Consider the following 72089-nt stretch of genomic DNA (forward strand, 5'->3'; position numbering starts at 1 on the left):
CAAAAAAAACATATTAAGGCCTTTCAAAAAACTAATTTCTTTTTCTGGGCTATTCACTCTAATGACGAATACATAAATAGTAAATATTAGTTAAGTCGAAATATTGCCAAATAAAATAGGCGATCTTTTTTTCACTGATGGTCTGATGTCATGATGCAATTCAGTCAGATTACGCAGCAAGTAAACTAATTTAATTTTCGCTATTCAATCACACACTCACGATGGCAAACGTATTTGATTTTCGAAAAGTGTGACTAGTCTAGTCTACTAATAGACCCAATGATCGCGTTCGAAGCACCTGTGCGGCGCTAAACTCGTCACGACATACAACGAGACAATGGGCCAACTATCCGGCCGCCGGATATCCGGCTATCCGGCCTAGCAGCTGGCCGGATATCCGGTATCCGGTATCCGGCCAAACAACTATCCGTTTCATCTCTTTTTTTTATGTTTTATTAAACAATTAAGTCAAGTTTTGACATAATTTTATCTTAAGCTAAGTGAGAGAGGTGATTTCTTTTAACGTATTTTTTTAGATTTTATAAGTATTTATAGCACTGTGTAAACTGTCCAAAGTCAATAAATTCTAATCTCTCCAATCGTCTGGAGTAATTCAGGCACTTCATTCCCAAGCCTTCGTCTTTTTTTACGCACAAACGTTTCATTCCATCTTGATCCATTGAGTGTATAGAGTTTTTTTCGGCTCGCAGGGCTGTCACAAACACATGAATAATGCATTCCCGCGCTGTTTACACGCGGGACCCGCATAATCACCGAGTTTGTTATTGCCTTCGTATTAGTTTGTCCACCCCTGGATTGTGTATATTCATTTAAAAAAAATCGAAATGGAATCACGGTTGTGATTCTTTTTTTAAACGGATTTTGAGTTTATTATTGACTGCCAGTGTTTTTTAGTTCTGACAATATTAGACGCCCTGTGTTTTATTTCACAAAATGCTCTAATATAAAAGTCACGCCCGTATTCACGAACATTACTATGAGGTCTCACAGTGCGTGACACACGAACCAATTACAAAGCTCTATTCAACGCTGTACGTTCGATTTGCTGCTTCACTTAAGCAAGAATCATTTGTGAAGACGGGCGTTAGTAACGTGTAGTCGTACGTATGGCATTTTTATTGCAAACTCTCACTTTGGGTACTCCAAAGTTGCTAATCATTTAACTACGTCATAGTTGTTTAAATATTAGCAACTTTTGTTTTCTTTCATGAAATGAAAACAAATTAACGAAGGATCATTATTCAGTGTCTCGTTTGAAAGGGCTTGAACAACAAATAATATTGGCTATTTGCCTAAAACTTGTACTGGGTCGTTGCGGTGAGTTATTGCTTAGTTTTCCAACTTAAAATATGTCTTTGAAGCGAGAAAGATGGACGATAATCGACTTGGCTGGTTTTGTTTTTCAGAAGCAACCTTCTTTTGTAATTATTCAGAACTATTTAACGCCCGTATTCACAAACGATGCTTGCTTAAGTGAAGCAGCAAATCGAACGCACAGCGTTGAATAGAGCTCTGTGATTGGCTCGTGTGTCACCCTGTGTGAGACCTCATAGTGATGTTTGTGGTAATACGGGTGTTTCTGTATTAACCACTTGCATAAAATGACGCTGCTAATATCAAAATTTGCTGGACCATTTCTTTTTCTTTGACTTGGACGGTTTCCCTAGGTGGACCGACGATCTGGTGAAGGTCGCGGGAAGAGCCTGGATACGGGCAGCGCAGGACCGTTCGACCGGTCGTTATGGAAATCCTTGGGGGAGGCCTTTGTCCAGCAGTGGACGTCATTTGGCTGAAACGAACAAACGAAAGAGACGGTAGTACGGCCTAGTAGTTAACACCAGCTTCAGGGCCAAGTTCGAATATTGCTGAGGACAACATTTAATTTTAATATAATATCACATTTTATAAAGAATACTGTTTTTATTTTTATTACCTATAGTTAATATAATATTGTTATTGAAAACAGCAATTGCCAAAACTAAAGCAGTAAAGATCCATATTATCAATCACAATGTATATGTCAACGTAATATTGTGAATTCCGTCAGATTATAATCTGACGTAATTAGATTACAATCTAACCTAACCTAACCCACTGTTAGTTTACAATCTCACGTGTTATATTATAAACTGACGGAGTTCACAATTTCTCGTTGACATATACATAGGATAATTATTCTAAGAGAAATTTTAATTCCACCTGCTATTGTAGACTTTTCACTTTCAAGTTACAAACTTACAAAGGTTTTAAAAATCTTGCCTTAGTAGACTGCACACTAAACTGCAAAGTAAAATAACTCCAAAGCAGCCTGTCACAACAATTCGTGCGACACTAAATTTTTGCACCGCACTGCACTTAGGTGTTTCTACGAATGTCTACATTTTCTGTATTTGTTTTGGAGAGAGTTCAAATGAAAATATATGCTTTTTTCTAGTGTGTTCACAAGTTTTAGAGGCACTTCGTATGTCGTTTTGTTTTGAATGTGAGGAGGAAAGAAAACATGAGTTATTATGCGTCGAATACATTTTCATTTTATCATTTACTTTATGTATGTCGTAAAACAGGCCATAGCACTGCCAAATAGTAAGAAATGTAGAGGACCTGGCGGTCTACGGTGGCCAAGGACTTAGCGCTCCTGCACACGACGCCGCTACCGCGCCGCCGCACCGTCGCCGCGTCTTTGCACTGTTTATACGCGCCGCGTAAACACCGCTGCCGCGCCGCGGGCGAAATTATGCTTTGATGGCGCGGTGGCGGCGCGGCGGCGGTTTTACTCGGTGCGTATGAACTGCAAAGGCGCAGCGACGGCACGGCGGCGGCGCGGTAGCGGCGTCGTGTGCAGGAGCGCTTATAGTGTGCCCAGACAAATATTTCGACAACTCAGGACAGACTGTCCAGGCGCCTCAGAACAAGAAGAGCCGACTTCAAATAATGGGAAAAAGGGCTAGGGAAAAGAAAGAAATAATGACTATGTATTTGTGTTGTTCATTTAATTTCAATCCAAAAATACTTACTAGTAAAGATAGATATAATATTGGGAAGTTTTCGAATAAATCTATGACATTATATCATTTTATCTTTATTTTATTTGTATTTTATATTTTGTTCCTTATATTCATTTCTGCCTGAAAACCACTTTTACATGTTCTGTGATATTATTGACTAAATATCTAACCCACCAGTATCTAGTATTCTAGTAATTAGTATGATAAAGTCCACTACAGCTTTGGTCCAGCATCCAATATTCAGGATTCGGTTAGGTTTCAATGCGTATTCATGAACTACATAGATAAAATATTCACAGTATTTACTTGCTACGAAAACATAAATGAGGCTTTGCTTTATTATCAAATAACCAATAGAATTATAGTCTATTAATTTTGAAACGTCAAGTGGCAAAAAATGGAATTAATAACCCAGAATTGATAGTAGCGCCCTCCTATAAATATCTTAATTAGTTATATGGTTTCCTTCAATGTTTTCCCACGTGGCAAAATTCGGAACTGTAACTCAGTACTGATACTAGCATTTCAGCGTTGGGCGACTATATCTTTTCTTTAGGGTTCCCTACCTTTAAATGGTAAACGATTACTTCGTTGTCCGATTTTCAAATCCACAGGTCCTTTTCAGGTTTGCATATAATGTACTAAATTAGAATTACAGTTCTACGTGAAGAAAAAAAAATGTGTGATTTAATTAAAATGTCTTATAATTTCACTGTATAATTATTCAAAAAGCAGCATCTTCCACAAAATATTGATGATAATATTGCCCCAGTAATTTATTTCACGTTCATTGAAAGAAAATTAAAATTGTAATCTGTCGAGCCGTCGCAAATGTATTTTTAAGCTTCCATAATGCTCTTTTGATTGGACTGAGTCCGATGACACGAAATTTTGCCCATTTTTGTCGCTAAGGTGTGATAGAGAATAAGAGATTAATCATTGTATATTAAGGTCATACAGGGTGTCAAACTTAAAGAAAATTAAATTTTAGCTACAAACGACACTTAACATTATTGTTGCAAATAAGCATAAATTAAAACTGTATAAGATTATTGATGATGTTTCTGTCGTCTTCTCAATTTATAAATGCGAGCGATAACTCGTGTAGGTATAGATCAAATAATTAATGTTATTTTTGCATCTTTGTTAGTATATTTTATTATGAGTAATTTATGGGCATTTCTACTGTACGGTGTATTTTTTCTCAATTCGGTGCTAAAATTTATATTTAGTTTTTTAAGTACTTTCAATACAAAAAAATAAATGTTACTCTATTCTGAATGTAAAACTAGCATTGTCACTAAATATTGTGAAGTGGTTTATGAGAAATGTTAAGCATCGAATTGAGAGAGCACCGAATTGAGAAAATGAGTCACGGAATTGAGAAATGAATCTCCAAATATAAAAATCGCTCCGCAAACTTAGAATTGATCACATTATGAAGAAATACCTAATGTATTTCAATAATTAATTATAATAAATACTTAAAACGTTTTGATATCTGTGTTTATGTGTCTGAAATACCAATGAAATAAAACAAAAATCCTAATCAATATGTTTATTTTTTTAATAAGGAACATTTTTAATATTGCAAAACCCAAGAGCTAGATTGACCTGACACTATACCGAAGATATTATATCGGACGTCAGTTTGTACACGATTAAAATGGCACTTAAATAGCTGAAATGCAACAAGGCACCAGGTGTTACGGCATTATAGCATTGTTTCTTTGTGTGCTAAAGTTTAAATAAATAAATAAATATAGCTGAGCTTCGCCGGTACTAAAGGCTCTACAGAAGCAGTTCAATTCCGTCATTCTCGTAGAAAAAACGCCTCCGGCATGGCACAGGAGTATTTCTCAAAAAAAATGTACATTTTGAAAAAAAAAAGTGTGCTTTGAAACAGTTCAAAAGTTTTATATTTATAAATCATCACACAAAAAAAACACACACACAATTTTGAAGGATGAACATTAATCTTTAAGATAACGAAGAATTATAGCTATAATCCTACTTATTACCAAATATTTAAATATTTTAAAAATAGTCCTTTTTTACCTTTCATACAAAAACCTGTTTGCCACCCTAGCTTTTTCATGTATTTTTGTTTCATAAAATGCGATACGTAACTAAATTATTGTAAATTTCTTTGTATTATCGTTCTACAGTAATCGCAGTTTCTGTATCAAATTGATTTTCTATGGGGTGTCATAATGAATTGGCAATTTAAAGCAAAAAAACAAAATGAGTCGCTCTCATTTACTATTTCGTTATTTACTCTTTAGTTACGATTTATTTCTACTTTCCCATGGTTTCTGAACAATTCCGTATTTATTTTACACGGACAACAATAGCTGCACTCTGAATGGCTGTTGGCCTGACGTCTCCGCCATAACATCTATCGCGAAAATTAGTGAAAACGTGTGTGTTTTGTGGGATTACTTTTTCGTAACAGGCAGTAAAATCAGCGATTTTATATAGAACGGTAAGTCTTCATTTAACCATTTTTTGTAATACGTGTGGTACGAACATTTAGTAAGCTTTTATATTTGCTGTAACAAATTTTATCAAAAAAATACTTGTTTCTGATCTCATTTTGTCTAATATTTCGTTACGTTTTTTACGAATTTCGTTACGTTACGAAAAAGTACAACATAATGCTGAGTGTATACTGTTATTACCTGACTAAGCATAGTGATATTCACTACTTAATTTATTTCAAAAAATATAGAGCGTTAATAACAAAAGGATTGGATACTATCTGCTTTACAGAAGTGCCACCAGCAAAAAATTATCAAATCATTTAGATTACGTTTTTATGTGATTACTTCTTTTGTTTTTTTAGGAATGCCGCCAAAAACCAATGCCGAAAGGCAAAAAGCTTACAGAGAACGACTCAAAATGGATAAACATGATGGAACAAAAATAATTTTATTAAAATAGTATGAATGATTACTCCCTTATTTTATTTCTAACCCCTTAATATTACCCCGTATTTGGGTGCATACTTACAAATATTTCGAATTGAATAAATGAAGAGCATTCACAATATTTCGCCAATGTATAACAAGCCTTATGGCCTTACTATTTCGTTACTACCGTTTCGTTACGTACATTTTTTTTGAGAAATACTCACAGAAGTGTGGTGATAGCATTATAGTCATCTCACTTATGAGGCGTGTTTACAAGCTGTTTTCGAGAGTCCTTACAAATCATCTCGCTCGCAGACTCGACGACTTCCAGTATTCCGAACAAGCTTGTTTCCGAATAGACTTTAGTATTATGGTAGCCGTGTGGTGACGGCAAAGTAGAATACATTTGTCACCAACCCCTACTCTTCCCGCGGGTGTCGTAAGAGGCGACTTAGGGACTACACATCAAACAGAGAATGGGCAGCAGCGCTCTCTGAAAAACATCAATCTTTTAAACTGCGATCTCCAACCCGCCTGCCAAGCGTGGAGATTATGGCAAAACCCTCCACTATAGTGGAGGAGGCTCATAGTCCAGCAGTGGACTGTAAAGGGCTGTTGATGATGACACACACAGGTACGCTACGCCAGATTATACAGAAGACCAAGGAGTCGCGATATCGGGGATTATATCGGAGTCATGGCCTCCGTAGAGCCTTTCAACAAGTGGTTCTCAAAATAAACATGGACAAGACAAAAATCATGTCAAATGTTCGTGTTGCACCCACTCCTCTGAAGGTTGGAGACTACACTCGAAGTTGTTGACAATTGTTTATACCTAGGTCTAACTTTGAGACAGAGGTCTATCGCTTAATTCAATACAGCTAAGCATCGATCGGGAAGCTTCGCTATTACGTCTGAAATACCTCAGCGTCTTAAGACAAAAGTCTTCTACCAGTGTGTGTTGCTAGTGATGATGTATGGATGTGAAACTTGGTCGCTTACTACGTCTGTTGGGACTGAAAAGTTGTCGAGTGGAAACCACGGATCAGTGAGCAGGCCCCAACTAGGTAGACCGACGATCTGGTGAAGGTCGAGGGAAGAACCTGGAAGAATTATTTTAATAAGATAGCAATAGCAGTGTATTTTTTTTAATGAAACCTCAAAAAAATAGTTTTATTGTCTTCTGTCCAATGACTGGTACGGTTCAATGATTGGTAGTTCACCCTATTATTATGCTCTATTGATTTCATTATTATTTTAAGTTACACAAACAATATATAGCACAATAAAAGTATCTATTTTCATTTAATATCAATTCGGTGTACGTGTTTTCTCAATTCGATGCCCCATATTCCGCGGAATTGAGATCCACGGAATTGAGGAAAAATCACATTTCATCAAATTACTCGAAAATATTATAAATTACAACGATTTCTACCAAACGTAATGGCAGATATCAGTTAAATACTTAATTAATTCAGCAGTAATTTCATTAAATACTTCATGAACATTATTAATGTCGCACACCGGTTTGAGAAATGACCAGTGACCAAAAATTCTGAGTGATTTCAAACCTCTGAAAAATGCTCCTCAAAGCGACTGATCCCTCAGCTTTTATACTGCTCGACCACTCGAGTGCAACTGCTAGTTTAAGGGAATTAGGCGTAGGTGTTCGTATTGTGTGTTGTTAGTGATATAGGAGCACAAAAGTAAAAATCACGGAATTGAGGCACAAACGTCGGACAAAATTTAAATGTGTTACTGTATTAAAACCCAAGGACTTGCAATAAAGAAACTCATTTATATAGCTTTATTAACTATCCCTTGTTCTGTGAATGTGGGTTTCATAATGGGGAAGTTATTATTTCAAAAGTTATGAAGCAAAAACGAGTAAATTCTGGAAACCGGACACTCCATTTTAGGCCAAATTTCGCCCGTTTTTGAACTTTCGGATTTTTTCAAGGCGAGATGTAAAACCTGGCGGTCTTCTAAATATGCTCTCCATCAAGTCAAGAGTCCTATAAATACGTGTGATTTTTTCAAGTCCGTACTTCAATTTTAAAGGTACTTTTTTCGCCCCAGTAGGTCGATCGGTCGTCCCCGTAGAAATGCCCTTATCCTTACCAATTACATTTTTCCTCAAAACCATTTAAATAAATATAAATAAATAAATATCTTTGGACAATCTCACACAGCGCCATCTAGCCCCAAAGTAAGCAATTAATATGCTTGTGTTATGGGTGCTAGCTTAACGGATATACTACTTATATACTTTTTTTTTAAATACATACATATTATACATAGTAACACCCAGACCCGTCACAGAAATTAAAATTCATCATTTCAATTTCTGCCCGGCCGGGAATCGAACCCGGGACCTCTCGGCATAGTAGTCCGTTCTGAACCACTACACCAAACGGCCGTCATTTAAATACATCTCACTGTTATCTTCAACCAAAAGCTAATAGAAATATCTTTGAATGATTCGGGCAATAAATCTTCCAATAAACAACCACAAAGCGTAATTGAAGGCAAACTCAAGCAAAACACAGGATATGTTGTGTTTTCATCAGAAAAGATTTCATTCTCATACATAAGGGAGACCGAGGCGGGTGCCCTCTCAGACGCATAACATTTTTCATCATAATTTAGTTTGGCATAACAGTATTTGCATAAAGTTTTTTCGCATAAACTTTGATATGCATAGTATTCTAAATGCATAATGGTTTCTTAGGCATAATAATAACTTTCTCTAATTTTCAATACCATAATTTAAATAATCATAAATGTAAAGAACATAATTTTTATATACATAAAGTTTGTTTTTCATAAAATACTATAAACATAATTTAATTATTTATAACATTTAAAGTCATAAATATTGTCTATAAGAGCAACCAACATTGAAGAGTAAATAATTATGTATTTGTGATGTTGCGAACGATCCTCCTTCCACCTTTATACTCTTTCGGCCTATAGATTTGCAAAAACTAAATTCTCTGTATCATTGTCATTTTTGTTCTTAATTTTTGACCTGTCTCTTAGAAAACTTAAGCTCGTGAAAATACATTCTGTTTGATCTCGAATCCCTCTTATCTATTATAACGCACATATTACACTGCACAACAAAATTGCAACTTTTGGCTGATGATTGACTTTCATTACATGATGTTTACTAATTTGACGTCGCTGATTCTGAATCTGCCGTCCATTTTTTCGTAGCAGCTCTTGTTTACGTGTTATAGCTTTCACTCAAAAATTGCTAAATTTCAGTCTTAATTTGCCGACAGTTCAAAAAATACTATGTTTTCTTTGTATAATTTAATATGGTAGCATTAAGAAGTGTTTGTGTGAATGATCTTAATTAATTTGTTTCATTTGCGGAGAGGATATGTTTAAATAATCCGTTTAAATGTGACAAAGTTCGTAAAATTGGCTTACAAAAATTAGTTTGGGGACCCAGTGGAAATGAAAGATAAGCCTTGAATTCCGCAAAAGGCGTGTAAAAGATGCGTTGAGTTTTTACGTTTATAAACAAATAAGAATATGTGTAGATTTAGGTACGAAACCGCTATGATCTGAAAGGAACCCTTGAACCATCGCGACGACTGTTATTTTTATTTTTGACCAAAAATGGTATTAACCAAAAAATATTGAACTAAATGGTAATTCCTTGCATACGTTTGGCATGTAGATGTCTTTTCAACCCTAAGAAGTCACCTGAACCTCATGTTGATACTTCACATGAGGATTTTGAGGCGAAAACTGTCAGTGTGGTAGAGACTTTGAATGTGACCCGAAATTTTCAAAACCATGTAGCCAAGATGGTGTAAACGATCGTTTTAGAGATTTAGGATCTTCAAGTCTTCCGAGAAGACATGGAATGAGTTATTTTGGCATTTTAATTTTTTTTTGGAAAATCCGAAAAAATCTTACTATTCTTACACATCGAACAACGTATGAGTCACTTACAAACATGCTTTTTTGGTTGGATGTAATATAAACATCGAATTACACTCTCTTCGCAATCACCTGAACAATTTTATCACAACTCTTAAGGATCTAAGTGAAGAACATGGCGAGCAAATCCACCAGGGCCTTCGTACGATAGAGGGACGCTATCAGGGCCACTGGAATGCACACATGATGGCTGACTGCTGTTGAATCATTCAGAAGAGCTGTCTGCCTTCAGCATCAGCAAGGAAGTCAAATAAAAGAAAGTTTTTTCAACTTAACAACTTCATAAAATAGGATCATCTCTAAAAAAAGAGTGTTTTTTTACAAAAAGACCCAAGTGTCATATTTTTTTAACCAGAGCTGATACAGATATTTCAATCACAATTTTGAAATCGTCATTAAAAATTGGACTAATATCATGTAACATAACCCAATCATCAGAAATGCTGTTGTGCAGTGTTATACAGTCCACATTTCTTTTACAACATTAAGCTTGCCTGGTCTGAAATTTTGTTGATCCCGACTGGCCGTGATCTCTTCCACGTGGTACTAGTCTGCCCTATACTAGAGTGTAATTTAAAAGCCGGAGGCGCGGAGGGAGTGCGGTCCTCGCTCGCTGTAACATATATCCGGTAGCCGTGCGAGCTGGAGCGGCTGAGGTTGGTCGCCAAAGGCGACCAGCAAGCCGAAGCTGCGGAAGCGAGCATGGCATGCCGGGTATATGTTACGCCAGAGCGGAAGGACCGCACTTCCCGCAGCGCCGGAGATAAGGCAATCCTAATGCTTGCTTGCATGCTTGCTTGCTTGCTTGCATGCGTGCTTCCTTGCTGCTTGCTTGCATGCTTGCTTTCTGCTTGCTTGCATACTTGCGTGCTTGCTGCTTGATTGCATGCTTGCTGCTTGCTTGCATGCTTGCTTGCTGCTTGCTTGCAGGCTTGCAAATATTATTATAATAAAAGTGGTTATGGCAAAAAATATATATGCATTATGATTTATTCTGTATGAACGTTATGCGAAATGATGAGTATGCCAAAAAACTTTATGCACTCTTAAATTATGACAATATTTTTTATGCAACCGAATATGGACCCGACCGAGGCGAGGTGAGTTGGAACAGAGGAAAATTGTGACAGTCTATTTTTTGGAACTTATTAACTACTACTAATGACGGCTGATGGAGCAGGAAGGTTCTGAAGTGGAGGCCGCGTACCGAAAAGCGCAGCGTAGGACGTCCACCCACAAGGTGGACGACGAAGCCGCTGCCAACCATTATCATGGAAGTCATTAGGGGAGGCCTATGTTCAGCAGTGGACGTTCTATGGCTGAAATAATGTTGATGATGATGATGAAGCTCGTAACAGTGCGTGTTTTTTTTTCTTTTTTATTTTATTTTTTAAAGATTATTAGTAATTTGTATTACACAAATTATATCAATAGTACCGTTTAAGTCTTGATATAACAAATACGCGCTGTTGCGAGTTCGCAGATAGTTAACAGGTTTCCAAAAATCGCTAATTTCACAATTCTCCTCTGTTACTACAACTCACCCCAGTCTCCCCTAAGATAAATTCGTCTCAGATGTGTCCCGAAGCTTTGTCGAAATTGGAAGCCAGGTGTGGTTTTATGTTTTTTCAGTATCGTCCCAATTTATAAACCAAACAGTTATTATTGTTTTAGGTCTGAGTGCGATAGATTTGGAATAAATATTCAAGTGGATAGAGATGAAAATTGTACCTAACATAATAAGTAGGTAGGTAGTAGTAAGATTATAACATAATATACAGGGTGGAATTTTGTAATGCCACCTGAAGAGAAAGTACTCTTAATACTGCAGATAGAAAATTTTACAAAAAAAAGAGAACTTCATTCAAAGATTTCCGAAATTCACCACCATACCATACCTAAAATAATTTGTATTTTGCAGGCGAGTCCTAGCTTTTGCCTAGTCTATTTCGGTCTTGAGGTATTACAATCATAATTGATGAAGACTTGCTTTGGAAAATTGGAATATAGTATTTCTAACGCGATGCCGCGACCACAGCTGGTATGTCAGGATAGTTTAGCAAATTAATGTCTGTACCTAAGTATTAACATGTATTACCTACCTGCCTTCGGCCTGATCAACACTTACCATCAGGTGAGATACAGGCCAAGAGCTTCCTCGTTGTGGATAAAAAAAATAACCTTGAGAAACGTAGGTTCTACTGCATTAGATTTTTTTTTAATGCGAAGGTCTTCTAAGCACATTCATTAATACAAAAAGATACTTTTTTTATACCAACTTGTATCTTATCCTACGCCTAACCCCGCCTTTTATCTAGTAATCCAGCAGCAAACCAAACAGAAAAATGAAATAAAGCTTGATGGCGTGCCATTCGAGGCACGTACGCAACACAATATCGGCTATGCACAGCCTCGCTCTGATTCAATCCTGATTGTATCGGGCTGTAGCCGAAGTGATATCGCTCGATCTACCTTAAGAGCGTGTCGCACCGTGTGTGGGCTGCCTTAAATAGTAGGCAAAGGCGGGGATGTCATTGTTAAGTATAAAACCTGGTCAATTCACCAAATTTTTAAATAGATTTTTACTCATAGTTAGTTTCCAGTGTGACCGGGTAGATTATCTACCGTAGATACGGCCCACGCCGTGAAGGTTTCAACATTATGAGTATAAGGTCACCGTCAGTATGAGAAGAGGCATTCAAAATAGGTAGCTACAAATAAAGCTAACAAAAGCTAAATTGGGTACACACCCAAAACCATTATAAAATATGCTAGCATAATGCGGCATAATGCTGCTATACATACAGGAGCATAATCTGATTTCTGCAGTAACAGCTTAGAGCGCTGCGGAAGCGGTGTAACGTCAAATTCCGCAAGGTGTATGTAACCGTCATAGGTCTGTTACGTCACATAATTATAATCACCATTCCCCTCTCGCGCACCCACCATTACCACAAATATCTCCAGATATCGGGACTATTCCTACCGCTGCCACTCCTGTGTAACCAGGATCTACAGCTTGACCACCAATAAAAACCCAACTAGTGAAGGTCAAGTTTGTCCCGGGGGAAAATTAACTGTCAATGGACCCGCAACGAAATTATTCAGAAGAATTGAGGAGTTCCTTCCAGAGTGATCTCCAGAAATCGTAACAACAACCGCTATTGCCCATGACTTGTGTCCCCCCAGACATGGAACAACTTTTTCCATCGCAACTTCTTTGTAAGTATTCATCGAGCTTGCCTTAGCATCAGTTTCTTGTCTCATAACTTGTAAAATATGAGTTCACATTTAGTTTGGGACGAGATATTTGAAAAAGGCTTGTTCAGATATTGTTCTTCCAATATCTATAAAAGTATACGAAGATTGGAGGTGGCTGGGGTTTTGAAAAATGGAATGCGATGTAAGATACAGGTGAAAATAGCTTAATCAGTAGGACCTACCTACATTGTCGCAAAATCTTTTTCTAAGACAACCAGCGCACTGGTATATTGACTAAAATAATCGTCGGAAGGTCGTGGGTTCGAATCCCGCCTTAGGCAGTTTCGATTTTTTCAAATATTTTTTCTGTCTATTATGTTTTCAAAGTAAGTAGGTAAGTTTTTAACTAGTGGTTCTAAGTGGACTATAGATATTGCTTGATTCTGTTCTTCATTAATATTAGGCAAGAAATAATTTTAATTGGAGCCATAATATTATAATTTTTATGTGCTGGTTTCAAGTCAAATTCTTATTCTAATTTATTTATTATGTAGTGCCTTTTCAGGGTCCTAATACCGGTTTACTTGCGCTAGTTCTCGTCCTAAATAAAGATACCTACCACCACTACGAGACAACATACAGGATGTATTTTTCAATTTTTTTAAGGGATATGTCAAGTCAAGGTACCTACAAGGGTCAAGGTACCCATAGAAATTTGTTTCACCCATTCTGGGACATTCTGTATAGAAGAAGTCGGATTGTATAGGCTGTGGCTATTGCCTCCCTCAAAATAAAGTAATGCCTAATTATTATTACTGACGGTATTGCTACCATGTCCCTCAATTTTGAGGTCCGATATTTCGGCACTGTTGCAAGCGCCATGGTCACGGAAGAACTGAGGAAACTTGCGGGTGAGATGTTATGGACAGGCATCGGTCTACCAAACAAAATAAAGTAATGCCTGTCTTTAGCCTTACTGTTTGTACCATCCCCTAAGAAGGCAACAGCTGTTTTTATCAGAAACTGCGGTTTTACGCGCTTACCTGCCCGACCCCGGACTTACCGTAAATCGCGTAACGTTTATCACTAGTTGAGACAGACAAACGTAAAAACCTTTTTTTATCTTTTCACAGGAATTTTCACTATCTTAAAGACTCCGTACATACCTACATCAAAGATATTTTCGGTGGAAATATAACTTGATTTAAATTTATATTTACTTTCATCATCAGTAGACACCACATCATAGTAAAAACTACACTGGTCATCACAAAAATCGACCCTCCCGCGACAAGCACTTTCAAACGTTTGCATCCCCACTTCCCACCAATATTGGCACCATTTAAAAGCCTAGTTCTAAACTTCATTTCATTAAACGCGATTTTTACCCCAAAAATGTGTCTGTAGAAGAATCCAGAGTCACTTCTTCAAAAAATAGGTAGTTACGCTTGAGCCAACTTTTATGGCTATAAAACTGTTAAGTTGGGATTAATCGCTATCCATCTGTTAAAGAGGACACGTGAGATCGTTATTTAGTTTTATAACTATAAAAATGTGTAATTGATCCCAGAGGTGAGCCTAAATTGAGGTCTTTTTTCAAGTCACATTTATTGTATATCGCGTTGATGTTAATCGTTTATTAAGAAATTAAATGTGTTTTTCTATAAGGATATTTATCGGGCTTTCAAATAACACCAATATTTAGGGCACCATGATTGTGTCAGTAGAAACGAGTTTTCCTGTAAAACGTAGGTGGGCCGATTTTTGTGATGACCAGTATATTTTCCCCAAAAAGGGAGGATTGAACTTTATCTCTTTATACTAAGGAAGGTTCTATTCTATATCAAATACTTGTAATTTGTGGTAGATGGTTCTGTACGTGAAAGAACCTTAATTTCAAACAAAATTGACTCATTTGCAAACCTTTTAAAGCACAAATCTCAAAATCTCAATGCCACTATAATTTATCTGATGTCAAAACAAAAAGAAAGCGCTCGACATCACTACTCTAAAACGAACCTGCCTTTTAAGTCAAAAGCTTAATTAACTAATGCGTCTAAAAATAGGGTGCAGTGGGAATGTCGGTCTGTATTGTACAGAGGTCCAGTAGGACCTGTTTGGGTATGCCAGTAAATGGGAGCTGAAAAAAGCTTCGGCCAAGCCAACCGTGCAAATGGCGTCGGCGATGACGATGGCGATGGCGATCACTGCGTGTGCATAGATCGCCGCGACCAATGACAGGACGCGTTGATGTGAATTCATAACTACAAATTCACCTGGACTATTTTACTTAGAGCACCTATAGATATTTTGGACAGGTGTTCTAAGTGGAAATTAATTAATTTTTACATATTCCACTTAGAGCACCTACAACACAGCAGCCTAGTGCTGGCTGCTAAAGTATTTGATAGGCATGACGTTGTAATTGTATTTTGTTCAATTGTAATGTAGAGAAATAATATTACAATATTTATTACAAGCTTTGCGCCCGCGGCTTCGCCCGCGTGGAATTTTGTCTGGAATTATCGCGCGCGTCCCTGTTTCAGAAACCGGGATAAAAACTATCCTATGTCCTTTCTCGGGACTCAAACTATCTCCATGCCAAAATCAAAATCGGTTCAGTGGTTTAGGCGTGAAAGCAAGACAGACAGACAGACAGAGTTACTTTCGCATTTATAATATTAGTATAGATTAGTATAGATTCTTCAGACTTTTCTTCTGAGTTCATCTAATTTGTGCACGCAGAAGCTGCAGCCTTGTATCTAGTTCTAGACCAATTTGCTAATGAGAATTAGAGAGATCTTTTGAGATAGCAACTTATTAACGGGTTTCATAGATGTTTGAAATATTAGATTGTATATTATTTTGTATAATTAGCAGCCAGCTTAATATTCTTTAACATAGTGCATGATTTCATTCAAACCCAGTTTTCGAAGGGTGCCAAAAGCAAGTGCTCTCTTATAACTGTCAGCTGCCATGCTATATTTTAGAGGTTATTGTTTATTAATGAAGATTAATCTTACTTATTGGGTACACATCAAGGAACAATTTAATGTACCTATTCAAAACATATGCTTACACATTCAAAGATGAGCTCTCTCTTTCATATTTTTACATTTGGATTAAGTTTCATTTAACGGTGTTTTTGAATGAATCCCTCCCTATGTGTGCTTTATCGTAGAAGGTAAGGTTATAGTGAGATGTAAATGATAGTAGGTATGTCTTACTAATAATATTTCAAAACTATGATAACTTATTTTAAGTTCAATTTGGCTTGACAAAGAGCTGTCTTAGCTTAAAATATTCAAGATTTTGTTGTTTGATATCCTTATTCCAAAGTAAAATGATTAAAGCTACATCCATCTGCCTTGGATTTGCTGAGTTTGCGACATAGCCTTTTAAATAAGATCATTTTTTTTCTAATACAACTAAGTATCTATGTATTCTGGCCAATATAATATACCTACTTCTAATGGTGCATGATTATTAATAAAGTATTTTTGACATGCGTACTTACCTTCCTCTCCCACTATCGCTCCAGCTGCCGCACCCTCTCCCGCTACCGCTTCTGACACCGCTCCCGCTACCGCTTCCGACATCGCTCCCGCTCCGCTCGCCAACGCAAACCGGTTCAACTGCGAATCATAACAGAAAGTCCATCAATCATCGAGTTATTTTGTTCAGTATAAGTGGATATGGACCCGTCTGGTATTGCGATTGTATCGCTTTTATGTTGATGAACATGCATTGTGCTCGTACATCGCCCTTTGAGGATTTTATGTAAATGTATGAATCTCTCATTTTATCACATCCGAGGGTTATGAACCTTATGAACGTATTAACTGTATTAAATTGGCCTTTGCCTAATGTCTCGGGGTATAGAGCAAAGCTTGTAGGAATTATGCGTGACAGACAACGGATATAAAACATTAAATACTTTGGTTTTGTAAACCAATACCAGCAAATCCAGCCTCTTGCGAGTAAAAGAACAAAGCGTTAAGACAACAGCGACCGATTTGTAAGTTCGTTCGTTTCAGCCAAATGACGTCCACTGCTGGACAAAGACTTCCCCCAAGGCTTTCCGTAACGACTGGCCCTGCGTTGCCTGTATCCAGGTTCATCCCGTGACCTTCATCAGATAGTCGGTCCACCTAGTAGGAGGCCTGCCCACACTACGTCTTCCGGCCCGTGGTTGCCACTCGAGAACTTTTCTACCCCAACGGCCATCGTCTCTACGAGCTATGTGCCCCGCCCACTGCCACTTGATTTTAGCAATTCTGCGAGCTATGTCGGTCACTTTGGTTCTCCTGCGGATTTCCACATTTCTGATTCGATCACGCAGGGAAACAAAGTAGGAAAGGAAAATATTATGTGTTTTACGCTACCTGTTATTAACAAATAAACATTTTTCCTTTTTCATCAAATGAGGATGTAACAAAAAGGAACCACTATCTCCTAACCCCGTATGCCAGTTGGTATTTCATTGGAGACGACCCGTAATCCGGTCGGGGATGCACAGAACGAGGGCAGAGCCTTGCTGTTTTATTACTTGACCTTCGATTAGGGAGGTGGAACCGTCATGTGATATTTTTAGTAACAGTTCCGTCACTTAAGAAAAATATAATACTAAGTGAAGAAGAAGATTTAAGGGAAGTAAAACTGAACATATTTCTTAGACAAAATTACTTTTCTTTTCTCTCTAAACCCTTAAAGGAAAATATTTTACCAACGTATTTCTGAATACCTAAAATAAATGATTTTTTTTTAAATTACTATCAGGTGCTCCATTGACAAAACAGTATAAAAACCCACCACAAAGAAGCTGTAAAGCGTGAGTGGCCTCTAAATTATTTTAACTCATCACATGATACTAGTCACTGTGATTTTCTGTCACCTAATACGAGTATAACACCAAACACCCATCTCTACGCTATAATGAATTTTGCACATTCGGCACTAACTTTACGTGACGTGTTTACCGGGTATATTTTATTGAGCCGGTCTTTGTTCATTCGTTCATTCATTCATTCATGCGGAGACAGATGGGCCATCAATACGTCCAGTATTGTCTAGCTTCAGGGTTTCGTAACGAAATGGAATAGGCTTTTGTTATGTGTTATTTACGACGTTTATCAAGCTGTCAACTATAACCGCAGCGTAGGATGTCCACCCACAAGGTGGACCGACGACCTCATAAAGGTAGCAGCAAGGCACTGGATGCAGGCCGCTACCAACCGGTCGTTATGGAAATCGTTGGGGGATACCTATGTTCAGCAGTGGACGTCCTATGGCTGAAATGAAGATGATGATGAAATAGTAACTGAGCTTAAAAAAATATTTCAAGTTATATTCATAGCAGCAATAATAACTATTTTTACAGATTATAGTCCTTAGAAAGAAAGAAAGAAAGAAAGAAAGAAAGAAAAATATTTTTATTTAGTCCAAACAAAATATGTAAAAAACTTAGCAAAATATGTAGTTTATTAATAGACATAAAATGATTAATACCGTAAATTTCTACCTTTTCAGGAAAATTCACAAACCTAGTACCATTTTGGGAATAAAAAATCAATCAACACAATAAAAAAATTAAGTTCTATCATAAAGAGCACAAGAGGTCAATCAAATTGCATGTACTATTTAGATCTGTTTGTAAACATAGCAAACATTCTAATAGCATTAAGTATTTGAACAAATAGTAGGGACGTGTTGGGAACTTTCGGGTTCGATGGCATGTTCGGGGTCGGCTACACGGTCAGTGGACCGGTAACCTGATTACAGCTGATAAAATCCTTCTTTGTTCGACGCGGTAAACAGACGATGTAAATCCATTGTCGTGGACCGATTTCGGTGTTTGTGGTTCTGAAGGTGAATAAGGTAAACATACCTCTTTTTGTTATGCTTTAATGATAGCGTTTGTAAGTTGCAAGATCTTATGTAGAGCCAAGCTTCTAACTCATCATCATCATAAATATCAACCACTGCTGAACATAGACCTCCCAAAATGATTTCCATAATGATCGGCAAGTAGCAGCCTGCATCCAGCGCCTTCCTGCTATATTTATGAGGCCGTCGGTTCACTTTTCGGGTGGACATCCCGACACTGAACTTTCCGGTATGTGACCTCCACTCCAGAATCTTGCTTCACCATCGGCCGTCAGTTCTGCCTAGTATGTGCCCTGCCCGTTGTCACTTCAGCTTGCTAATCCGTCGGGCTATGTCGCGATTTTACTTGGTTTACAGCTAAGCAGCAGCTTCTAACTCATCAATTCCTAAATAAACAAACTCTATACCTTAGTCCAATTATTTTGACTAAGGTAGATTTTATGTAGTTAGGGCTTGTAGAGTTAGAAGCTTGGCTCTACATAAGATATTAAATTGCAACTTTTTAACCGACTTCAACAAAAGGAGGAGGTTCTCAATTCGGTTGGTATGTTTTTTCACAATGCTACGTTTTAGCAGGGTATTTTTCTATTTCATACTAGCTGACCCGGCGAACTCTGTTCCGCCTTAAAGGCATTCTGGGAGTCGGTAGTCAATGCGAAAAATGGCTCAACGGTTGGAATGTGCAGGTGTCAAAATGTCCATACGGACCGGCTGTTAGTGTGGCAAAAAGAATGAACGTCGAAATGAGCAATGGTTAAAATGATCTGAAGTTAAAATGTCTTCGGGTTTATTCAAACAAGAGTCTTATTGTATAATAGCTAACGTGAACACGTGTTTAAATGCATCAGGGTAAAAATATCCAAAAAAACTCTTTATTGACTGGACTACAAGAACATTGAACATTTTGACATTTAATTTTATTAATTTAATCATGAGCACAATATATCACTTGATAATTTTATCTATCACACCTTTTGTTGTACTTGTATTTTGTGATGTGTACCATTTGTCACTAAACCATTGTAACCATGGTGATAATGTACATTTTGACACTGGGACTTTTTGACGTTCATATTTTTTGCCACACGAACAGCCGGTCCCTATGGACATTTTGACACCTGCACATTTCAACCGTTGAGCGACTTTTCGTATTGACTACCCACTCCCAGAATGCTTAAAGGCAATAAATAAGCCATCGCAATTTTTCCTCATTTGCTCACCGTTTAGACCTACCCTGGACTACGAAAAACATTTTAAAACCAAAATAGGCTCAATCGGCCCAGCCGTTTTCGAGTTTTAATCAGACTAACGAACAGCAATTCATTTTTATTTATATAGATTTATGTAGAGCGTTTTCTTAACTTAGTACGCTGTAAGAATCTTCAGTCTCCAAACACACTTCCAATGCTTGTACTCGGGTTAATGAATATTCGAAGATCTAAAGATTCTGGTTTGGGATGTGTGGACATGGATGGATGTTGGAAACTTTAGTATTAAGAGTATTTAGACCAGTTGTTTATCGCATGATCGTAGATTCAAATAAAGTAAGACGCCACGGGAAGATAGTGTGTCCTGGCCTCCCACTAGGTGGACCGACGATTTGTTGAAGGTCGCGGGAAACGCCTGAATGTGGGCAGTAGGGTGGAGCGAAAATTTTTTTTTTACATTTGCGTTTGTGAATACCTCTTAAAAGTTGCATCTTGTTGCAACGGTTACGAGAAAAATAAATAAAAAAATATTGCGACCATTTTTTAGCCCTCTACTGGCTTTTGAATATTTCATAAAAATGAAAAAATAGAACTTTATTGCAAAAATCATAAATTACCTTAGAATAGGTTTTATTTGATAAATAATATATTTTTGTAACTTTAAATATAATATACATCGTAAAAAATATTTGTAAATCATTATAAGCTTGTCATTAACTTAAAACAATATATTATTAAAAGCGCCGATTATAAGCAAAACTCACAGTCAGCGCGTAACTTTGCAACTTGAACTGTTGAAATCAGAATTAGTCCAGTTACCTATTTTCTTCTTTCTATCTTTGTCTTATGTCTTTATCTTTAGTTGACTGATATGAATCAAGCAGATAGTTCGTAATTGCGTTGTCTAATTTTATTCATCCAAAGTCAAAATAAAATCGAAATTAATCACTCGTAGGGACCTATTTTAGGATTTCCTTATTTGTTTTGTACCTTAATCAGTGTTACCACTCACACCTGTCTTTTTTTAATTAGATAGAGTGATTCAAGAGGAAGATTTTTAAGTATAATACATTACGTTGTACCTACCTATGCGAAGCAGGGGCGAGTCGCTAATCGGAAATAATAAAAAAAGGTAAACAGCCCGTTGTATTTCTCAAATTTTAGTCGATACTAATAGGAAAACTTCTTAGCCTGTTGTTATGTTACGATACAACGAATAAAACAATTGTTAAAGTGTTGTTCTAATAAGTATTCACATTTCATTCGCTTTCCATAACCAAAACAATCAGATAACTTCAACGCTAAACTACAGCAATGTAAAAAATGCATATGTTACGGTCAAAGTGATAAATGTGAAAATTATGAATAATCGCCGGTTATTATGAATAATCACCGCATGATTTGGTAAATGTGATTAATATAAGGTCAATTATGTGTGTATAAAACTAAATAGGCGGCTTAGGGGTGGCCTAAGGGCCACCCCCGCCGCACCTTAACCTATTTTTCACTTTAAATCAAAACATTATGTTATGGGCATCATGGAAAAGTAATATTATGCAAGAAACATTCCAAACTCATTATGGCAAATTACATTAATTTAAGATATCAAAACGTTCAAAAGTTTGGTTGTACACGAGCACGTACACAAGATGTTGTTCTCTTTTATGAAATTTCTTACCTACTAAGGTTGAATTATTAAATAATCACTGTTAAATGTGATTAATTTATCACTTTTACCGCGACTGTTGGTAATTATTCATAATAACCGGTTATTATTAATAATTTTCAATTTATCACATTAACCGTAACACATACAAGAACTATTAGATAGTTTTCTTATAAATCTAGTAATTTGAGCACTTGTAATTGTCCAAAAGATGAGAAATAACATTATTAGAAAGAGCATTTTCACTAGATCAGAAAAATTTAGAAAAATAGCAACAGGAAGTTTAAATCAGATCAAGCAAAGCAAGACTAAAATTGATTACATTATTAAAGTCTTTGTAATCAAATGTTAAGAAAATTACTTTAATTAATTAAACGAGTTATTCAAAGAGTCACGTTTTTTGCACACCCTAAGCATCTTTTGTTAGCTTTGATGTACTATGAAAAACAATTATGTATATCAGAGAGCTTGAGACAAATAATGGCAGCAAGAAAAGACAACAAAGTACCAGGAGTATTAGAACATTCAAAAATTGGAAGTTAACCTTTCATTGATATGAATTAATTTTAAAATAGTGAATGTTACTAAAGCAAAAGATGGATTTGGAAACAACTGAACTAGCAATATAATGGCATCTTTCAATACCAATTGAATTGCAATGTTCTAAATAAAAATTAAGAAAAATCTAAATTTTGTGATTTTTCCATATATTTTTTAATTATTTCTAATAATGTTTTTTCGAATAAAACTTTTTAATTCACAAAATTAATTTTTTATTTACAAAACACACTTAAATTAATTCTATTTTCATTGTTCTGTTTAATAAAAGTCAGATTTTAGAAAATTGCCATACAATAAAAAATAATTAAATTAAAACGACGGTAGAGGGCTAAAAAATACATTTTAAAAATAAAATAAAAATATCCTTGTTATTATCTTGCTCTCATGCAACTTTTAGCATGTATTCAACTTCGTTTACGTAACTTTTTTTTTTAACCATACAATGACGCTCCACCCTAGTGGGCAGCCCTGGATCCATCGAGATGGAAATCCTTGGGGTAGGCGTTTGTTGATCGTCATTTTACTGAAAATGTAATGAACGAAGAAACTCCTCAGAAGATCACTGCATTTTCCTTGGCGTCTATTTTTGTATTGGTCATTTTTCAATACAAATTACGTACTAAGGAAGAACACTGTATTGGCTGCGCTTAAAAATTATGCCACTAATTGGTGATAACAATGACAGTTTAGCTTTCCCTCGGGACTAACTTGACCTTCATTGATTGGGTTTTTATGCTGTAGATCTTGGCTACAATAAAGTTTTAGTAGTGCTGGGAAAGAGAGACGGGAATAGTCTCGCTTCGGTAGTGTCAACTACCAAATTATTATGATCACTTTTTCACTAAGTACAGATTTGACTTTGACCTTCCCAAAGGACATAGACGCGATAAATCCACTTCTTCATTACGCAACATTGTATCATATCTTTCGGCTAAATGAGTCCATTACGGCGAAATTAATTGCCGTCATAGTCGTTTGTGTTGTTTACATCGTGGGTCTAATTTAGGGCATTCTTGGACAACAATGTGGGTCATTTGTTTCGCCACATACTACACGCAGGCATCCGTCACTCGCTCAACGTCACGGGAACCCTTACCGGAATGGAGGAACGGGATTTTTTTTATGCATGAAAAGGCAGGTATTTGACCGCAATTGCAACTGGTGTTAAGTGAGATGCAGTCTAGGATAGTACAAGTACAAGCCTTGAAAAGGCCCGGATTATAATGTTCAGGAAAGACAGCAGCAGGCAGCGAATTCCAGTCTCTAGCTGTTCGCATTATAAAAGAGTTATCTCGCTATCTCTCTCACGCATGACAACTACATTTTCCAAAAAAAAGGTAAAATATACTATTTTGTTACTATAGTATACATACCTTCCTTACTACTGAATCTCTAGGGCTTTGTACGTACTCACGACCAGTGTTCTCGTACGAGAACAGCCGATGTTCTCATACATTCTACGCACGTACTAATGTAATCTATATTATCATCTACGCTCTTCAGCCAAGGAATACGTAGCTACCTACAGCTTCATCCTTAAAACGTAAGAGCGTAGGTTGAAAATCCAATGTGAATTTTGTACGACTTGTACCGTGTACGTCAATAATGCGTAATAGAACTGGAATCAGGACTATAAGAGAACTTATAGTCTATTGCATGAAATTTAATACGGATTCATTTACCGTAAAGTCAATGGTTTAGAATGTATTCAGGATGGCTCATTGGGAGATAGAAAGATAGATATAAATAGTTTAGATAGACATAAAGATAGAAATAGGGCAAGTTTTGTAAAGAGAAAAGTTTCAGAACATTTTCTTCAATTTTTTTACGTTCATTGCTCATTTTCGTACTAAAATTTTTATTTTCAAAATATCCCCAAAATCGAGTCTATAGACTATATAGAAGATAGAAGAAGCAGCACTGTGCAAGGTCAAATCATTAGTTGTACCATACTTATTATTATTCTGTGGTTGTACTTACGAGTTTTATTATAGTTTGTTACTTCTTCACGTCTAAACGGCTAAAGCGATTTTAATATTTGGTATGGAGTTAGCTAACAACCTGGATTAACACATTTAAGCTCTCATTCATTCATAGCATTCTCGCTTTTCCATTGACCGGGGAAGCCAGAATGCTTTACAAAATGGTAGTTAAGGGTATAAAACGTAGATAATTTTATTGTATTTAAGTACCTACTTTATGTAACCTACAATGAGGGTGGCATGTTAATTAATTTACAAAACCCTCTATAAATAAATAAAGAGAAAAAAAAAAACACATTTAAGCTACGTTTTACCGCGGGTAACACCGCGTGGCACAGCTAGTGTTAGATAAATCTAGAAATAAAATACAAATTCGTTTATTAAGAGCATCTGAAATCACAAGTGCTTTAATGATACCATAATGATACTGTAAATAAAAGGTGGCGCCACCTATTGCTTAGTGCTGTACACATAACAACAATTCCATTAATGTAATACATTTTATGATTTCCCGAAGGTGTACACTTTCTGGAAAAGGCTATAGGTAAAATTTACTTCAGTTACTTATTAATATTTAAATTTCCGTAAAATTGGATTGAGATTCTAAATATAGAAGTACCTTTTTAATAATTTGTATTAAAATTTGGTATTACTCTTTCACAATATTTGTTAATCCTTCTAGCTTGTAAAGCACAGAGTTATAAGTATATCCATCATCATCATCGTTTCAGCCATAGGACGTCCACTGCTGAACATAGGCCTCCCCCAATGATTTCCACAATGGCCGGTTGGTGGCGCCCTGCATCCAGCGCCTTCCCGCTACCTTTATGAGGTCGTCGGTCAACCTTGTGGTGGACGCCCTACGCTGCGCTTTCCGGTACGTGGCCTCCACTCCAGAACCATAGGTAAGTATATTATGAGTTACTAAAGGTAAGTATAGATTAGAGCATATCGATGTAATGTAACGTTCTTGAGAATGGTATAATACAGGTAGTACGATGTTTGGTTCGTGAAACTGTGAATACTAGAATATTTCACAGTGCAGCTCGTTGTTCTATTACAAGTAAATGCTCAAGTCTGTACTCAGCTTTAGGGGAAGAGCCTTTTGAAAATTACAGAAATGGGAGAAACTTAAGTATCGACACCTTCAGGTTCAATTGTCGTATAAACCATTTTGGCCAAATTGAGTTATATATACCATTTTAATCAGAATTTTTTTCTCTATCGAGCTGTATATTCGATATATTGAAATTCGCTAAAAAAATGTTTATACGCCCCAAAAAACTATAGCCTAAAAGATAAATAAATACCTTATAAACGATGTAAAAACCGAATGCTTGTATTTGGTATTTTTGCTAAGATGTATCAACCATACATTTTTTTAACCCTCCGTGTACGAGGTGACTAAAAGTTACGTCCCGTACCAGGTGGGGTATGACACACCCCAATATACAAAGTGATAAAATTTTCATTCAACATTTTTTTAGGTGGAATTTAATATTTAATATTGATTATTTACGTATGCTAATTAGGTTTAAGAAATGTTCTGAGCTGAAAATATGTATTATAACATTTTTATCATAAAAAAACAAAAAGACACATTTTCCGTTGTTCTTGTAATTTAGGAATCAGTTTCCTATGTATAATTTTTAATTAGTGCCTTTAATTATGACAACCGTTTTTATTTAACAAAGTACAAGTATTTACTTATAATTTAAAAGTAAATTAAAAACTGGAAGGGTATAAATTTGTTTTGATCATCAGTTTTCAATTTACCACAATTCTGATGAAAGAAAATGAGTATTCTCAATGCATAAAATGGGAGCGTAACAATTTTATTTATTTATAAAATATGTTATTCCATTTCAGTAGCCCATAAATTGTATCGCCAAGTATAAATTGTAACCCATAAGTGTATGTTCACATACATCTTCGGATCTCAGTACTAAACTTCCAGATTCGCACTAAAAGTCATCTCATTTGACTAAAAGTGCTTGAAAATTTCAGATACCGTAAAAATCACGAAAAATAATATTTGTATTGAATTTTATTCAATTGACAAAGCTAAAAATATATAAATTACACCAAAACTGTTAGATTTTTTTTTAAACTTTTTAACAACGTCCCGTACCAGGTGGGGTGTGTGACACCCACACGCACTTTAAAGGCATGTAACTCAGTTGGTAGTCACCGCTGAACTGATTTTGCAACGCTGATCGAAGCAGCAGTGTCATAATTCCAGCTACTGAGAATTTCAAATTCAGCACTTGCAAATTTTTAAAATTGTGGCTATTTTTAAAGGACTGGGGTGTGTCACACCCCACCTCGTACAGCGAGGGTTAAGCCAGGATGTAAAACTCTCTCGTAATTGAAAATGGTTTTTACGCCCAAAGACATATGGCCAGATATTTGGATCCAACGTCGTAAGTCCACGTATTCAATATGGTAATTATCTGTTTCATATTCATATTCATTTGTTTATTGCATCACATATGTATGTATGGACAGTACGTAAGTTTTTCTTAATTAAAAAGTTAAATAAAGTTGATTGTTTCTACTTTTAAAGATAATAACTAGATAGGTAGGTATATAAGGTTGCTTTCCAGGTCCAGTACATTCATGAATTGATCTCGACTAAATGTGATGAATTCAAGACTTTTAAACAAAGAAAACAAGCCATAGTGTGCTCATGAAGGCTATTTATACCCTTTTGACATGCTCTGTAATAATTTATTACTTTACAAGTACTATTAGGGATGATGACTAGGTAATGAAATCGAAATTCTATTTAGTCCGTCAGACAGATAATTAGAAAATATTACTCATATTTTTTTCCATAATCGAATAATTACAGTGTTATATTGAGTTGAAATGTCGCGTGACGTCACTTTTGAGTAAAAATTCTACTCTAGCGTGACGTATCGCGCCATTTCAATTCGATGTAGCACTGTTATTATTTAATTATGAAAGAAAATAAAAAATATGAGTCTAATATTTTCAAATTATCTGTCTGACGGACAAATAATTGAAATTTTGTCATCTAGCCTTTACTTTTAGCTGTAATTTAAATTTGGGTTTCTTGTAAAGATATAAATTCCTTAGAGAAATTCTCAAAAAATTACAAATCCTTCTCCTGAGCATACTGGGGCTCTTCTCTTTATGCAAAATTTATCATAACCAAACGAATTCAATATGCGTCAGCAGAGAACCAGGATAGCTGTCTTAATGTTTTGCTGTAATTGTATTTTTTTGTTCAAAATTTATGGTGATTAGTTTTGTTTAAAATTATTAGTGTTGCCATAATTTTCCTGCAAAATTGTAAAAAAAACAATAAACTTGTTATTTTTCGTATGCAAGAAAATTTATTATTTCTACCTCAACCAAATATAGTTTTTACACTGTTAAATATCTTTGTGCAAATTCTCTAACAACAAAAGCCTGGAAATAGTAAACAATACATTATTTACATGTATAGTTTTAATAATACATTTGAATAAATCACTTTATCAATGGGTATATAAACCAAAAAAATTACATCTAATGGTCTTTAAGCCATCAATTTCAGTCTCGTGTTTACTAAAAAATCAAATACGACGTAAAGAGTTATTTTTAGGTCCAATATAATGGGTCGTATAAACCACCGAGTGCCTTTTATAAGGACGTAACTCCAAGCTAACTTTAAAACTACTGAAGATACCCATTTTTTAAATATCTAGACTTTTTCATCGCAAGAATTGAAAAATGTTTTCTCTTGGTCATTTTTTTATAACTTCTCAAATAAAAAAGTTACGATTTTTTTATTAAAAAAAAAACGTTTTTTGGCTCTCCTGAAAAGTAGGGTTTTGGTTTATACGACAATTGAACCTGAAGGTATCGGTATTATATAAGGTGTTATTTTTTGTACTGATCATACTTTACCAACGCATCTAATAAAATCATACAAATACAACCCAAGTGTTTTTAAAAAAAAATTCAGGCTAGTTTTCGAGTAAAACGACAAAGAATGTTTCGAAAAAAATAAAAAATAAATCATCCTTTGAGCGCGGTGAGTATTCGTTTGTACGCACGCACTATCGTAGTAGCCGGCCGAGGGCAACGACCACTGCCACGTGCCGCGCCGCGTGAGTCGGCCATATTGATATCGCTGCCAGTCGCTCCGCGCCCACAGCCCGCGCCGAGCCGCCGATCGGCATGCGGGAGCGCAACAACATAAATAATCGTCCCAGTCCGTCCAATGCGCCCAAACGTATTGCAGTGTATGTGTGATTTATTACAATGCCGCGCTTGATCAATAACAAAACGCAGGTGAAATTATGTTTCGGGCACACTAACTGGCCGACGAGAAACATTGACGAGTCGAAAACCTTCATACCTTGCTTGTTTGGAGCCGCGCAGCGCTTCAGGGAGCGCAGCCGTATCCTGACTTGACGAGATTCCGTGCGCTTCGAGGACGAAGTTCTGGATTTCAATTTCAATCACCGGCACAGTGCTGGCGGTACCCAGATGCGAGCGCCGCAGACGGCGGCTTTTGCGTAAAAATACGGAATGCCTTATCAAGGAGTTGTTGCCAGAGGGCCACGACCGCGACCTAGTTCTATCGATGGTTATTGCGGAAGTCTACCTAGGTACATACCTACAGTGTGATTTGGACAGATGAGTGCTTGTTTACGCGAAAGGGACTTTTTCCGTAAAAAAGTTAGTGCGCGAATTGTGAATACAACATCCGACGTGGTGTCTAGTGAACAGCAAGCAAGTGTGCAGCCCGAAAGCATTACCTCAATTCGATCGTGGCTAGATTAGACAGTGCAAGACAGTGTTTACGTGAACATTCAACAAAGGCTCGACGTTCAAAATGTATTGTGATTAGTGTAATAATAACCTAGGAACTTTAAATAACAACATTCAAAATAGGTAAATGTGTGAATAAGTAAAATCAATTAATCTAAAGTGTGATGGCAAATCATAATTTAGGAATTAAAACCAGGAAAATTGATCAGTGAGTTTTATTTACAACACCTATTCATATTCAATATTAGGGTGCATTTCCACTGAAGCGAAGCGAAGTAGTAATAGGTATGTACCTATCAATTTTTTATTACGTCTCTAAATAAATTGCGTAGGCATTACGAAACCGTAGATATTGAATTCCAATTTCTATCCTATTTTAAATTTCTAGTTTAACGCGGATGATTCGCCTCGGTTCGTTGGAAAAGTCCCCCGCTATTACACTAATGAAAATACACTTATTTACCTACTTATGTAGCTAGATTTTGTTTCTCCCAGCGCGTAGTACCTATTAACATGACGTAACATCGTACATACTCACGAGTGATAATTTTTGGTAACGTAGGTTTAGTGTAATCTAACCTTTATGTGTGTGAACGTTGAATGAATGCGCGCGGCCATTGTTCGTACTCGTATGAATGAAATGAGTAAAGAAAGAGAGAGAGGCAGTGAGTGAAGACAGGATGGTTGTAAAAATAATATCTTTTTTTTGTTAGGAAAAGTAAAAACAAAAACTAGCCTGAATTTTTTTTTAAAAACACTTGGGTTGTATTTGTATGATTTTATTAGATGCGTTGGTAAAGTATGATCAGTACAAAAAATAACACCTTATATTATTGTTGGACCATGGAATCATTTTCATTCTACTTTATAATTCTAAGAAACTTTATACCGATTCGTTTTGGAAATAAATACGACCTTTTGGGAAAACTTTTGCAAAAGTCCCGATTTAGTGGAATTGCTTTCACAATTTGAGCAAAGACAAAAAGGCCTTCGAGTAACAAATTATTTCCTGTACATTGAAGCCCTGAGTTGTTAACTTACCCTCGTTGTCATGCATGAAACTTTTTTACTACATTGTTTAATACTTTGAATGTAAACAGAAAGCTCACTTTATTGAGACTACCAAGTTTCATCATCATCATCATTTCAACCATAGGACGTACACTGCTGAACATAGCCTCCCTCCCCCAATGATTTCTATATCGCCCTGTTGGTAGCGGTCTGCATCCAGCGCCTTTCTTACTACCTTTAAGAGGTCGTCGGTCCATCTTGGAGGTGGACCAAGCAAGGTTGTAAATTACGGAACTCAGCGCTGGATAATTATTTACATGCCATCGTTATCAAAACAATAACAGAGATTACGTAACTTTTTATGATCTTAAGAAAAATAGAGAGATACGGGCCTTACGCGACATTTATAAATGAGTTAAATTATGTATGTATGCTTGACGTTTGCTCATAAAGCAGACTGGCGGCTCGCGGCATCGTCCGTTCTCAGCAGTGAATTGACATAGGAAGAGCCCTACTAAAGCCCGGTCTGTGAGCACGTAGAATTTTGTCCAATGACCCAAAAGCTACCCATCCTTATCGCTCGCGCGTAATTATATTGCTGTCGCGACTGTGCGATGGGCGCCCGCAGTGAGTGTGCAAGCGCGACAGCAACATAATTACGCGCGAGCGATAAGGATGGGTAGATTGGGGTCATTGGACAACATTCTACGTGCTCACAGACCAGACTATACACTAGCGTATGAAAGCCCTTACGTAAAACAGACCCACTGCACCCCTATCCAGTGTGCTTATATTGGCAAAATACCAACGTCGGAACTTTCAACAACTTACGAAATACCTTCCTCCCATACATTTGCTATCGAAAAAGTTACCTATCTCTTTTCACAGTGACCAGCGGAAAAGCAACCCAATGCTAATAAGAATAGAGGCGTAAGAGACAGCATAAATGAAGGCTTAGTTTGTAATAGCAGTGCTTGGATTGACGCCAACGCTCCCCGAGGTAAACATCTAATAGTATAGTGTCATTACTCGAACAATATTCTAATAAAATACTGCCAACATTGGAGCTATTTGATTGATTGGCTCTCAAAAAACTAAGTTGAATGCGAGTTCGTTCCGCAATGTGAGTTCTGTAGCCTTCTTTCTTATTTTCTCTTTTTATCGCCTTCAGTTTCTGACACATAAACATAGCACTGATAAAAATAATTTGTTCAGATTAAAAATAAAATCATGTCTCCTGTAAGTGCCCTAAGTATCCCAAGGATCAAAGACCTCTGAGTAACTCATCATTTCAGGTTCAGCCATATTACATTCACTGCTGAACATAGGCCTCCCCCAATGATTTCCATAAAGACCGGTTGGTAGCGGCTTGCATCCATCACCTTCCTGCTTTCTTTCTTTTAAATTAAATTTTAACGACACGCGTCCCTGAAAAAAAAATACAGTTCGACAACGAAGTGATCCTACTAAAGGAGCTAGCGATTTTTATTTCCATTTAGCCTAGGCGCTCCGCAAACCATCGACTTTTAGTTACACCGCCGATAGTTTAGTTGGACAGTTAATCAGTATTGACATGTATGGAAGTGCGCACATTACACCGATTTCGATTTCATACAATTAAGAATCGGGCCCAACTATCGGTCACAATAAGTCGGTGGTCCGCGCCTAGGCTTCTTTCTTTTGTACAGAACCCTAAAATGCGTCTTACTTTTTAAGTTGGCACTGTGTCTGGTTGAATCATCATTTGGCTACCTAGTTTTCCCAGAACTATAGGGTGCAGTGTGTTTTATTTGCCAGTCATCTTCTGCCCTTTTAGCCATTATTGTTAGTCAACTTTCTCACCATTTTAATCGTACCTAAACATTACTCCAAGGTAAGTAGTTTTTTTAAGTCCACTAACTTGAGACGAAGTGTTTTTGATAACTCATTTCTGACTGGAATTCAAATTTATTTGACAGATTCACTTTCGTGGTCATTTTACTACCAATTCTTTTTTTTTTATGTGATAGGAGGCAAACGAGCAGAGTGATTGATTTTGTAATCGCGGAATGGATTACTAATCACAAAGGTGGCTGGTTTATTCCACCACTTCTTCTCAGCTCATATGTTGTCCCGAAGTGGTGGTAGGGCAAGCTATATTTGGGACGTGTATAAAATCAAAAATCAAAATCAAAATCAAAAATATTTATTCAGTTTAGACCACAAGTGGCACTTATGAACGTCAATAGAAAATAATAAAAAAAGAAAAGGTAGCCCTTATGGGGCACTTTACATGTCTCCTTATCTTTTGGGCCCTACCAGCGCTTCGAGACAAACATATGGCAAGTGCTGAGAAGAAACGCCGGAACAAACTCAGTCACCACTTATTGCCAGGAATTATCTAACGGTAAGAATAGTCAAATTTAAGTACATCAAATATGTGCAGACTGAACTGACCACGCATCCTTGTCATCAATATAGTCTCGAACCTTGTAGTACCCTTTGGACATAAGGGTATTTTTTATATGTATCTTAAATTTGTTTATTGGCAATTCGAAAAGGTTGTGTGGTATTTTGTTAAAATGGTAATACATTTCCCCAAGAATGAATTACCTATCTTATGCAACCTAAATGATGGAACAGCAAGTTTATTCTTATGTCTCGTGTTAAATGAGTGCGATAAGCGCCCTAAATAGGGCCTAAGTACTGAAAAGGCAAAAAAGTTCTCGAGTGGCGACCACGGGCTGGAAGACGTAGCGTGGGCAGGCCTCCTACTAGGTGGACCGACGATCTGGCAAAGGTCGCGGGAAGAGCCTGGATGCGGGCAGCGCAGGACCGTGCATTGTGGAAAACCTTGGAGGAGGCCTTTGTCCAGCAGTGGACGTCATTTGGCTGAAACGAACGAACTGAAAAAGCTTTGAGTTTGACTACTATTACTTTGTTCATAGACACACATAAATTATTGCAGAAAAATACCAGTCAAATGCAAATGCATTTGTTAAATAACAAAGCGGAATCCACCTTATCGTAGCTGAAATCATAACATCGCCCTATTATTAAAATCCATTCCTACGGAAAATTCTTTATAAAAAGCTTAATTTGCGGGAACGTTTTTTTATTTAATAAGCCGGTCTATAAGAAGAAAGATAATAAGGTCAGTAATCTTGGGATAACGAAGTTATCTACTGTTTTGCTTCCTTATCCCCTTTTATTTGGCTTTACGGTAATTTTCAGTCAAGCGAAGCGAACATTTAATTAGGTAGGTATTTCCTTATTCTTGTCTATTTTTGTGTAAAATTTGCTTCGTTCTATTTTGCTAGTGCCTTTTTCCTGTAATGCGGATTTCGACACGCATACAAATCTGGTGTCTCTAATCTGTGACATAATGTTTCAGCTTCCCTTCAGTATTTTAAATCCTTCAATTGACACTCGAGAAGGTATATTTATAGTACATAAGCAGGTATATTATGTATAGTCATAATTGGTCTACAAAATCTCACTAAGACACATTGTAATCTAAATCGATATTGTGCTGTGTACTATCCTTCAATAAACAAATAAATAATCATGCTACTGGTTTCGTGCTTGTAGCCCGCGTAATAGGAAAAGCATGTATGAAATAATAAAATGCGGCCAGTCCGCATGCGGAAAAATACGCTCCTAGTCTATGAATAAAGTTTTCAAATTCTTTGTTATTGTTATGTTATGGGTACGGTATGGTTTAAATGGTAATCTTGTCTTACGACCACTTTGTTACAGGGTGTTGTTGAGAAAATGTGGCAGAACAACATTTCGGTTGGTGTACAAAAGTGGTAGATTTTTTATAGGTCCATACAAAAAATCATGTCTCTAGTTTGCACTTTGAATTACAGTAGAATCTCGATTATCCGGACTTCGATTATCCGGATATCCGATTATGCGGACTCATCCTTCACGGTTTCTAATTAGCGATTTAGGATCTGGACCCATAAAAACGGAAGGCGCCGCCACCGTAACATGGTACGGACGTCATCTTAGTTCATTGTTAAACGAAATGGATGACCAATGGTCTAAAATTTAGATTTTTAGACTCTAAAATGATGTATTGAAAACCTTTTCTATTGTAAAAAGTTAATTATTGTTTGATTTTACTTTGAAATCGATTATCCGGATTTTCGATTATCCGGAACACCTCTGGTTTTAATTGATCCGGATAATCGGGATTCTACTGTATCAATATTTATGCAAATATTTAGCATGAGTTACGTCCAAAATAAAATAATGAAACTTCACTGTTTGTAATCCAATTTATTTTCCTTTGCGTTGACAAAAATCAAGTTCACTGGAATGTGAGCCAAAAATCTACGCGTCATGTACTTTTAAATTAAATTCACGTACACGGTAGATTGCTCACTTTTATGAGAAGATAACTCGCGTAATCTTCCAAGTAAATACCTTAGGTATTTTTAATATGAAACATAATCTCGCGTTGAATTTTAATAAGAAAGTTACGTGCACCAGTAAAGGTAGAGATTTACCATAGTTTTTATAAGTCCAGCACTTAATTCAAGTTGTGCCTGAGGTATGGGATCGGAACGAGAGGCTGTTTTTGGGACATCGAACGTCAGTGAGACTTAAAAATGTGCTTCACATTTGTATGCTCTATCACGTCATTATACAGGGTGGAAACGATAACGGGACTATTCCCACCTCTCGTTCCCACCACTGCAACTCCTGTGTAGCCAGGATCTACAGCTTGACCGCCACAAAAACCCAACCAATGAAGGTCAAGTTTGTCCCGGGTTATTTCTAAACTATACAAGATATCGAACAACTGGTTACTGATCCTGAAAGTGCTTCACGAGTTCTTTCAAACGGTACCAATAATAGGTTACAGAGTAAACTGGAACTATCCGAAAATTCAATGTTTCCAGCTTCCATACTAAATGTATGCCAACCACACAATATAACATAAATAATCGAGTGAGATCACTGATCGTTTCCACCCTGTTGTTAATGTCCTCCTCCCGTGCCACTCCTTTACCTCATGCATTGACTGAATTTACTATTAGACCTATACATATCTCAATTATTCTCAATGTTCCGTACATAAACACGATCGAAGTGTTGAAATGCCAATATTCTTGGCCCAGTGGCTTACCTAACAGCGTAGAATGCCACTGCGGTTGTAGGATCGAATGCCATGAGGAGTAAAAGGTCACTAAGATGTCTTGGAACGTCCATCAACGTTTAAAACACAGTGAATTTAGTAAATGCTTGTTATATATTTATTACATTTATTTTTATAATTGTTACATTTTTGGATTAGTAGTGTCTTAAATTGTATTGACACTGTTGTTCTCTAGACAAAAAAGATTGATATTCTTGTTGTGGTTAAGCTTTTCAGTACCTAATTAGTTTGACGGTTATAACGACTTCATACTATTATAATTTGTAGCATAATTTATTATGAAAAGTCGTCAATCTAAACGATTCCACTGACAAAAATAGTTTGGTTACTGCTTTCACAAATGAGTAACTAGCGAACTGGAGTTACTACTAATTAGGTACTATGGTTATAAGGAATATTTTGTGAAAAGAAAACAAACTATTTTGTAGTGAGTTAAAGCTGGTTTGGTTATAGGGTAACACTCAGTACGCAAGTCGCTCATTTGTGTAAGCAGTAACGAAACATTTTGTAAGCAGTAACGAAACATTTTTTTCAGTGTCTTAGAAATATTACCTACTCGTCTATAAATTACTTATTCATAGCATTGTAATGTGAAACTTCAGAAATCAGCATTTTCCGTATTGCTACTTACGAAACAATCTATCTGCTTAAGTACCTTTGTTAAGAGATTTTCAGGGAACATTTGGCTTTTGTGAGTGAATTCGACGTATCGAACCAATTTATGTACACCCGTACCGTACGGGTACAGTTGTAACAGGGTACGGTTGTAACGACAATTAGTAAGGCTGTATTCATTCGTCTCCACATGTCCTTCCCTTTGAAGCCATCACTTACCGTGCTAGTTTCGATAACATTCGAGTTGTTACAACCGTACCCAGTCTACCCTACTAAAGTACTTACTAATGTAGGAAAGTCAAAATCAAAATTTTACCCAAGATGTTACCTATGTTTTCTCTGTGGTCCTATTACAACTACCTATTTACTTAAAAAAACATTGATGTGATAAGAATATACTTTTTTTATAATCGTGTAAGCTAAAGATAGACAGCTAACTGTAGTTTACAGTAAAAGACAATGGACGCAGTTTAGCAATAAGGATCCAAACCACACCATGTTACATTTGACACTTTTTGCTACATGGTAATATAGATCGTAATGACCACTTTGGTATACTTCAATCATTTTCTACGAGTTTGTGGGTTGGATCCTTTTTGCTAAACTACGTCCGTAAACTCACTGAATGAATTTTTATTGCGATTTCGCCAAAAACATTGTTCATCTAATGGAGTAACGAAGTCTACTTTCGCTGGAATTGTTGCGTCTCCAGGGAGATTCCCGGTAATTTGTCAAAAACTTTCCATTTAGCTGTCAAAGTACTATTCTCTAGGGGGGGGCCGATGGAAAAAACCTGTTTTAAAGTAAGTTATAAAAACTATGGAGAAATTACGTGTTTACTACTAAGTTTGATTATTATTATTAGGTTTTTATTTAATTTTATTTTTTTCCAATACAAACAAAAACTAGCAGCAATAGGTGACAAACTTTTCATACGATTTGAAAAATACAAATGTACCTATCTATATTTGTTTTTTTTAATCCCGTTTGTAAAAAGACTTTAGATTTAACAACAATTAAACAACAACGCTTATCTCAGTCACTGAGTTATGGGAGGCGGCAGGAGAGGAGTGACATCTAAATATAATACAGGGTCGAATTTTTTAATGCCACCTGGAGGGAAAGTGCTCTTAATACTGTAGATAGAAAATTTTACTCAAAGAAAACATTCCTTTATTTTTGAAAAGAAAGAGAACTGCATTCAAAGATTTTCTAAAATTTTTTGAAAATTCACCACCATACCATAAAATTTTCGGTAACATCACTAAAATAATTTAAGATTTTATGGTTTTCGATTTATCAAGTTTGTTAAAGAGATTTTCTCCTTGTACTTAACCCTAACGATCGATGCAATAAAAATACAGGGTGTAATTTGAACAGATTTTAGTTGGTTCGATTCCCGAGTGTGGCAAGTAAATTTTAAGAAATCTTTTAGTGCAGTTCTATTTATTTTCCTAAATTAAGGAATGTTTTCTTTGAGTAAAATTTTCTATCTACAGTATTAAGAGTACTTTCCCTCCAGGTGGAATTACAAAATTCCACCCTGTATAATATGACGTGGCAGAGATTATAAACCTGAAGGAGATCTGAAGTCTTACTGACGTTCGACGTAAAAAAAACACCAATTCAAATACCTCAGGGACTGAGTTAATCGCTAGACGTATAGCTTTTACAGAAAATCGCGCGTTTCCAATAAAACGTTCTAAAGCCCCATCTTTTGTGATGTTAATGTCATGGACATGGTGTGATTGCGGTCCTTTTGTTGGATGGGGCATTGTGGGGCTTGCATATGTAACAAAGTCCGCTGAGTCAACATCGCCCGGCGATTGTTATTTCATATGCTTTGCGTTTCAATCAGTTTCCAGTGTATAGGAATGTTACTTACAGGAATGTCTCACAAAATTTGTTACTATTATTAGAGGCCGGTCGATCGATTCTCATAAATAAAACACTGGATACTCATCTTTCACATTATATTGCCTTATTTTAATTACAATTCATCACTTAGCATAAAAGCGCGCGGAGTCGTCTCCGCGCGTCCCTCTATTCTGACGTTTGATTCTCGTGTGACATTGACGTATTGTCAATGTCACTATGACAGCAACTCATTGGCCACAACTATATCGTTATTTTAACGTTTTAGATTTTTCATAATTAACAGTTCGGCCATCCTACATTTCCTTCGCCCTCGAAGGTCTACTCTACTCATAGCACACTTGACGCCTCGTATTGGGATCCAGCTGTGCACCTTGCTAGGTCCACTCTGCCATCTCCACCACCATTCGCACCACACGCTGGCCGTGAACGCGCTCGTAGGCGCCTACAACGTGCCCTGGCTCACGCGCGCCCTGCTGCTCCACCACGCGCGGCACCTGCTGGACTCCTGCTGCGCCGACCGCGCCGCGCACCACGCAGCGCTCGCCGCGCTGGCGCCGCTCGTGACGCGCCGACTCGCCCGGCTGCACCGCCTGCCCGCGCACTCGCTGGCGCGCGACCTGCTGCGCGCAGAGCGCGAGCCGTTGCCGCTGCTGGCGCTGACCGCGCTGCTGTTTCCCGAAGCGTGCGCGCTGACCGCGCAGCTGACCGCGCTGCTGCCCGAAGCGTGCGCGCTGACCGCGCTGCTACCCGAAGCGCGCGCGCTGACCGCGCTGCTGCCCGAAGCGCGCGCGCTGACCGCGCTGCTCCCCGAAGCGCGCGCGCTGACCGCGCTCGAGCCGCTGACGCCGTTACTCATCATGACCACAGCTTGTCATGACATGTTCCACACAGATTGTCACGACATGTCGCAACCAGCTTGTCACGACATGTCCCACACAGATTATCACGACATGTCGCAACCAGCCTGTCACGACATGTCCCACACAGATTATCACGACATGTCGCAACCAGCTTGTCACGACATGTCCCACACAGATTATCGTGACTTGTTCCACACCACACAGCTTATGGCACCCGCTGGACACGCGGCAGGAGCAGCCGCATGCCGACCGCGCCGCGCGCCACGCCGCACTGCACCGAGCTGGCTGTAGCGCCGCTGCGGCCCGCCGCGCTTGAGCCGCCGCCGCCGCCCACGCGCGGGCACCTGCAGCTGGCGCCGCTAGGCGCGCTGCACTCCACGCACCTTTGCACGCTGACTACTTTCGGCTCTGCTGACACAAGAAATCATCATACAGTACATCTACACACCATCATACAGTACATCTAATGTCCTCATCCTAAATGATTTATGGGATTAGTTAGGGTTCTTTGAACATTTTCACTTTAAACCAACACAGATTAGGCCATTCCACATAGCTTGTCATGTCATGCCACATGTTCTCCTCACACAGATATCAGGACATCTCACGCAGAATGACAATGTCTGCCCAGCTTCATGACAGTGTCCACTGGTGTATGATCAACAAGTACATCATATACATTATTATTTTCAAACCATTCCCATAACCACAACATTATCAAAATATTAAGATGAATAACACAACTACATAAATCATCACTGACAACAAAACAATGCAAGTGAAACATATTGATGCTTAACATTGTGTTTGGGTGAACACCAAGTTGCTCCACACACAAATGCAACTTTATCAAAATAAACTTCTTGTTATTATCTTAGGTAACAGCACAATTGCAAATACTTCAATGAAGTTACCATCCTCAAAGCATTCACAAGAAATACCCAAGTACTTTAAATAACTTTTTGCTTAAGGCTGCTAGCGGCAGTTGGGAAGTTCTAGAGTCTAGCAGTAGACTGTAGCCAATTAATTATTAAAATCTGTTCACACTCAAGTTAATTGTATGCAATTTCATGCCAATGACAAGAATAAGCACAGTTAAACAACCAAGCCGCAGTGGCACTGCTAGTCTCAGCCCAACCCTTGCAATAAAACATTAATTCAACTCACCAAATATCACAGCTGATTCCTTTTGTATTGCATTTTCACTCACCAAATATCACAGCTAATGCCTTTTGTATTGCATTACCTTCTTTCCAACTCCAAATCACTTATGTGGAGTACCCTTGCTCAGTGTTAAGCTTCACTGGTATTGTGCTTGACTGATTTGCTCACCACAGGGCCAACCCGCAGACAGATAAGTCACCACATCTAAAACTCAAGTCAAATCTAAAAATATGCACACACAACATGCTACAACCAGTAACCTTTTTATTAAACAGCTAATAAATAACCTTAAGATTAAAATCATTTTCACCATATGAGAATAATCAACAATAGTGACTGGTACACAAGAATACCCTTTAAGTTAAATGTACCACATTCTATATCTTTTATGTAATATCATAATTGGATAAATTTTGGTCACCCACACTAATTTTCAATTTTAGTGATACAACCCAAATCACTACTGGCAGCAGAAATTAATTGATAAGTTGGAAAAGTTCAATATTAACATTATCTTTACTCAAAATATAGCATCATGTAACATAATAATAATTATGTTTCCCAATAATTGAAGTATCAATCACTATAAGAGTGATATAAAAATACACCACATGTTCAATGGTATAACTGGCTGCTTTACTTAATTTCAATTAGCTAAATGTTTTAAGTTATCTTATCTTGTAGTATTTACTCAACATCAAGAAAGAAACATCATGATACTAAAATTGGTTTACACAACATAGACCTTAGCTTCAATTTACTTCGATAAATCTAATTATTAATTCTTCTCCAAAATAATGCCAAGAGGTTACTCGGGCATGATCATCAAACTTATTTAATTTATCTGACCATATTCTATCTATTCTTTATAGATTTTAAATCTCAACAGGTTATTCTTCGCAGAATGTAAACATGAACAAGTTAACACCATTCAATTTAATTTGATTTACTAAAATAGTTTATTAGGCATTGCAATTAAAGTGAGCACATACCATAGCTTTCACACACATTCCTGGCATTATCAGTAAAGACTGATAATACCTATAACATTTGATGCATCATTCACTTACATGCATTATTTTGCTCAAAAAGGAAATGTGTTAATATTGTTGCTGTTGGAATAATCGATAATAATAATAAATCGTACCTGCTCTGGGGCCATCGTTAGTCAAATTGTTCACCACTTAGGTACGTGACCACAAGCCAAGTTACGGAGGGAGTATCTTCATAATTTGCGTCCATCATTTCTCGTACTTAAATACTTTTCTGCATCTCACACAGTTGTCAGCGTAGTTTCCTTGACATTCTCTCTTCATCATATTCCATTATAATCATAGAATCGTGGGCGTTTTGTGATAACATTCGTGACAAATAACAAGAAACATTGGTCAGCTGGAACACTTTGAAATCACGTTACTATCATAGGTTTCAGATCTCACTTCTGAACTATTAGAGGCCGGTAGATCTATTCTCATAAATAAAACACTGGATACTTAACTTTCACATTATATTGCCTTATTTTAGATACAATTCATCACTTAGCACAAAAGCGCGCGGAGTCGTCTCCGCGCGTCCCTCTATTCTGACGTTTGATTCTCGTGTGACATTGACGTATTGTCAATGTCACTATGACAGCAACTCATTGGCCACAACTATATCGTTATTTTAACGTTTTAGATTTTTCATAATTAACACTATGTACATATTTTGTAACTTTTTATTCGGCTACTAACTGTTCCCACTACTTCGTATCGTACGCGTGAAAAGTTTGGATAATATTTCCCGTTTTTGCAACATTTTTACTTACTGCTCTACCCCTATTGGCTGTAAGGTGATGTTATAATAATTTGTTCCTCGATAAATGGGTCATTCAATAAAAACATTTTTCAAATCGGACTTAGTTCCTGAGATTAGCGCGTTCAAACAAACAAACTCTTCAGCTTTATAATAAGAGTGTAGAACTATAGATGTTAACTAGGTACTACAAAAAACGGTCAAAGGCTCGTTCGTTTCAGCCGAATGACGTCCACTGCTGGACAAAGGCCTCCCCAAGGAGTTCCACAAAATCGGTCCTGCGCCGCTCGCATCCAGGCACCTTCCGCGACCTTCACCAGATCGTCGGTCCACCTAGTGTAGGGTTGCCATACGTCCCCGTACGCCGGGACATGTCCCCGTTTGAAGCATGGTGTCCTGGCGTCCCGGCCGATAAGCAATTTGTCCCCGTTTAAAAATCATAGTTATTTAATAGAGGGCTAGACTTGGTAAACAGTAATATACCTACGTAGAAATAAACGCGACTAACTAGCTAGGCTAATGAGGCTAATCGTACGTTGATAGAACGACGTAAGCGCTGACACTTAGTCTTGTCCGTTCACGTTTCACGAATTTACATCAACAGTGTCAACACATTTCGGGATCGTGAACTCTCGACGTTGACAGAGCAAGAGAGCGCGAAGAAACGTTGATAACCTCGCAGCGTCTTTCCATTCTATACATAGCCAGAACGCAAGGGTGTGAAACTAATCGAGTATAGTTTGGATATGACTTTTTTTACTAAGCTCCTCCAAACTATACACGACCAGTACGCATACGCTGCGTACTGCTCGCGTATACTTTGTAGTGACTTAGGTCAATTATCTTCCTCCAAAATATACATCGCCAGTACGCATACGGACTAATCATGTATGTATTGTAATAAGTGCGTGATTACAATTTATACGCGAGTAGTTGCATGCTAGTCATTTTGACTTATTGACCTCTCTTTCTATTACATACTAGCTTTCCGCCCGCGGCTTTGCTCGCGTGGAATTTTGTCTGTTACAGAAAAACAATATCGCGCGCGTATTTGCTCACCGTTTAGACCTACCCTGGACTACGACAAACATTTTAAAACCAAAATCAGCTCAATCGGCCCAGCCGTTCTCGAGTTTTAATCAGACTAACGAACATCAATTCATTTTTATTTATATAGATAGATTAATTCATATCTGCGTGTCTACTTTAAACATTGAATCATCTTACGACACGTGTCATTGTTTTGATAAAGGATTTTTTGGTGTTTCTTATTCTGCCATAGAAAAGAAATTTGTTTTGGGGCTGATATTTCACCAATTGTAGGTATGGAAATATGTCAAAATGATTTTGTTCTTGAGATAAAAGTTAATAAATAAAATAAATAATAAATAAATATCCTTAGACATTTTACACTGCGCTTCTAGTCCCAAACTAAGCAAAGCTTGTACTATGGGTACTAGACAACGGATATAAACATAATTAAATACTTTTTTTTGTAAATACATACTTATTATACATAGAAAAAACCCAGTCCAATACAAACAAATATGTTCATGCACACAAATGTTTGTACTGTGCGGGAATCGAACCCGCTACCACTTCGAACCACTACACCAAACGGCCGACAATACAAACCTAGCATTTAAAGTCTCGCATAATATTGTATTTAATGCACGTTGAACTTTCTTCTCTCACTCTCTCTCATATTAATTAAATTGTTATTTAATTTGAAATCTACCTAATCAATTTAATTTTAAAAACCACTTACAATAGTTTTAAAAATCTAGATTTTTTATAGATTCAGTAAAATAAGAATATTTTATGTAATAATATCAAATAAATGTAATTTTAAATATAATTCCATATTTTACTGAATTTTACTAAATCAATATCAACTAAACACACTCTAGTCAAGTGTAAGTGGTGTAGTAGAAACTAATCGAGTATAGTTTGGAGATGACTTTTTTTACTAAGCTCCTCCAAACTATACACGATCAGTACGCAAAATTCGTGTATAGTTTGGAGTCACAGATTTACAAACAGGCACTCCGAAATATACACGAGCAGTTTCCTATGGGTGCGTTCTGGCCATGTATAGAACGGAAAGACGCAACCTCGCAGTGGACTAAAGAGAGGAACCAGCTCGCTGTTTCCTGTTGAGAGTATAATTCAGTGCATATACAACTACAAGATGACATGCATTGAGTTTTACAAGTACGTGAAGTCCCAAAAAGAGTTGCTCCGTAAAGCGGGAACATCTGACAAGTATGAATGGGCCCACAAAAGTGGCAACAATTAGACTAAGAAGCTTCCTAACCGCTGGATTTTATATTTGTTGATTAATTTATTATATTTTGTACTAATAAAAAAAATGCCATGCATAAACGAGGATATAATATTTGATGATTATATTTTGTGTTAATTTAAAAAATAACAATGCCATGCATAGTTGAGAATGTTATATTTATTTTGTTGTTGATTATATTTTGTGTTTATTAAAAAAATAACATTGTGATAATTTTATGTTTGTTGATTACATACCCCCTTACTAATAATGGTTGTATAGTGGCGGTATAGCTATACAATGTTTTGTCCTTATCTGTCAAATTCAAATGTCACAATGACAGATAAGGTCAAAAGATTGTATAGCTATACCACCGCTATACAACCATTATTAGTAAGACTAAGGGGGAACGTGTGCTAATTAAAAAATGTTGACAGATACTTAATACTTTGGTTAATGTTGATTAATACCTATTGTTGTAATAAAAGCTCCTTTTTTCTACCTTTAATAGTTTTTCTTTAAATGTCCCCGTCTGAGTCCCCACACTTATGGCAACCCTAACCTAGTGGGAGACCTGCCCACACTGCGTCTCCCGGTTCGTAGTAGACAAAGGCTCATGGAACTAAAAATAAGAATCTTACATAGTTGTTATAAGTGCGATTCTGTAACAGAAATGAAATTGGTATGCGGTCGACTGTACAAAACAAATTGGAATATCGCTTTCGTTTCGTTTCGTGTTTCAGTTGTTTGTTGTTCATGACGGTTCGGTAACAGATTATTGGCTTTTATAAAAACTGACGTGAAACTCCTATACTAAAAAGTTTGGTTGCCAAATCTATAGAGAATACAGCCTACACATAGGTATTCTGTTTTGTTACTAGCTACAGGTTTTGCTGTATGAATAAATAATACGGTTACTAGTTATTGTCCCGGTGAACTTCATAATGCCATAAAATTTAATAAATTTTAATAAATATTATAAATTTTACAAATAACAATTCACTCTACAGCCAATAGGGGCGGAGCAGAAAAAATAAATGTTGTAAAAACGGGTAGGTAATATTATTCAAACTATTCTATCATATTTTAGAATTTAGCTTTTTAAAATGTCGATAAATGTGAAATTTTAATTATGTTGTTGGTAAATCTTTAACAATAAATAAATAAACTATTTGCACGCGTACGAAGTCGCGGGCACAGCTAGTTTGGAAAAACACATTTTCTTTTGAAATAAATATTTCACTTGCGTAGCAAATACATCACAGTTTGACGTCATCTAAATCAGAGGGAGCTGGAATTTGTTGTGTGAATGTGTTTTCTTATTTTACCGTCTCAGATAAATCATAAATGAAAGGTTCAATGTTGTTTTAGAATGGGAAACGCCAGCGATGATGGGGAAAATGGAATCTTTCAAACTAAATATAAATAGCGCAGAATAAAAAAAAGGATTTATAAGACATGGTCAATAGCGTCAACATCTTTAACTACACAAATATTATAAGGTAAGTCACGTTTTAATACAGCTTGACGTTTCGGTTGTACAAATTACAGCCGTGGAGTTAGCTGCGCACCCGGCAGCCGTGACGTCACATCGACATTCTTTTGGTCTCACAAAAAAGCTTTTATCTTTGGGAAATAACTCATGTACTTCAAAATGCAATAATTAAATCAGCGTAGGGACTTGCTTCACTGCCTACATCCGAAACTATCCGAAACTTTTGAGTCGGTTATGCTTACGGTTACGGATATTTTTTTATTTCGGGTATCCGAAAGTTTCAGTTACGGTTACGGATATCCATAACATCCCTGCTACTTACTATTGCCTCAGGGCTAGTCATACTCGTATTACAAGACATTGGCAAAGAGCGCTATGTCTAACTGTTCGCAAAAAACAGTAAGCAAAAACCTACGCTGCGTCTAGATTTCCAGATTCGTCTAGCCAAACTTGAACAAATAACAAAATTGGGTTTAAGATATTCTGCGTAATTTTGAGGCAAATATTGGGCGAACTAGGGTTGATCAGAAACTTGATTAGGCAAGTTTCAAAGTTGTAGTAAGCAGGGTATCTATTCTAGATAAAAAAATCTTGTTGATCTAGAACTTAATTCAGTCAGTACCTGAGGTATGGGAACGGCACGGGAGGGGTGACGTTCGTTTCAGCCAAATGCTGGACAAAGGCCTCCCCCAAGGTTTTCCACAATGAACGGTCCTGCGCGCATCCAGGCTCTTCCCGCGACCTTTACCAGATCGTCGGTCCACCTAGTAGGAGGCCTGCCCACGCTACGTCTTCCAGCCCGTGGTCGCCACTCGAGAACTTTCCTGCCCCAACGGCCATCGTCTCTACGAGCTATGTGCCCAGCCCACTGCCACTTGATTTTAGCAATTCTGCGGGGAGGGGTGACATTGGCATAATTATGACGAGAGCATACAAAAATTTTAAACACATCTTAAGTTTTGCTGACTCAATACCCTTAGTACTGATTTAAGCGCTAGGCTTATACATAGTTGGTGGATTTTCTCATGATTTCATCAAAGTAAGTTTGATGGTTTTTGTGTGAGGGGTAACAAAACCATTTATTTCAATTATTTCGATAAATTTTCCATAATGGATTCCCTTGTTCCGTTAACGTAACTGCCGTTATTAATATAAATTATAGAGGTCGATACGCGGCTGTTAAATATCTATAGGAAAACTATAGGTACCTACCTATGTTAAATTTATACTTTTATACTGTAATATTATCAAGCTAAAGTGTGTTTTTTGCTTTGGTTGAACGCGCGCTATTCTCAGGTTTTAATTGATGTGATTTGATTTTCATTTTTGTGTTTAAAAAAGTCAATTTATCGATGTTAGCTACATCACACTATGACCAATAGGAGCCGAGCATCAATAGAAAATGTTGCAAAATTGGATAAAAAATACCAACTTTTTTCACGCGTAAGAAGTCGCGGGCCCATAATGTAGGTAAATTCATTTATTTATCTTCACATTCAAAAACTTCCAAAAACCAGACGGATTTCGTGAATAATAATAAATCTCGAGGGCTCCATCAGACTTTATTTATTACACCCAAAACTTCAACTTTACTTAAGTTATTAAAGGCGTGATACACAAACCCAGTCACGTCAGTCATATCACGTAGTATCAGCAGCACATTAAAGTATGCATTTCTGTCGAAAAATAGATCTTATTTCCAAGCTATAAGATGTACTGTGTATAGCTTGGTTTGCTCGTTCTTACCACAGTCACTCGGATCACGTACCTCAATCACGTAAGAGAACTCGTGTGGTATCGGTTATTACTTTATTACTGCATTTATTACTGAGCAGTAATGAACGAAGTTTGTTGATAACACGGCCTGGATTACTGGGAATCTTGATTGGATGTATATTTGGTATTCTATTAATAAGTTACAAGACGCTCATTGAATGTAAATGTATACCTACCTAAGAGGCAATACGAAACTCACGATGTGGATTTTTTTCAAAGACCGCTGTAACCTTTTTAGATCCGCAACTAGGTACGTTAACGTTGTACAGTGAAAAAATTATTTCCAGCACATTTGATATACAGGATGTTTGGCGGATGGTTAGACAAACTTCGTGGGTGTATAGGTAAGGTCATTTTAAGAATACAAGTTCGCCCATTTGACCCTAAGTGAGCTACTTTTTTTAAAATTTTGCTTTAATGTATTTTTTTCCGAAATTTGACCTGAAAACTGCTTAAATTTTTTTTTGGCGCGCGGTACAAAACACGCGCTCAGCTCATCATTGTAAACAAAATTAAAGTCCTCATTTCAAGACTAACTATATCACTATTCTAAATATTTAAAATCAATTACTTCTACAAATACATTCAAGCCTTACTTAACACTATTTCCCCACAAAGACGGGCGTTAGGAACAGGATATTGGAAGTTAAGCGACTTGGCCGGCAGGAAATTGGTCGTTAGTGTATTTGACCTGGAGCTTTGTGAGCCTTTAAAATAGCCGGCTAATAAGGAAAGCTTAGAGCTTTATAGATCGGAGATAATAGAAAAGGCTCCCCTAAAAATAGGTACCTTTACTTTAGAGTGTTATAACAGTTACTCCCTACGCATAAATGTTTTTTCTGAAATTATCCAATACTTAAAAAAAATTGTTCGCTAGGGCGCAACCATCTGAAACAGGGATTAATTTTTGCTTCTAAAAGTTTAACCATAAAAATGACTTGTTACTGTAGAACCTTCATCCACCCCTTCTCCCATATTATGCAGCAATGCCAAAATCAATTTACTTATCGCCTCTTATTGTTATATTAATATTAAATCCTAATAATAAAGCAATGATAATAAAAATACATCACAAAGATAATTCAGTGCTGATTTTATCGCAATTCTGTTGGGTCGAAACTTATGTTATCTAAACTAATATGCATAATAGAGATAGATTCAGTAACCGATTAATCATACAACTTATTGACATACATAGTATGTAGGTAGGTCGAAATCATGAAATGCTTGCGTTTCAATTACACAAATACCTTTTTGGCGTCAGGAAATGCTTGAAACTCAAAGGTGCCTTAAGATCTGTGAGGCACCTCTGGCCAGATGGAAGGCAGGGTTTAAAACTTGATATTGTGATCTTAGCGAACGTCGCAAAGGTTACATATACGTTACTTCAGCGGCTAGGAATTTGGCCATGTGTGTTCTTAGAATATTTCACTATTTGTAAGCGGCCTTTTTATCAAAAGCGAGTTGGTTTACAAAGGTAGTCTCCACGTGTTTCCAGCAGAACTGACGCCTATCTAGAAATAAACTTCTCAATTATAAAGATGAATCGACGATCTCATAGAGGTCAAAGGCGCTGGATGCAGGCAGCTACCAACCGGTCAATATGGAAATAATTGGGGGAGGCCTATGTTCAGCAGTGGATGTCCTATGGCTGAAATGAAGATGATGAAACGCTATGTTGCACCAAGAAGGTACTATACGTTCGCTTTAAGTTGCGTATGACGTCACTCGAAGGGAAGCGTCTACAACTATAACAAAGTAGTTAGGTATGTTTAAAATATGTTTTATTTATTATTATTCATAAAAATTGTGTATTTGCGTAAAATAAGACACATTGATTGCGTTTTATCACAAACTAATTGCGTTTAATCGCGGTGGGGGAAGGGGACGCGCATTCCACGGACCGCGCAAACTTAGCGCGAACGGGTACCTTTGTTTCATAGAAACCACTGTAACCTCCCTACTTTGTGGAAAAACTTTCACATGAGAATATAATGAATGGCCTATTAATGCCCTTCCCTGGACCAGCTCATTATAGTTAGTTAAACTGCGTATTTTATGTTGTAATATTTCATCATAGTAGAAAATGTATTACTGCTTCGCTTTGGTTGAGTTATGTTAGTTTTTGAGCTAATTTTGCAGTGTTAGTTTGTGTAAACAGCGGCATGCATGCAGCTCCAACTGCTAAGTTTATTTTATGTAGTAGAGTTACATAAAATAAACTGAAGCTAAGCATATAATATGGATTCTAAGTGAATGTTTACCCAATAGAAATCGAACCTCCATAAAGACGTCTCTACCCCATCTGGCACAAAAGCCAGTGCAGTGTGCGATCTATAAATCAATAGAGTTCGCTCTGAATTAGTGCATCGCTAAGTTGGATCAGTTTGTACGTTTGTTCCTGTCGGAGAACTATTCTGGTAGCGCTCTATTTCGAACACTATTGACAGACGACTTCTAAGAGCTCTTTGGAATCAAATGTTTTGAGACGGACGTTTGTCGTCCGTTTGCAGAACCGCACACTGAAAATATTGAAATGAATAATTCACGATGGGAGAAATTAGTTACTGAAAAAAAAATGTTTCAATTATCTTTATTTTACTTTATTATCTTAATAAACCAATCTTTATAACTTTGTTGTTTTTTTTACTGAGGTAGTTTTTACGACCTCTCGCAACCTATAGGGATAGAGGCTTCGCGACCCCCCAAGGGTCACGATCCACACGTTAAAAAACACTGCTAGACTAAATGAGTTATATTTCAGTTGAGTATACATACACAGAGAAGTATTGGTATTAATTATCTCAAAAGATAAATTTTTAGGATACGTGTAGATCTAAAATTACAGATTACAAGAATTCAAAACAGATAATAGTCCAGTCATTTAAGCTTAAATTAGGTAAGAATCTCGGAATTCGAGATACCCAGCTGTAAGTCTGTAAATACTTGTATATTGACACCCTAAAAGTTGTCTCAAAACAACTATTAAATTTTAAGGTCAAAGGTCACAAAAATCGTTCTTTTGCGCTTTTTTTGGAAATATCTCATTTCCTATGGGTTTTTTGCTATTTGTATTTATTATCAATATTGTAGAATACAAAATTCTCTACAAATTTTGTTCAAAAACATTTTTTATACGGTGAACCGTTTTCGAGATAGAGGGCGGCCGCTAGTACTTATAATAAATCTGTAGAGAGGTCAATTCTGTACATGAAATCGATGGGTGCCTGGAATAAAGCCGCAATAGCCATAGCAGCAGTTTTCCGATTAAGCGATTTTCGTAATCTGGGGGTCCCTATACACCTTGTGATTTTTTTTCAGAATTTTATCTTTGAAACTGGCTGATTTACCAAAAGCACTATGGATATTGAATCGTTATTCCCGGAAATTTATTTACCAGAATAATCGTGGCATGTTCAATGTTAAAACTTTTATTTCAAACTTCTACAAGTAACGGCCATTGCGGCTTTGTTCCCCGAAACAAACTATGTGTACCAAGTCACAATAAACATTACCTACTTGTACAATTTCTTTAAACTTTCTTAAATAATAATACTTCATGGTGTTCTTCTATGCAATAAAAATATGTTGATTGGATTTACATTAAGCAATGCTGTGTACCTACCTGACAACTGCTGGACTGGAACACAGTAATGCTGTCAACATTATTGTTAGGCGACAGACTTAGGAAGATAAAGGGGACTTAGGAAGAGAAGAAGGAGGGATATTTGGTTTATGTTCATTAAAGCTTATTTATAATAACAATATGTTTCGCATTGGAGGTAGGAAGCCATAGTTTCTCTGTAGTTGAAGTTTCCTTCTACCTTGAGCCTGATCACAGTTTCCACCAGGTGTGATAAAGGGCAAAAGCTTCCTTGCTGAGAATAAAAACATGTTCTGTTCAGTTATTGTCTCTAAATCTGTTCTACGTAATGTAAACTTAGAAGATTGCCCATATTAATTCACTTTAAGAAAGTCAAAAACATTTAGCGACTTACCACTTTAGTGGAGCGATTACAAAATTAGTGGCCTATTAAGTACATGTTTTTTTGTATTATTATGAATGTCCAGAAAACTGCGGAGTTTTTTAAATTATTTTAGACCTATGAAAGTTCTCATTTTTTATTATTTAAACATTTAAGTTGAAATTTTGAGAATGTTCTGCTAAAAGCATTTTTTGAATGTTTCTAGCAAAAATTTTGAATCTTGCATCAAAGATAGGAAGGTGAATATTTTTTTCAAACATTTGCAATTAATAGCGATATTGTCAAAATAAAGAAATTTGAGATAAGTCAACCCGAAATAAAGATAAGTTTTTTTAAAGCCTACTAGGTCATGAAATTGAAAAAAAGTTACAAAATTATTGATAACTTCTAAACTACGAAAAAGCCGCGGGGAAAAGCGTGTAATATTATAATATTATCATTATGTACTAATGAATTCCACTACTTTATATAAAGATATTAACGAAACACTCTAGATACTTATTCAACTTTGTACTCATTTCGATACGGACCATATGAACATATAATGTACACAGCATTCACCAGTACATTTTCCAAGTCGATCATTAAATTCAAGCAAACCGCTATTACTGTATTCGCCATACATCCTTCAGATCAGCGCACAACGCTGCAATGCACTATTGCTGTATGATTACTTTTGCACTTTTTACCGGAATAAAACCACAATGGACTCTTACGGAACCGACTTTCAAAGTATGAAGCGGCAATATGTATTTCTACCTTTTTTAAGGTATATTCTAAGCACTATAACCTTATGCACATTATATGTTACTCCAGAAAAAATAACGCATCATTTGATATACAAACCATTTGGATACGCCTCGTAGTTTAGTTATTATTCAAAAATTTCACTAAATCTCTTCTCCTGTAAAATTGTGTTTTGTCGATTGCGGCTTTATTCCAGGCACCCATCGAAATATATTTTCAAAATAACTATCAGGGGGTGATTAGTGATCGATACTGATGCCAAAAATGCAATCAGTAAAATTTTTGTCTGTCTGTCTGTCCAAAACAAACACTACTCGACGGATTTTAACGAAACTTGGTACAATTATTCTTCATACTCCTGGGCAGGTTATAGTATACTTAGGAATTCCCACGGGAACAGGAATTAGCGGGAAAATCCTTTTGTATGAAAAATGTAAACGCTTAACGGAAGTTAGACGCTTGAAATTTGGCATGTAGGTACCTTAGTAAACTTAAAGCTTAGTTACAACAAGGAATTCCCGAAATTCCCACGGGAATTAGCAGGAAAATCCTTTTGTATGAAAAATCTAAACCGCTTAAGTTGACCTGAAGTGATGCAGTGACCGCGCGTTCTCCGCCCTCTATCTCGAAAACGGTTCACCGTATAAAAAAAAAATTAAACAAAATTTGTAGAGAATTTAGTATTCTACAATATTGATAATAAATACAAATAGCAAAAAACCCATAGGAAATGAGATATTTCTAAAAAAAAGCGCAAAAAACCGATTTTTGTGACCGTTGACCTTGAAATTTAATAGTTGCTTACACCCTACCATATGTAGGTTTTGAGACAACTTTTAGGGTGTCAATATACACGTATTTACAGACTTACAGCTGGGTATCTCGAATTCCGAGGTGAACTTACTATAATGACTGGACTATAATAATGACTTCCACGAGAGACTATCCCTTAAAAATAATTTATCTTTAAACACAGGTACTAAACGGAATATTTTCGATCAGTTCCAGAATTTGGCCCAACATCTTTCATTCGGATTTATCGTCTCGTACAAACAAAGATTAGTTTGATTGTGATTTATGTTAGCAATCGAATGAACTTGGACTGACATCCATTCAAAATGTCGTTGTCGTTCATTGACATTTTGTTTGTAAATAATGTCCACCATTGAAATTGAGGGTTGTGCCAATGGAGGCCTTTGTCCAGCAGTGGACGTCATTCGGCTAAAACGAACGGTTAGAGGGTAGCCTTACCAGGTATTACAAGTAGTGTCGATGAAGCTCAACAGATAAACACGAACTATCTGTTTCAAATGCGCCATCAAACATGCAAAGACAATTCATGATGGCGACCCAACGACATCGCAAGCGGCAAACTGCCAAACATTTGCTTTGAGCCAGTCCAAACAGCGTTGTGATGCGGCCCGTTATGCAAATGGCGGCCGAGTGCAATCCGCTTCGGGCGACTGGTTCTTGTGTACTTTGGTACCTATCACCTACTAATCCTTGAGTTTTAGTTAACAAAACGATGCCTACATACAGCTTTCTAAAACGTTAAAATAACGGTATCGTTATTAGCTCATGAGCTGCTTTCATAGTGACATTGACATTGACATTTCATAGTCACACTACAAACGTCAGGATAGATAGAGGGACGCGCGCGGGTGACTCCGCGCGCTTTTGTGTCAAGTGTATTTTAAAATGAGGCAATATGAATGTGAAAGTTAAATACCTATCCAGTGTTTTATTTCTGAGAATAGATCTACCGGCCTCTAATAGTAGCTACTTAAAAATTTAAGGTCGTTTGAACAACATCTTAAATCTAGAACTACATACAAGTATTATAATTTTTTATTAAAATTTATCAGGTCATTATTTTTAGTTGATGGCAGAACTGGCACGTCTCTACCTAACTCACTACATCTAATTAATTACTGAATGTTAAATCACTATGCTCGAAGCAAAATTTTCATATTTTCATCTTGAATAATTTAAAACACTTCTTGAACAGCAGAACAAAGTGATACTGCGGTGAAATGAAAATGTGTTCCTTTATACGAAACATTAGACAAATACTTACTTGCCTTTTAATAATGATAAACCTTTTGTAGAAATAAAGGCCTATATTTGACATGGAACGGTAATAAAGGCACAATATTACACACTGTAAAACCCTGGTTTTCCTAAATAAATAAATAAACAAAAACACTTCTAAAAAATAGCTATTTGACGTGTGTAACATAAATATTTACACCCGGCAACATTTAAAGCCTCGTTAAATTAAATATTTAGTGAAAGTCATTTCCATAAAAGTATTTGCTCTGTTTGCCAATATTTTGTCCAGCAACTGGGCTCACTCTACGGCTGGGTTGCACGATCTTACTTTAGCTTTGACAAACGTCAAAAATCTGTTAAACTCCATACAAAAAACACCGGTTATCGTCATAGTTACGGTCAAAGTTAGGTGGTGCAACTCAGCCTAAGATTCTAGAGTAGATTTTTGTTGATTTGGTATTTAATTTATTAATAAAAACATTGAAGATGAGCCCAGTTTCTGGAAGAAAAGATGTTTAAAAATTCAATCGACTGACTTGGCCCGTGGGCCAAGATAAAAGTGGGCCAAGTCACTAAAAGACTTGTTTAGTTTAGGGCTAGGTAATTAATTTATATTTTAAATGAAATCATTCTTACCCAAATATTTTCATCTGAAGCTGACAAATTCACTTAGGACCCACATTATAAGCTCCTACTATGGAATTCATAACAATTTTGTTAGACTTCCAGGCTTATTGTATAAACTCGAGATGTTTGTTCAATTTAACATAAACGGCTTTAATTAAGTGTGGAATCTGCAATATCAGTTTCCCGAGAAGCCTTCAAATGGAATAATTTGTTTTGTAACCTAATTCAGAGGGTATTTAGGGTTATAATAGATCGATGTGCAGAGGGGTTGATGTACTCACTTCTAGACAAGAAACGTCAGGTTTAGCTCTGTGAACTATTAATCTAGTTTGTAGTTACATTTTATTTTGCAATAAGTTTGATAGTCTAAGGTTGACTGTGCAATAGCCATCCTCAGGTTTCTATAAATTGTTATAATTAGATGTGTGGGCGTTTTCCTTTGTCAAAAAAAAATATTTTGTAGCCTTATTAGTTTTTGACTGTCTCCAAAATAATGAGTCGGACTTTAGATATTCTCTGGAAAAGGGCAATGCCACTATAGTCTATCCAATATAGCTTGATTAGAATGACAGCTGTCAAACGAATGTGACTAGTGATGGGTATGTTTCGTACGGTTCACATAGATGTATCGATAAGTTTTCGAAAAAATGATATAAAAAAATGCACCCAATTTTTCTTCATATCTTTATTCATAAAAATGACAATTATAATTTAAATTTGAAGACAGTAAAATTTAAAATTCATGTCAAGGGTGTACAACCTAAGTCGTAGTCATTATCATCAGTGTTCTTCGGTGGATTTTTCCTCTCGTTAGAGGGCGGTGGGCATCTCTTCTAGAGCAACGGTGCTATGAATACCCAAAAAATTACCGGTGATTAATTTCCGATGTTTGATTATTTAAGAATGAAATGTTTTTTGATTTTTAATAGTCAACATTTAGAAAAACTTATAACTTGACTTAAATATGTTAAAACATTTGTTAGAAAAAAATTTAGTTAAATATGTTAAAAAATTAGTTTTAATTTAATATAACATTTGTCGATATGTCCCATCACTAATATTTTTGTAACTCGAGATAACCTTGTAGAGACGTCGTTAATACTCTAGCTTGATTTTTATAATTTCGAATTACTACTAATTGGTGTAATTTAACGCTGCATTTACACGAAATTAACATTTTTATTGGAAGCACTGTCGTCAAAAATATTGTTTGTAGGTCAGACGTGAATTATTTCTTGTCCGCCAATATTTAGCTCTCATTGATCGCTACTACAAATTTATGTCGTTACTTTTGATGGCAGCTGTCATTCTAATCAAGCTATATTGGATAGACTATAGTTTTACTTTTTGTCTCTACAGACGATCGCATTAAGTCGCACTAGAAAATCCTAATCCTGTGTAATTGTATAGAATGCGGAATCACAACAAAAATGTACTTACCTGATAATCTGAAGTTTTGTCCACTGCACTGCACGTCGAATGATTGTTCCCAACCTGGTGGTTCTAGCATCGAACGTCAATTGCAGTTGGAAGTTTTGACTCCTCTGAGGACAAATACATGAGAATTTAATAAGAAAGAAAATGAAATTAATGAACGTTGAGTAAGGCTGAGTTGCTATAACGATAACCGGTGTTTTTTGTATGGAGTTTGATAGATTTTTGACGTTTTTTAAAGTTAAAATAAGATGGTGCAACCCAGCCCTAGAGAGTCATGATGCATGACGATGATACGATGACTGAGGAGAAGCTACTACTATACTCTTATTTGTGATGTTAAATGTAAGAAGATCCCCAGTTAATGTGGTTCACATCGGCTTAGATATTTCATAAATTAACTCAAATATTTGCGAGCGTACTTTCCTCTCGAGATAAATATTCAAAGGCATCCCTTTCTTGAATTTGGTATTACCACAGTACAATTAGATGAGTAAGGTATGCTAGCACAAATGATTTCAGTAATTTAGGATTCTATTTTCTGTTCTGTATGCTTAAAATTATGTATGAATATTGAAAGTATTCAAAGTATCCGCTATCGTATAAACCGTCATACATTTAATGTAATTTTTTTAAGTAGTCGCTAGTGACGGTGCGGCGGCGTTCAATGCAAATTCGCACTAAGCACACTGACCACAGTTGCTAAAGTAACTTTGTCCTTTAATTTGTTACATTTGCATACACATCACCAAACCAATTTCGATGAATCTTTGTTTAGAGGTTGATTACCCCCGAAAGTAGGATGAAATCTGCTCTTATACTAAAATAAATGATACCTCAATTTGTGTCATTAACGCCGTGAGTTGCAGTCACTATTTTGTAATATGACTTGTGGCTAGAAATCAAAATTGCCAAATTGGAATTAATTACAGCAAACTATCAGCATTATATCTACACAAATAAAGCTATGCTACCGTACATTTTTACTGTGTCATCAGATATTACAGTTGGATCGACTGAGGACCCGCTAAATAATTCAGTCGGTTCCACAAGTTGATGAAATTAAAAGTATCTCGGCGTTCAGTCGAGTTTTGGCGCCGAAATAATAGATTACATTGGCTTTTGTTATTGTATTAATATTTACATTTTGAATCATTCGCTAAGAAGCGAGGAAATCCATTGAAATTACTTGGGAGTTGTAATTTTAGTCTTTTTGATGCAGCGCTTCAGAATAAATTGATCCGAGGTAGCCATTTTGGATTTTTCATGAAGTACACAAAGTAAACCGATGTGTCATCATCATCATCATTTGAGTCATAAGACGTTCACTGCTGAACATAGGCAGATTGGCCGGTTGGAAGCTGACTCTATCATGCATGCAGGAAGGCGCTGGATGTCCCACCCTGCGCTTGCCAGTATGTGAACTGATGACCCTTTTAAGAATAATTATAAAATAATTCATTTCACTCCAGAAAATAAAATACATGAAATTCGTAGGTTGAATTCCCGGAGAGCTACTCACAAATTGAGAAATTACTTTGTGTAATTGTTCCCAGTTGGGAATTTAATCAATTGTGTTAATCTGAAAATAAACGTGACTTTATCCTTCTGTATTTTTTATCTAGGTTGTGTCTTTTTTTGTGTACCTACTCATGTCACAATCCTTACTACAAATCAAAACTTGACTATAATTTACTGTGAAAAATGTATGTGTAAAAAGCAAATAATAAAAGACGAATCTTTGGACTTATTCTTTTCTTTGACTGGTTCCTAGTTGCTTTGTCGTTCCATAATACTGCTAGCGAAAACTAGGTCAGCGAACTGTCACACCGTCCTTTCTTATCCAGCTTTGAGTTTTATAATGGAATGCAAGAAACTATCATAATAGGCCCCATCTTTAGATTAAATAAGTTTAAAACTGCCCTGAATGAAAATGATCTACACTCGCGAGCAAAACTATGGAATCACTTACATGAAGTTGTTTCCACGCGATCTTGTGTACTAACGAATTTGTTAGTAACAAAAAAAGTGGCACCATTTTAAAGATTAAACTTTTACCTTTAAATTGATACCAAATTTATTTAAATCACACATGTATTTAAAAAGATATCGCGGCTGATGTGAAGAAGTAAGGAAAAAGACATGTATCAACTGTTTGATACGTCGCGAGTTGCGGCCCATTTACCCCCTATAAAAGCACGTGTTTTCGGATTTTTGCTTTTACACGTTGATCCATACACATCTCAGCTTCTTTTGACACTTTACCTGGGATTCTACACCTTCAGAAGCAGCACAAATCCTTGCACTATTGCAAGCAGGGCTCAGCCAGCGGGCTGTCGCATGTCAGCTCCACATAAGACAGTCCTGGGTTTCGAAAGTTTTAAGACGCTTTCGGGAGACTAGTGGCTTTATCCCGAGACCAAATTCTGAATAGCGCCAGTGCACATTGCAGAAGGATGACCGTTTTTTCATGTCAACCTCTCTATGAAATCGTCATTTGACTGGTATCGACGTCCAGCAAGAGCTCAGAAATGTTCGTAGGATAGCTGTTAGCGTGTGGACAGTTCGTCTAAGATATAAGCAATAGAATTTGACTCCAAAAAGGCCTGCCACAGGCTCGAAACTGACGGCAGGTCACCAATAAGCACGCTTTCAATTTGCTCGTACACATCTCGATGGGAAGTCGAGCAAGCCACCCCCATAAGCCACTGTTTCAGCGAACCAGCACTGCACAAATCGCTCCTCAGGCCCTCTATAGACCCGACCTCTTCAACTGCTGCACTGCAAACACAGTCTGCATTCATCGGAGAACAAAACTCTCCTCCATTACTCGCCTACCCATCAAAATAAGTGCGAGTTAATTGAAAGCGTGCTTGTCGGTGACCTGCCGTCAGTTTCGAGCCTGTGGCAGGCCTTTTTGGAGTCAAATTCTATTGCTTATATCTTAGAAGATCTGTCCACACGCTAACAGCTATCCTAAGAACATTTCTGAGCTCTTGCTGGACGTCGATACCACTCAAATGATGATTTCATAGAGAGGTTGACATGAAAAAACGGTCATCCCTCTGCGATATGCACCGGCGCTGTTCAGAACTTGGTCTCGGGATAAAGCCACCAGTCTCCCGAAAGCGTCTTAAAATTTTCGAAACCCAGGACTGGCATACGTGGAGCTGACGTGCGACAGCCTGCTGGCTGAGCCCTTCTTGCAATAGTGCAACGATTTGTGCTGCTTCTGTAGGTGTGGAATCCCAGGTAAAGTGTCAAAAAAAGCGGAGATATGTATGGATCAACTTGTGAAAGCAAAAATCCGAATACACGTGTTTTTATAGGGGGTAAGTAGGCCGCAACTCGCGACGTATCAAACAGTTGATAAATGTCTTTTTCCTTACTTCTTCACATCAGCCGGGATATCTTTTTAAATACCGGTGTGATTTCAATGAATTTAGTATCAGTTAAAAGGTAAAAGTTTAATCTTTAAAATGGTGCCACTTTTTTTGTTACTAACAAATTCGTTAGTACACAAGATCGCGTGGAAACCACTTCATGTAAGTGATTCCATAGTTTTGCTCGCGAGTGTAGTTAAAAGTTGAAGACTGAGGTTGCGCAAACTTCTGCTTGTTGCTTTTTCAATTGATGAAAAGAAGCCCATAATGGAATTGATAAAGTTTTTGTAGAACTACGATTTGAATTTCTTGCAGTTTAATTAGACTCGCTGTAAAGAGTTGCGAACGTTTGGGAACTTTTCGGTTAGTAAATGAACTTGATTATCAGCAGGTCCAGAATGCACGCCGCGATAAGCGGTTATCACGCCATTTTATCGATATTTCCCATACATTTTGATCGATAAGAGTATATCACAGCGCGCTTCCTATCCCGGCAGAAGTTAACTACTGTTATCGGTTATCGTTATATTTACGGCTAAAGTTTGATCCATTTTCCAATTCTTAAGAATTCCAGTGCTCCAATTCGTCTTGAAAATACATCCCAAATATCTTCGGTACGAGTCGTTTAGTCGGGAATTTCTAAAAGTGAATAAATATCCAAGCTGCAGACTTGACTGTGGCTTATTTTGAACGAAAATATTTCCTTTATGACCCCAAAATGTTGCCTTTGAGCACTGAATATTTTCAGCCACATTACCGTGACAACTATTTCAAATAGAACCTGAAAGTTTTCTGCAGAATACAAACATTATGAAGTCTTTTCAATTGTTGTAAGTTCAGGTAATATACTCGTACTACGCGATGTTATGTAAGAGTAGGCGCACACCGTTGATTTTTCGTCGGCCGATAGTTTAGTCGTGCAGTTGATCAGTATGGGCATGTATGGGAGTGCGCACACTACGCCGATTCGATTTGGCCGATTCTTCATACAATTTAAAATCGGGCACAACTATCGGCCAACTAAAAATCAACGGTGTGCGCCTACTCTAAGACTTCTCAACGTTTGGAAGTAAAATATTGAGTAGGTATTTTGTGGTATTTGGAAAATTTTACTAATAGTAATAAGTAGTAAAATATAGTGACAACATAATTTCGACGACGAGAAAGTGAAAAATACAAAATGAATAAGTGAAATTAGCTTTTTTGAAATAATAAAGACATGGATATGTTATATAATAAGATATCTAGAACTGATGCAAATTTTGAATTCAATTTGAATCTCATTCTATCTAAATCTATCTGTATCATTAGTAATTCTAGCATTTCAAAATGAGTATTTCATTGATACCTAGCTATCGCTCCGAAATTAGACTTGATCCCCCAATAACCCTAAAACTTCCTCGTAAAGGTAGCAAGGTCAACGAAAATTTTATAGAAGATGCCGCATAACAATTTTGAATACCTTAATCTTTCAACCAAATTGTCTTCCTTGTTTCAAAATTTACCAATGTATCTTGCCAGTCTTGCTTGCATAAAATAACACATAATTTATGCTTAGGTATACCATTATACATACATTATTGTTTCAGCAGTTGAAGGTAGGTACAGAGTAAATACAAATGAGTAGTTATCTTCATAGAAACGCACCGAGCGCGGTTTGTATGTGAGCGCGCGCCAATACGTATGCGGCGCGCACTCACACACTGAAAAAATTCGGGGGCTAAGTCAGTGTGTGCGTGCGCGCCGCATACGTATTGGCGCGCTCGCCGCTCACATACAAACCGCGCTCGGGCGTTTCTATGAAGATGACCTACTCATTTGTATTTACTCTGGTAGGTAGGACTGTTTGTGGTTAAGGATTCCGAGTGAAAGAAATAGTGTCTGAGTTTCTTGCGCTGCTTCTTCTCAGCACTGGCCCATTTATTGTCCTGAAGCAGTGGTAGGGTTAATACTGGGACGTGTAAAAGTGCTTTTTAAAGCCTATTTGCAGAAATAAATGAGTTTTATGAGTTTTTTAAGTTTTTATGAGTAAAACTCACCTTCATCTTCGGTGTGATCATCACTTGCCACGTCAAGCTGAAAACTGTAGGCCTACTACTAGTACTCGTAATAGGTACTATATTTCAACAAAAAAGTATCCTATTTCCACTGTGTATTTCCATGTTTTTCGTTTACTCGTCCCAACATTGAAAATATTAAAGTCTCTGAACAGACTTCAAAGGCTTTGATCGCGTCGAGACGGATATTACACAGCGATTGTAATACCCTTATTTGGAAATTTTAAAATTTATGAACCAAACCTCGATCGGTTTTGAAATATTTCTAGGAATTGTCGTTCGTATTTATAAACTTGTTCAAAATAATGTTATAATAATATTGAATGATACCTAATAAAAGTTATCTGTAACTCCTGCTTAAAAAGGTTTCAAATAACCGGCACGAGTAATTACAAAAATAAAGTTCTGATATTTATTTCAGGAAAAAGTGGAGGTAAGTTAATGATGGTTTAGTAAAGTATTGTACACTTTCTTTGAATCTGTACTAACATAGTCAAGGTTTAATTTTAAAGACTTTTCGTGGCTTATTTCAAAGATAACATGATCCAATACAATCAACATCGTAACTCTTTCATTTCGTAAAGTTTCCCAACCTACAAACAACTTTAGCACTAGACAAAAAAGGCGAAAATCATGCAAAATGCAGTTGCGAACCGCATTTTGCACCGAACTCGCTCCACCGCCTCTCGCCGTGGCAGCAATCCACTTTGCGTCCATAAAATCAGTCAAAGAGCGCGTTTTAAACTTCATTTGGAATTAAAAAGCAGAGCACATCCGTAACCGAATCTCGATTGGTCGTTACTGTCACAATATAAACGTATGTAGTAGGTATACTTACTTCACACTGTAGTCAGTTTGATCGTCGAGTAGAAGCCGGGCTGGTACTCCACAGTTTCGGTACAGTTGACAGCACATCAGGCTTACGCCCGTACCTATTCACAAAAGATACTTGCTTAAGTGAAGCAGCAAATCGAACGCACAGCTCGTGTGTCACCCTGTGCGTCAACGCGCACTGTGAGACCTCATAGTAATGTTTGTGAATACGGGCGTTATACAGGTCTGCTCCCACCACCATAAATATTCTAGCGGCAAATAGCTTGGTTCGGTGCATGCGCAACAACCTGAAGACAAAGAAAAACATTAATCAATAAGGCCTCTCGAGCTGTGTCGCACGTGTATTTGTGATTTTTAGAACAAATAATTATTTTTAAAAGGCCTTTTAGTTTATAGGTACTCTAATTGGTTAGGGTAAAAACAGATAAATGTGCATGTTTTTAAAATAATAATCTGTAGTTGGAAACAAGTAGGTTATCATGTATTTCATCATTAAATGTAAATACTATTTTACTTTCTATGTTTTATTAATACTCATTTAATCATAGACGAGTGCGAGCAGCAAGTAAACTTACTGACTTCACTTTTACTGTAACTCAATGGCGGCCACTCGTAAACTAAGGCACTACGGCAAATTGCGAATTGTACCAGATTTTGTCGTCGAAAATGAAGTTGCGAGCTGACGTGGACATTTTGGCAATCCGGCGGCTTTAAAATGGCGGACGTTCTGTTGAGGATTATTTCAATTTGAGTGTCATTGTTGAATAAACAATAATAGCAAGTTTTAAAACTCATTTCAGTAATGAAAAATCTGGCCAACTTTTTAGTGAGTTTTATTTTAGTTTTTCTTTTTGCTTATAAAACGGAATAGAGCGCTTATTTCAAAAGTAGAATGAACGTTCCTATTTCTTTTGCGCTGACCAGGAAAATTAGCTGAATCTAAAGCAGGTAATGCAGTAAATTAGGGAAAAATTTGATGAGGTTTTGACAGCTATAGCCGTATTTTTTTGGTGACAATTAATCTTACGGTGGATTCGACCAAACAAGAGTAAATATTAATCTCAAAATAAAGTCAGTTTTGGCATAAATTATTTCCCATACTGAAACTGTCAATGTGCCAGTTATACCAGTAGTTATTCTCGGATAAAAGTTTGGTCGAATAGGGCCTTAATCAAACTTCTGTGAAGTCTGTCTCCCTATTTTCCGGATAGACTCGATAAAGTCAAGTGTCAAAAATAATCCAAAGTCTCATTCGATCTCAAAAATAATCTTCGAATTGTAAAAACGATACAAATTCATTTGTTTTATCATAACTTATTTGTTTTTTAATCATTTAATGTAACTCAAAACACGCGTACCTACTTTTGAATGGAACTGCTGCTTGTTATTAATTTGATTAAGGTTCCTACCTAACTTTGCCCATCAATGTCAGCCATTTGACAGCCCCCGAAACACGAGAATAGCTTGATATTAAATATTTTATCACTGGCTAGATATAAATCGTTCGTTTCGTTTTTAATTACCAAATTGTTTTTCACGGGGACCTGAACTTTATCGTCGTAGGCGGACACGTTTGCTTAGATAAAGTAATTTGATAAAACGGTGAGATTCATAACGCCCACTCCATGTTGACGGTTTTACTGTCATCAAGTACAGAACCAGTCCCATCTTACTCTACTTGACTTAAGGTCCTATGTCCCCTAGATGGGGCAGAGGGCGTCCACAACAGTCCTCTATCGCGTTCGGTCTCGAACTTCGCGCTTGATCTCGCTCCAGGTCTTGCCGATTTTCTTCGCCTCGTCTTCTACATTGCGCCGCCAAGTTCATCTCACTCTCAACTCCTGTTTAAATGAACCAATCCCACCTCTTTTTTCAACCACTGCAACTCTTGTAATAGGATAATCCAATCTCTCGTCCCTATCACTGTTACTCCTATGACGGGACTAATCCCAGCTCACGTTCCCAGCACTGCAGCTCTTGTATAGCCATCTACAGTTTGACATTTGATAAAACTCAACCAGTGACATTAGTACTTATTCTTAGGAAAATTAAGTCATTGGATTCAATCAGAAACAAAATTTTGATGTGATACATTCTTATCACACCAAAGGTCGCAGGCACCTGGATACGGGCAGCGCAGGACCGGTCGTTGTGGAAATCTTTGAGGGACGCCTTTGACCAACAGTGGACGTCCTTTGGCTGAAGATGGATAGTTTTATGATCGGCTATATACAGGGTGGAATTTTGTGATGCCACCTGGAGGGAAAGTACTCTTAATACTGAAGATAGAAAATTGTACTCGAAGAAAACATTTCTTTATTTTTGAAAAGATATAAAACTGCATTTAAAGATTTTCAAAATTTTTTCGAAAATTCACGACCATACCATACAATTTTCCGTAAATAATTAAAATAATTTAGAATTTCATGGTTTTCCTTTCATTTTATTTATAAAGTTTGTTAGAGAGATTTCATCCTTATACTTAACCCTAACGATCGATGCAATAAAAATACAGGGTGTAATTTTTAACAGATTTTAGTTCGTTCGATTCCCGAATGTGGCAAGCAAATTTTGGGAAATCTTTGAATGCAGTTCTACTTCTTTTCGAAAATAAAGGAATGTGTTCTTTGAGTAAAATTTTCTATCTACAGTATTAAGATTAGTTTCCCTCCAGGTGGCATTACAAAATTCCACCCTGTATATCACTCATTGTGTTGTTTTAAGAATAGAAGTACCCAGAACATTCTACTTGACGACAAAACGTCTAGATAAGAATGATTAAGTACATTTCAAGCCACCATTGTATTTCCAAAGTTAACAGCGCTAAACAAACTGAAGGCCACTCAAATTACTAATCGTCTGATTAAGCGTTAATCAAAGAGCCTTATACTCTGAAATTAACGCCTTATATTTCCAAACTTCCACTTTGGATTTTCATAATCCCCCGCTTTGTTTTGAAGATGGATTATAACTTTAAGGTTTGGATTTCAGATGGATAACGTTCACAAATAAGCAATAATGATACTTCGGTGTGAATACACAAACGTTAGAATTTAATTGAAAGTTGATGTTTAGGGTTTGATCCAGAGTTACGGTGATCCTAGATTAAGATATTTAAGGTCTTAAAACTAGTATACAAAGCTAACTTAAATTAGTATTTTATTTTTTATTAATTGATCTATTAATTGATTAATCGATCAGGATCTACAGCAGCTTGGGTTTTTATTGGCGGTCAAGCAGTCCTCCTGGCTACACAGGAGTTGCAGTGGTGGGAACGAGAGGAATAGTTCCGTACTATTTTGACTGTGTCACAAAATTGAAGGGGCATTTGACCATTAATTCTTAAACTATTTGAGTGATTTTTCATACGAATTTCTACTCTAATGATTCAATTTGTCTGCTGATTTAATAGAGAAGTTACTACTACTTACCTTCAGATACCTAGTTTGATTCATTGTAGTTACTGAGTTTATTTATAAAATATCTATAAATCTCATGTTAGGCTGAACTGAAGCATGACATTGAATGAAATCCCATATCAGTGCTTCATATGGAATTTCATTCAAAAGTACTTAATTTATTTTTATTAAAAGCATGAATATGAATTTTCATAACAACCCACACCGAACACAATCCGTAGATACAAATGAAGGAATAAATTCTAATGGCTGAAGTAAATTCAATTCAATTTGTGACCCGCTTCTTTACTGATTCAATTAAACAATTTTGTATAGCAATTATCCGTCTGATACAGTTTTAATGAATTTGCAAATTGTTCCCTCAAGTTTCAGCAATTACATTTGCGTTCGGATCGAGTGACGTTTGCTAACTGATTGCATTGATGGAGCCGTATTCTGAAATGAAGTTCTAATTGATCCGAAAGAAGATTCAAGTCTTTCATTGGTAGGAGTATTAAAAATTATCCAATCATAGCTTTAAGATTGTTTAATCAACTTTCAATATTTTTGCACAATGAGGGTCTGATGTTTGCTAATGTTAATTGGTACTGAAGAATCAAATATTTCTTGTTAGGCCAAAAAAACAATCACATTAAGGCTGGGTTGCACCATATTACTTTAATTTTTACAAACGTCAAAAATCTGTCAAACTCCATACAAAAAACGTCGGTTATCGTTATAGTTACGGTCAAAGTTAGGTGATGCAACTCAGCCTTAATTAAAAGTGTCTCTAGGTTTAAAACATTAATTGTCACATCACAGTACACCAGTAGTATATTAGCCGTAGCAAATACGAGTACATGGTAGTGTATGCCAAACTAAAAATGATTGCGATAGATCATGAGTTTATTTATTTAGAAAGGTACACCAACAGTACATGGTATACTTACACTATTAAAAAAAATACAAATTGTTCACATTTTTCCGCCTTATGTACACTGTTCTAGGTGCATGTACGTTTGAAATAAATAAATACATTTTTTAAACATAATACTTACCTACACAACATTGACAAATAATATCAAAATAAAGCCAGACTAAAACTACTCCAGTCTTTTTAAAACAGATCGGCCAGTTTCCGTTTGAATAAGTTAGAAAATTTGTTTAGAAGCTTGATTGGCTGATACATATCATAATCGCCGATTTCTCTCATAAGTCCTCTTCTATTATTGCATTTACCCAGTCTGCCTATCATATTTTACCTTTTAAATTTGTATTTATTAATTGAATCCAACAAAATACCCACAGTTAGAATTAATATTTGCAACTCATATTCCAAAACAAACGCTCTAATTATTTTGCATCTGTAATGTCCATAATACCAGAGTAAATACATATGAGTAGGTCATCTACATAGAAACGCACGTGCGCGGTTTGTATGTGAGCGCGCCAACACGTATGCGGCGCACGCACACACTGACAAAATTAAGCGGGGATTAGCGGGGAGCCAGTCGTAGTTGCGCCGAATTTCGTAAGTGTGTGCGTGCGCGCCGCATACGTATATTGGCGCGCTCACATACAAACCGCGCTCGGTGCGTTTATATGAAGATGACCTACTCATTTGTATTTACTCTGATAATACTAACTTTGCAACACAAAATTGAGTTACCCTGCATTTAATTTTCAACGTAAGCCGGTTTCTGAATTTTGGTAAACCCGTGATTTGTTATAACCATACGCTGAATCAGAGAGCAACACAAAACAGGTTGAATTGAATATGTGAAATGGTTCAACAGTTTATTATGTAAGTAAGAGTACATTTTGGCTTTGTTGTTCGATGACAACATACTCATAACTTGGAAAATACTCGAAAGTACGAATATTTCTCATCTTGAGAGAGAGCTTAAAATATTATACTCTGTTTTTCGTTACCAATTTTTAATGAAATAGGGAGATACGAATCGGTTCTTGCAAGAACTTGAAGTAATGTTGTATTTTTTTGTTAATTTTCCCAAACTCATACACGTTCAGGAACATTTAATTAATTAGAACATTTAGTTAATAATCCGTCATTATATTCCACAAATAACACAAATTCTTAGGAAATAAAACAACACTGCCTATCGTGCCTTCACTTTCCGACCAAGATGTCCAACTTTAAACTCAGTAATTTACCTACATTTTCTAAAATTTTCTCAAATTTTTCAACCAACGACAGTTTTGTTAATTTAGAGGATTATTTAATATATTTACTTAATTTAGTTTTAACGAATGTAAAATATACACCCATTCGTATTTTGACTGTAAAATTACATTGTATTCTACTTCGAACAACGTGAAGACAAGTTTTATGTTTTAGGTTTCGGATGCCCGCATTGCGGTCGCTCTGTTGCTGTCCGTTTGTCACTAGTGAATGTGACTGAACTTTTTATATACATAAAGAGCTATAACTACATAAACCTGTAATAGATTTTTTGTTTTTAAATTTTCTTAACTACATCACTTGGGCTGAAAGAACCAGTCGTCAGACTGATAATGATGTTGATTCAAGTATAGGTACAATAAAAACTGTAGTAATCTTAACTTCTCAACTGTGGCTAATGCCGGCTCAAGAACAAACGTTTCTTATTTTCTTTAAAAATTATTCGTTTTGAAGTAAACTGCTGTTTAACCGTTGTAAAAAAGTTATAAATTAGCACTATTTGACTCAAAGTTCCAATATTTAACCTCCAGGTCGAAAAAACACAACTCTATTACCCCTAAACTATGTAGGCGTTTTACTTATTGTTTCAAAATTGTAACACATTTACAAAGTTAGTAAGTAGGTATGCCTCACACATCACAAGCCCCACACTTTTGACAAGCTCTTTGTTATCAACAACAATGCCTGTCAAAGAAAACTAAAAAACTAGCCCAAACCAGTACAGAACTGTGGCCAAATAAAACTAAAAAACTGCCCCAACAGAAGCGCCTATCAACTGTCTACCATCCCGTTTCTGCCTATACTTCAATATTTATGAAGTTTGTACAGGGTTGGATTTGAAATATTGAGGGCTGATGGAAGATGTCATCTTAGATCGATGAACTATTTACCTTAGTACATAAGGCTTTAGTCTTTTATACTTACATCGAATCCGTGGCCCAGTAGAGAATTTTTGGTTTAGATATTTTCTGGGTTTGATAGCCAAATGGATTCAGTTTAGAATCATTTCATATACCTACGAGTATTTATTTCTACATAGACAAGTACATTTCAGTCTTGTTCGTAAATAAATTTTCAAATGAACTATGCCAGGCAGACGTACAAAGCGGATTCAAAATAACAAAAAATTACAAGTACATTGAAGTTATTAGACGTGCTTGTAAATAAGAGAAAATCTAAACTTTGTTTCAAAGTAGTTTAGTTTTTGGAAACTTTAAGTTTAAACAATAGATTTATGATTTCACAAAAAATCTAAACTGTACCCTCCCTTAATGTATAACCTGAACTATGATGATAAATGAAAGTTTTCACTTTCACTTTACGACTTGTATACCAAGTAGCAGTTTTTATAGCTTGCACTGTTGGCTGCGGATATAAATAAAAAATCTTTTAAAACACCTAGAACCTGGAACTTGGCAAACCATTACTGTGCTCTCAGTTATGCATTGACACTAGGGTTGTCAACTTTTAAACAATAATAATAAAATAATGGTAGGTATTTTAAAGTACTTACAAACCCAAAATGAAAGCAAGAAAACCAAAATCTTTCTAGAAATAAGACCCAAATTATTACAATTTATTCATTATTTCCAAAACAAGTTGATTTTCCTTATGCGAGTTGCAGAAGGTTGTTAATAAAAGAAATATAATAAAATGAACAAAACAAAAACGTTGTTTTGCATTCAAACAAAAAACTAATATTAAAACCATAGAACACCCTTTAATCATAAAAAGCTTCCGCAAATGAAAAACTGCATTCCCTCTTAATGCACATCTATTATCTTCACGGGGAATCCCCGATATCCGGGTAAGAGCACCCGGGGGAACCAAATGATCCGGGTCGTTAGATGCAGAACCTGACGCTGCATTCTTATAAAGATTCCTTTCTCGCATCCTTTGCGTCATATTGCGAATGAATTTTATAAAAGGAATAGCGAGAGCAATTTTCTATTTCATGGTATATTTTATTGATAGAAAAATTATGGTAATCTTGATGATTTTGTTTATTGAATAGGTTATGTGTGAAATATTGTAGAGCTCTAAATATTTAGGAATCTTCGAAAATAATTTGAAAAGTATTTTTTGCATGAAATGTTCGGCCTTTTTCCGGTCCAGGTTTATCTTGATACACTTCCCTAAATTCTTGACGCCCTATTTCCACCTTAAAATTACCTAATTATCAAAACTCCATTACTCAAATTTGAGACGTCAAAAATTGCTGGCATCCCTACCAATCTACCGCAATAAGGTCTAAAATCGCTTGAGCTGGCGTTAAAACGATACAATATTGAGTTTGGAGAGCAGACGACACCGGCGTCCATTAGTGGTGGCCTGCGGATATTTTAGATCAATCTGAAAATATTCAAATCAACTACAAACCATTTCAAATCTTGCACCTTACAATTAAAGTTGAATTTTGAACGTCATCATCATCAAAGTGTACGCAGGTTAAGGCAAAAAGACCCAGAAATGATTGATCCCAACACGTTGTTAGTGCTAAAAGCGCTGGAGTACACAGAGGATATAAAATACAGGGTGTTGACTGTTGATTTCAATCATCGCTATATTTAGGGAGTTGATTAAGTAGCTTATTCTGATCAGGAATAAGTAAAAAAATTGACTTCAAAAAAAATTTTAAACGAACTTTAACTTTAGTTAGTCAAATAAAAATACCTATTTACACTACCTACTTTACGTGTCTTCCTTCAGTAGGCTATCCGACATGATAAGCGAGCGATACGCGTAGCTCGATGGGTGCACAGTACAGTTGATTTCGCACAGAAAATATATGCTAAAAATTCCACTATCATTTGTATTTTTTTTTGGTGGATAATGCGTTTATATTATAATATAGTCATAATAGATCACCCAAATACATATGGCGAGGATAAAAATCAACACTCTGTATAACCGCCTTTGGATTGGAGCGGGTTTTTATCTTTGCTGGAACAAAAATCCGGTAAGTGCTCGAATTCCGTTCCATTATTAGATAGATTTTATCGGGTCCCACTCTTTTGAATGTCTTTTATTCTCGGACTAAATTCACGTCGTCTTCAGCGAAAATTTAAGACGTTAGTATGAATGCTATCGTTTAGGTAATACAAGATTTCTTATTCCAAGATTATTTTTTGTTATTCCAAGATCTTCAATAGTTAAATTATTTTGCTCATAATTTAACAAATAGGTACGGCAGGTACACAGTTAAACAGCTTTCTGTTATTAGTTTTACTTTTTAATAAAACTACAGAAACTGTCATTCTCTATTAATTGTCCACTACAATAACGCCCGTATTCACAAACATTACTATGAGGTCTCGCAGTGCGCGTGGACGCACAGGGTCACACACGAACCAATCACAGAGCTCTATTCAACGCTGTGCGTTCAATTTGCTGTTTCACAAGTGTGTTGTGTTTTAAAAGTGTAAATTGATTCTTATTCGATTCTTATTTTTATTACTTTTTTAATTTATAGGCTTACTCAAGTCGCTCTCTTTCAACGTCTTTGCTGATTTAAAAAACTTTTTATAAGCGTATTTAAATACATATTTTGAGTATTGACAAATGTAAGCAAGTCTGCTTGGCCGGTGCTCCCGTTCAATAATGGCGACACCTCAAGGATATTTTATTCAGATCTGAAGTATCACAGAATGGAAAATGCCACTATACCGACGACGGCATATCAAGTTATACACTGTGTCATTTCTGTAGTTGCAATATGTAGGTGCCATTTGGGAACGAAAATGAATTGTTAGATGTGCACAGTTCACTTGAAAGAGATGGTGATATTGTGATGAATGATTTTATGTTGGCCATAACGTATGACTTCGGTATTTAGAAATATATAAGACACCTCTCGCAAGTTACACTGATGAACTCATTTAATCACTATCGATAAATATTAATTTTCTACAAGGTGTTAATGAAAAAGCGTAAAACCTGAAATTAGTTTTTGGAATCGAAAGTAGAATCGATTCCACTAATAAAAAATAGGGTCTAATTTTAACCAAACAAATATTTTAATTACGCCGTGTTACTTAACTCTATTATCAGAGGTGAATGAAATATCTACGTTAACTACTAACCTACTCATAGGCGTGCATGCCTTGCAATCAGCGTGTGAAAGGTCAATACGTTGCCAGAAATGCGTAAAAA

General features: G+C 36.5%; 1 long non-coding RNA gene across 1 annotated transcript; it reads left to right on the plus strand.

Annotated features, from left to right (window-relative positions):
- The first annotated feature begins 41994 nt into the window (after positions 1-41994).
- LOC135081188 (uncharacterized) lies at positions 41995-44453 on the plus strand. Its single transcript, XR_010259144.1, has 2 exons — positions 41995-42185; positions 43886-44453. It is a non-coding gene; the product is annotated as an uncharacterized LOC135081188 (long non-coding RNA).
- Positions 44454-72089: the final 27636 nt, after the last annotated feature.

The sequence above is a fragment of the Ostrinia nubilalis genome, chromosome 19 (assembly GCF_963855985.1).
Source record: "Ostrinia nubilalis chromosome 19, ilOstNubi1.1, whole genome shotgun sequence".
Lineage (NCBI taxonomy): Eukaryota > Metazoa > Arthropoda > Insecta > Lepidoptera > Crambidae > Ostrinia > Ostrinia nubilalis.